The sequence below is a fragment of the Pholcus phalangioides genome, unplaced genomic scaffold (assembly GCF_987345545.1).
Source record: "Pholcus phalangioides strain wild (caught in Gottingen) unplaced genomic scaffold, Ppha-v1.0 ptg000014l_1, whole genome shotgun sequence".
NCBI classification, from domain to species: domain Eukaryota; kingdom Metazoa; phylum Arthropoda; class Arachnida; order Araneae; family Pholcidae; genus Pholcus; species Pholcus phalangioides.
Window position 1 is genome coordinate 7,369,642 of NW_028301607.1, and position 72,089 is coordinate 7,441,730.

Consider the following 72,089-nt stretch of genomic DNA (forward strand, 5'->3'; position numbering starts at 1 on the left):
GACATACGCACTGAAAAAAAAAAAGAGAAAATTCTCGAAGCGAATAAAAAATTTCCACTGATTTCGGTGCTTTCGCTGATTGGCTCTGCACCCGGGCTCAGTTGGTTCAAGCATTAATCACCGTTGCCAAGTATAATGCATTCTGCTTTCTTTCAAACCGAGCACAACTCCGGTCTATCTCCACGGATGATTGGAGATGGGTTAGTTGCACTGGTAGGTAGGCGTGGTTATCGCATTTCACTGCTTCACTCTTGTTATCTATGCCCGAAATATTCACTGGACTTCCCCCTCCCCCACTTTCCAGCTGATACCGATTATTGAAAGATAACTCCTTCCCTCCCCCCCGCACATTATTCTTCCTTCACACTTCGTCTATGCTTAGGGGAGGCAGTGTATATAGTCACAGCCATATATTCACTGGCGTGAAAATTTAGATTTTTCTAATTAGTTAATTATTCAATTCTTAATCGCTACAAAAATTTCTGAAAACTGTCTATAAATAGAGGCGTATTCAACGACGGATGTGCGCACTAGACTCCGACTTCTGAAGGAGTTCGCAAAACCTAAACTTTACACTTTTTCTAAGTGTAAACTTTCTATCAATATGGATTATTTAGGATGGCTTCCTCTGGGGAAAGGGGCACCACTTGGTTAATAAGAAATTTAACTTGCACCTAATTTTTATTTTTTTTTTTGGGGGGGGGGGGCCCAATACGGTATTTTCTTCTGCACTCGGAGCCTAAACCGACCTCAATTCGCCCTGCATATGATTTCGTAAATCCTTTCGAGAATTAGCGGGGGGGGGGGGTGGACTTAGGGGTCTTCCTTTCAAATTGAGCACAACTCAGGTCTATCACCATTTATGGGCGATTGTGCCGGAAGTGTAACTGTATGCGTAACTGTAACTGAGTGCATATGTAGTGTTGTTGTGTTTGATTTTTCAGTTCTGCCATCTGTCCGGTCCCCTCCCCCCGATATGTGAGGAAAAAAGGGAAAAAGATGGCCAAATCTATTGTTCTATCACTTGGTTCCCCCCCCCCCCCCCAAACGAAATTTCTGGCTACGGGCCTGCATACTGTATATAAATATTGGGGCATTCAAATTTCGCGCAACACATTTCCAAAAGTGAAAGGTATGATTCGTACATTGAATTTGAAATAAAAAAATCCAATATTTTGTATAATTTTAATTTTCAGGAATATAATCAGCCCCACGATGCTACATTTTTATACTACATCTCGCACCCCTTCTCCTTAAAAAGGCTTTCCCAGGGGGCACTCCTGGTTAAGAGAAACTGGTTCAGAGAGTAATACATACTTCTTCCAACACCATCTACTATAGATAAGGTTCAGTGAATCTAATCTGCCCCCCCCCCCTTCCGTGCAACTAACCCATCTGATAAGAGGGGAGTTTAGTGCAATTGACCCTCGGATTTGATTGACAGGTTTTACGAGCAGTGCAAATGACCCTCGTCCGAGCGATTTCCAACTGTAGTTCCATGAGAGTGTTTTTTTTGGGTCCCCCAAGATCAAATGTCACGGAACCATGGGTGGAGATACGAGGGAGCATAGGGGTGCATCCCCCCCTCCCCAGTGTCAAAGGTGAAGTCGACTGATCTAATGTATATATATATATATATATATATATATATATGAATTGGCATCATCATCATCATGCCCCCAGATTTCGGGTTCCATCTCCGCCTATGCACGAAACCCGGAAAGCTTTCAAGGAAGAAAACTTTCTTGTTTCTTGAAATGCTTTTTGAAAAAGTTCGTAACCGGGAATACAATGGAAGAAATTCATTGTACCTACTCACGCCCTTGGTGAGGATTCTTCTTGGCGCAGAATTTACATGTATTTTACGGGACACTCATGGTCATCTGAACAAGATTCCCTCCAGCGCATGGCACAGGAAGCTCCACGATAAGATCTGGCTCAATGATTTGTGTAACAATAAATAAGTAAATTAAGATTTGGTGTCTAAGCCCTCTTTCATTTGGCCCTGGAGCTATGATACTGTCAGTTTGTCCGGAGCAAATAAATGTTGGTGACGATTGTCAGTTTTCAATGAAGGAGAAGGCAAGAGACGTTTTTGTAGATAAATATTCAAAATTTGTTTCAGTCCCATAGAATAGCGCAGAGACATATTTACAGTATGGGTGAGGGCAAGCGGGCTATAAACCAAGACGAAAATTTGGAGGAATGAGTAGTCAAAAAAAAAAGAAAACTAGATTAAAATGGGTGAAGGCCGGCAAAATTCGAAAAGCCCACAGCCAACAAAACCATAAATCTGCCACCGAAGGGACACGTCTTGCAAAGCTTCAATTTTAGGGCCCTGAAATTGTTGTCGAATTTCCCACTTGAAAAAATAAGGCATTTGACAAAGTGTCACCTGCTATTTATGCACATGATCCCATTATCGTAGAGTACCCCTATGCACCCGAGAAGACCCCCCCATTCCCAAGGCCACAACTAGGGGGGAGCAGGCACGTCTCATACCCGAGGGGGGCGCAAATTGCATTCTGAAACCTCTCCTTCAACATTACAAGGGGGGCATTAAAATCTGCGCTTGCCCCGGGTGACCAAGCATCTAGTTGCGGCCCTGCCCATTCCTGCAGTACATGGTGGGCCCCCATGCGTCAAGAGATGCCCTGCGGTAATTTATATATATGTATATATACATATTACAGAATAAGAAAAATTTATTTCTTCAATTCAAAAATAAACAAAAATGGGTGAAACAACACTCGGATGCTAATAAGCATCCTCCGTTGAATAGCACCGTTACAAAAATGTATACATGTTACAAGCCGTTCAGTTTTGGTTGGAAAACAATTGTTCATTTTTGTCGTAGTGGCGTCATCTGTTGTAAACATACATAAGGAACATTGTCGAAGATGCGTGTACATGCATCCTCATGACAAAGTGATGGGTAAAACAGTTTACCCACACATTATTGCTGTTTTTTTCCCCAAACTTTCCTCCATTTTTCAAATTTGAATATCTCAGTAAATATTGCACTTAGCAACATGGAACTTTTTTGTTTGCATCAGGAGAGACATGGTAACAACTTATTAATTGGGTTTTTGAGCACAGGGTAGAAATATCTTTATTTCAATAACTATACAACCCCCCCCCCCTCCCCTTCAACATAAATGAGTACTACACATTAATCTGAGTACTACACATTATTTGATACTTATCCCAACTGGAAGTATGCATCTAGGACCAGCTTTTCGCCAGTAGAATGTCATTATAATTAATGTCAATACTATTGTTACATTGGGAAAAAAACTGCTGCCATCTATTAAATATAAAAAATCATCAAACGTCTGCCTGCTTAAAATGTTTTGCATAGAAAAAATCAATACAGTATGATATTAACAGATATTTCATGAGCAATATGAGCTTATCAAGTTTGCAGAAGGCCGAAGATGGCAGAGCAGAAGCCAAAGATGACTTATTGTTAATTCTGGTTTGGATCCCTTTCCTATGTGGATTTTATTTATTGTATTTTACAGCAAATTTACAACAACTGTTAAAATTTCAAGGTAAACTTAATAACTTAACCACTATTATTGTGTTCTTAATTTTTTTCATTAATATTAAACCATGTTTTTTTCTTTATGCAATAATTATTGAAAACTGGTCACAAATTTCAATCAAAAAATTATAAGTTGTGTTTTTTTATTTGATAGGTGACGGCAGAGGTTCTGGTTAATTAATTTTTTTACATGTGTATAATATAATACTGTACTGCACAGGGCCGCCACTAGATAGTTTGTCACCCGGGGCAAGCTGAAATTTTGGCACCCCTTGCCTGGAGAATAAGTTAAAGGATGAATTTGGTGGCCCTTCTGGTCCAGCGCCCAGGCAGCAGACCCTCCTGCTCCCCGATCCCCCTAGTTACGGCCCCGGTACTGTATAGTTATTTTCGATACTTTCTAGAAATCATATTTTTGCTGATAAAACATTTTATTTTTACTCATTTATTGGTTTTGGACATACGTAACTAGAAAAGGCACCATTTTTTCATGGCGAAAAAGTTTACAGAACACAGACGTTTAGAGACCGGGAATGACTGCGAATGCTCATTTGATCATTTTTGTCGCACCACTGTCATTTTCTGCGCACGAGGGCTAATTAGACCAGGACCTACAATTAATTGCCGATTCCGAACGGCAGGCTTGTTTTTTCATACTCATCGAGAGGTTGGTGCACTAACCCCTTGATGGGGGACTCCCTGCGGTAGCAATTTTTGCTGTGGTCAAGTCGCCATTTTTTGTTGTACCCCTGCGTCAGGAAAGTTTTCTGACAAGGACGAACTGGGTATCGAACTCGGGGATCATGGTACTTAATTAAACCATTGAGGATGGATGCTTTATTTTGTACAACTCAAACAACTCAGATGAACACCCTATGATTCAATGATTAGGATCATGATAATCTCAGTAAAAGCATGTATCAGAGTTATCCAAAGATGATGTCACTTTCCTCTATTACTACCCAGCTGGCTGATGAGAAGATAAATCCAGGGGAAAAATTCAACTGTCCTTGCGGGGGAATCGAACCCTCGTTCTCTAACTTGGCGAGTGAGTGCCATACACCACTAGACTTCAAAGGCAACAAATATTTCAATCTTGAAAGACTGAGATATTAGTTGCCTTGTAGTATAGTGCACTCACCCAGCAAGTGAGATTACATGAGTTCAATTCCCTGCAAGAGCATTTTGAATGTTTTTCTCTTTCCTAAATATATCTTCGCATCAGCCAGCTGTTAAAAAGATTACATTATGGATAGCAAAGAGTGTCATCATCCTCGGACACTTATTTTTCTATAAATATTCAAAATTTGTTCAGAGTTCTGTAGAACAGCCTTATAACTATCAAAGGTTTCGCAAGAAATTTTGTTGGGAATCCCTGCTCTGTGGGATGGAAAGTATCAGTGGTTAATGCATTCGATCAAACTGGGGGGGGGGGGGGGTGTGGCTTGATTGTCTATTGCTTGATAAACTGGGATCAAAATGAAGATAAAGTTGTACTCAATGGGGGTGATGAATTCATTGAAAAAATAAAACAAAAATAAGAGCGCAGAAACTTAAGATATGATTTTTTTAAATTGACATTAAAATTGTACAGAATATAAATACAAAAACTATCACAGTTACTGAATGCACACAGTCCGGGCATCTGCATCATCAGTTTCAGCGATTTCCTCTTTTTCATTGCTTGCACCATCATCTCCTTGCTCTGTCCACTTGAATGCTGAAATTTAAAAACGAAACGAGAACTAAAGGCTTAGTATACTAACCACAGATATCAAAATGGACATATATGATGAGGGCTGAAAAGGCAGTAATTGTCTGGTGTACTGATTTGGCTATTTCATCTATAAGATTGCAGATAGCTCCCGCAAACCTGAACAATAAAGTGATCAAATGAAAATAAGATGAAGTTATAAAACCCCAACCCCGGCCAAGAAAGCCAAAAGAATTGACAAATAGGAACTGCTGATGCCTCGAAGGAGTAAACTTTATTACAAACTATGACAACACACTTTCTATTGTCACATTGGAATAACGCTGCCATGTGTTCAGAGTTTTTGCACTTAGATTTCATGACAGAAATGCAGTCCATAAGATGATGTTCACAAAACTAAAGGGGAGTGCATTTCTTCTACTGCCAAATTTGGCAGAAATGGATTTATGGTGTAGAGCAGTGGTTCTCAACCAATGCACCATGGAACTATGTGCCTCTACATGGCCACTCAAGAACAATAAATTAAATCAGTAAGTTGATATATATATACAAAAAATATGTCTGCTGGTTTCTGCCATAGAAATAAAATACTTAAAAAGGCTCTGTGAGTCACAAATGTTGGGAACTGCTGGTGTAGACAATCTTTTTTCCCTGTCAGAGCATATAAGGAAATATTGACCAAATCTGGGCTAGGAACTCTGTGGCAGCAACATGGTCTGGGAACTGGCCCTTTCCATTTAATGTGGCAATTCTCGTCTCTTTCGAACAGAGAGAGAGAGAGATAGAGTGTGTGTGTGGTTTGACGAAATACGAGTGAATGAACTCAACTGGGCAGCTCTAAGCCTAAGGGGTCATTCAAGTATTACGTTAGCAGATTTTCAGCCATTTTTGACCCCCCCCCTTCCCCCTTGTTAGCAAAACACTGACCCCCCCCTTCCCCCTGTCAGCAAAATTTCGTCAGCAGCTTAGAATATTTCATATCTTCAAAAAGGGGTGGTTGATGACGTAAGCAACCTTCACACCCCTTCCTGTCATCAAAAGTCAGCAAATCCGAACCCCTCCCCCCCCCCCCGCTCAATGCTGACGTAATACTTGAATGACCCCTAATACAAACTTATTGTAACATTTCTTGGGCAAGTTGAAGAGCTTTCTCTTTCTTTTTTGCAGAGTATATCAGTCTATCACCACAGGCAATTTAATACTGAATAAGTTGTGCTGGAAGTGTGCATGTGCAGTGAACAGTCTGGTCTATGAATTTTTAGTGCTGCCACCTATTTCTCAAACTAGGAGTGAAGCATGATGATTGAATATTTGGACTGTTGCACTCTATGGCGAGACTGAATTGAAGGACTGATTGAATGCCTAGTGAATGAGCGCCAGGACTTCGCCACTAGACTAATCCTGTTGCCAAGATATCTTCCAGCCCAGCTTTGTGACACAGTCTGGAACACTTTATTTTATGTCAAAAAGAAAAAAAACACAAAAGTTTTACAACATATTTTCCCCGGACAATTGGGTACTGTTGCAATTCACAAATTTTGAGGTGATTACAGATGAGATGGGGTTGGGAGTTGAAAAAAAATTTCTGGGTTTCGTTAAGATGGATGAATGTACGTATATTAGGATAGAGGTATATTTTAAAAGCAATGGGAGGGGGGGGGGCATGCCATCTCACCTGTTGTTTTACACTTGCCGTACTATATACACAAGGTACAAAAAAAAAACTGATTGTGATCGAATGCGAGAATGATAGACAGAGCCATAGCATACCTTCTTGGGAGGTGGGGAGGGGGGGCAAACTTTTTCTTATCTCCCCTTGAAGGGGTTATCATCATGCAAACTAAGTGTTAATTTGATTGTGGGACCCTAAACGACTGTACAGGTTCCTCGAGCATAGTTATGAGCCTGTTCAGACACCTCTTTAGAAGTGAAACTGTATCCTCTGTGGCAATAGACCAGAAAGAAAAGCATGTCTATCAACATGGATTATTTTGGATGGCTTCCTCCGGGGGAAGGGGCACCACTTGGTTAATAAGAAATTTAACTTGTGCCTATTTGTTATTTTTTGTCAAGTTCCGGTGCATGTGTAGTCTTTTCTCTGATTTGGCTGACCAGCCAAATTTTTACAAAGAAAATCAGTGAGAAACTTGCACCGGGCAATTTTTATTGAAAAAAATTCATGACTTAAAGGATCATGTTTAGCCTCCATTCGTCTGTTAAATCTAGAGCTGTTCAAAAATTAAATTTAAATTACCTATAAAAAAACACGCCTAAATATTTTAATGGTAAATCAAACACACCTTCTTTCTCAAAATGGATTTCTGAGAGGTATAATCCTTCCGCTGGTGGTAGGAGAGATTTCTTCCATTTATGGGGACTTGGGTCATCTAACATATGCTTGATATCCTCAGGGCACAAGAAGCCATAGCCAACAGCTAAAAGGGTTCCCACCATCTTTCGGACCTAGGATTCAAAAAATATACCAATAGAATTGAGAAGCAGGAAGACGCTCAATGAGTAATAGAACACAAATACAGTGAAACCTTGCTATAACAATACAACAACTAATCCCTCTACAATAATATTTTTCAAATCATATTTGTAATTGCCTATAGCCTAATGTTAAACTCTTCTCGATACAAGATATCCTTTACTATGATAAATACCTCTATAACGATATTTTTAGGCGATTTCAAAACTGCTGTAATAATATCTTTTGTATTTCGCTCAAAATCATTTTCAACATATTTTTTAATTCCTCACCAGTTTTTCTTCTTTAGAAAGTGTTCAACAACATCAGTATCTTACACTATCCACCTTTTGAAGTGCTAATGAAATCGTCATGAATATACTTTTCGTGTAGTACACAAAAGTGTTGTGCGGTAAACTATCGTACAGGGTGAAACAACTAACTGAATTTTGTCCATCAACTAATCAATTACCATTTTTTGCTGTTTGAATGGTGTTATTATTCCAGATGTAATTAACATCACCGATCTGGGTATTCTTATTGATGAGCGGCTCAGGTTTTCTGAACATTATTCAGCAGTGATCAAAAAATCAGATGGAATGCTTGATTTCATTCTTAGGCTAGGATTACACTATAATTCATAAAAGTTCATTCATAAAATTCCAAAAATACAACCAGTAAGGTAATCGATTGCATTTGCTAGAATGTTACTAATGCTCTTATTGGTTACATTTTTAAACTTTTATAAAAGTACTTTTATCGACCTTTTATAGTGTGATGCCTGCCTTAAAAAGGTCTCTTCGCATTCTCCTAACGCCATTATTACACTTTTACGAGGCTTAGCTCGTTTTGGACTGGAGTATGCTATAATGTTTTGAAGACCATGCCTACAGAGAGACACAGCAGGATCGTAACTAGGCCGGGGCAACCAGGGCACTACCCCTGGGCCCCGAGCCAAATGGAGGGGTCCAACAGAAAGTTTAAATTCGTTTTGCATAATAGTAACCCTTTCAAGAGGGAGGCTCCAAGGAAAAGCCTAGCCAGCGGTCCCAAGAAGGCACACTATGGTCTTCAGATACAGACTTGGTTGAAGGGGCTGCAGACAGAGCCGCAACTAGATATTTCGTCACCCGGACAAGCCGGCATTTTGGTGCCCCTTGCAATGTAGAAGAAGCAGTTAAAGGGTAAATTCTGTGTCCCCTTCTGGTATCCCAGAGGGCATCAGACCACCTGCTCCCCCCCCCCCTAGTTGCGGCCCTGGGTGCAGAGAAGAGCTATGCGCATACTCTGGTTGGTACACAAGGCTTGAGCTATGAAGAGAGAGACTTGATTTCTTGAATATGTTTACATTGGAAGAATGCAGGTGTTGGGTTATCAAAATGTTTAAAATTTTCAACGGGATGGGGATAGAATGGACCATTGCCCCGACAAGGGGGACATCAGTATAGATTGGTAAGGGGACAACTCAATGTTTTAGTGCACAGGGAATTTTTTCTCTAATAGGGTTGTGAATAAATAGAATAGCTTACCCCCAGGGGTAGTAAATTCTAACACAATTGACACATTTAAAATGAAATATGATAAACATATTGGAATGAATGGAGAAGTTATCCATAGTTAAATGAAACAACCATAAGTTTTTATGGGCAATTTATTTTATCATCATTATCATTTTTCCATTGCTCTTATTGGATTGCTGTATTATTGATATAGTCTAGATATCTCATTGGCCGCTGTAGTGGTCGAGTGGTCATAGTGACGGACTCGCATCGCGAGGACCCGGGTTCGAGCCCCACCGTCACCACAGTGGTGGTCGGCTGAAGTTGGTTTTCTGTGGTTCCCAACTTCGAGGCGCGAATGCGAGCCGATCTCCCCGTTAAAAAGTCTCGCCACAGAGAGCAACAGTCCTACAAACAGTACAAATATTCAGTCACTACACATCACTCACTTCACTTCTTAGATATAGATGGCAGCACTGAAAAATCATACACAACACTAGATACGCACTCAGACTGTTAGGTACACGCACTTACACTTCCGGCACAACTCACTAGGTAGTAAATTGCCTATGGCGATAGACCTGAGTTGTGTTCGGTTAAAGAAAAAGAAAAAGATATCTCATTGATCATTTCTGTCATACCACAGTCATTTTCTGCACCCGAGGGCTAATTACACTGGGACCTACAATTTATTGCAGATTCCGAATGGCAGGCTTGTTTTCTATACTCATTAAGAGGTTGGTGCGCTAACCTCCTTGATGGGGGACTCACTGCGGTAGCAATTTTTTCTGTGGTCATGACGCTGTTTTTTGTTGTACCCCTGTATCAGGAAAGTTTTCTGACAAGAACAAACCAGGTATCGAACTTGTGACACTTCTAAACATCCTTTGGTATTTTAGACAAGTATCTTATCAAACTGGGATACCCCCTAGTTTAGATATATATTCAACATCCATATTTTTTATGGGCACCTTTTTTTTAGTTGTTGGGCATTTTGTCTGTTGTGGCCTTTTCGTTTGTATAAAACACTCATAAATGCATTTTTTGGTGATATTAACAATGCCAATTCAGAAGAGATGCCAACAACAGAATAAATTTGGTTGGTAAACTTCTCTACTACATTTTTCCTTGGTTCGCAGAGTATCATTATATTGAAGTTTCATTGTATTTGAAAATCAATCAGGATCAAAAATTTCCATGTGATAAGCAGTGGTGAAAATGAAACAAAAGTTGAACATTCACTATCCATTTACCTGATGATACAGGTATGAATTCCCTCTGACATGAAATTCCCACATGTTGATATTGCCATAAAGTGGATCAAACCTTGTATTAGCATGATCTTGAGATGGCAAAAACTTGAACTCATGTATGGTCCTCGTCGGATCTTTATTCTCTCTTTTGATGTACTTCCCAAATGTGGTGAAGTCATGAGTGCCTACAAAATGCCTAGCAGCTTCATTGATTCTGTCTGGATTCAACGAGCCACTACATTAAAAAAAAGATTTATTAATAAATAAGGAGACATTACGAATACAAAATGAAGCTATGCAAGACATTTTGAATAAAATCTACACCACAGTAATGACAGACTCATAACTAAAGCCCAGACAGTGGTGGTATTGAAAAAAATGTCCTTTATATTGTATCTCTTCTGAAATTCTTTGACAGTCACGACATCATCAGATGAAAGCAAGCCTTCGATAAAAGCTTTTCTGTAAAATCACTTCATATTTTCAATTATGCCCTTGTCCATAGACCAGATAAGTGGAGTTGTGTTCATTCACTGGGAGAAAGAGGCATGTTATTTTGCCATCATCAATTTTCACAAGAGCCCCCCCCCCCCCCCTGAGATATGCAGTAGGTGCAGTCACACTGTGCCTTATGTTTTGAAGGAGCCCGGCATGTGATTAAACAATTACAAATGGGAGAACAGAGTTAAATGTTTTTACAACAATAAAACAAGGTAGCTGTATTTTATTTGAAAAATGATACAGAATATTCCAAATAATGCAATAAATAAACTAAAATTATTTATAACACTAAGGAATCTCCCTCAATCATTGTCTTCATGGGCTTCAGATCTGGCAACAGTGTATAAAATTGAGAAGGTTCTGAGGGTCTACAAACACTTAATTTTTGACATGAAATCTATTCGTAACTGCATTTTTCCTAAGTTAAACTGGAATTGAAACAGAGGTACATTACGGCCCTGTGATTGAGTGATGAAAAGAGTAACCCAGAGCATGTGCACTCATGTGATTGATCAAAAGAGTGAGCCAAATAGTACGTACCTGAATGATCAAAAGAGTGACTTAGAAAGTGAGGGACCAGGTCAGTGAGTGACAAAAAGAGTAACTTAGAGTGTGTGCAAGCATGCAATTGATCAAAAGAGTGACCTAGAGAGTGTGTATGAGAACAGTCTAAAGAATTTGTGAGAATGAGTGACCTAGAGAGTACGCAATTATGCAAATGACCAAAAGAGTGATTTAGAGGTAGACGTGACAAGGGTGGGGTCAAGAGAATTAAAATTTGAGGAATGAGTGGTCAAAAAATGAAGGGCTGTGAAATCTGTATAGCGCACGTGTGGCGAAATCATAAATACACCTCTGATCAATACTCACTGAACTATGTGACACCGATCTTTTTCGAAAATTGGAAGGAATGCATCATAGCCTATGGATCTATAATTAAATGGCTTGAGATGAGGCTTAAGAAGAGCAGTTCGATATATGTAGCTTCGCCAAGCAGCAAACTTTCTAACATGGAATGAATCGGGAACAACACAAGTTTTTGTCACACTGTGTGAAGTAAAAATGAAGTAATAGAAATATCACATGAGTAATACAAAAGCACATTTGGTGAAACAAAAAAATATTTGAATGCGGAAGAAATGCAATCAATGGTACAAAAAGTACCAGACTTCTTGGTGTTTTGTTAAAATCCACGCATAAAAGTCAACTCACATTATGCTATGTTCCGATGACTTAAGGAATTCATTCATGTTTTCTGTGATGAAATGAGGTTGAAATGTTTCACCTTGAATTTTATGCTCTAGGTCGACATGGATGACGTTCATGAGGGCATGGACTCCTCTATCCGTTCTACTGCAGGTGACAGTCTCTGGATCATTCTTTGGTCCCAATGCACGAAGCCCTAACTTGACAGAATGAGATAAAGACCTGAAGATGTTAACAAATACAAAATAATCAACTTGAAGCATTTGGCCGAATAAATCGTCTATGTTAAATTTTGCAAAATCTTTTTTTTGACTGAATAACGTCCCATGAAGCTTCCATTACACGTTACTAAAGCAAGTTCCTACGAACAGATTTAGACCCAACAGATGTAGTTTCTATGCACCTTTACGCAGCTACAATCTATGCAAAAAAAGGTATTTCCACAATTCAGCCATGACTTTCATTGTGCCTCCTCAAAAGTTTAAAAACCACATAGACCGTTGTTTGGCTGAACATTTCAATTTATTTAAATGAACAAGTAAGCTAGTCGAAAAACAGAATTCTCAGAAGTCTTTAAGTTACCTATTAGTGAAGTCTCACCTGTGGGTAACTTGACTGATGGCAAGGAGTTGAAAAAAAAATGTATTGTGTAACAGTGTCTAGTGTCTTCGCAAAATGGCCAGCAAATAATCAGTCACTATGCAAAGTGGCCAGTGTCTAAAGTCAAACCAATGTCCCAAAATGGGCATTTCTCAAAGATGCTAGACTTGGACCATAACATATATACTTACCTCTAAAACACCTTGAACAGTTTCACCAACACAGCAAGGCTGCTTCTGAATACCCCTGGAAACATTTATACAGAAAAAAAATAACAGTTTATAAAGCTCAGGCTTATTTCAATAATTGCAAGTTTTGGAAGTTTGAACTAGAATAATAAAACCAAGGATGATGTCACTGTCCACTATCCATATAAAGTTTTTTCACAGCTGGCTGATGCAAAAATGAGTTTAGGAAAGATTGAAAATTCAACTGCCCTTGTGGGGGAATCGAACCCACAACTCCTCTCACTTGCTGGAGACTACCATTGAACCAGACATCCACCTCATCCATATTCCTCTGCGGAACTGCTAACGAATTGGTACATGTGGGAATGTGTGTGCGCGCGTAGTGAACCTTCTGTGAAGTTTGTTTCTTTGTGCAATGTTTGTTTGTTTGTTGCGCGTAGCGCTACCATCTGCCATAAATTTTTCTAACGATGCATGAAGTGTAATGATTGAATAATATACCGTTATAGGCCTGTTGCTCTCTGTGACGAGACTTTTTAACGGGAAGATCGGCTCACATTTGTGCCTTAAAGTTGAAAACTACAGTAGACCACTAGACTACAAAGACAATGAATCAATCTTTCCTTAGACCTTGTATGCACTAAACGGGCAACATACATGGACAGTCGGACCTAATTCAGGCCAAAGCTCACAACCACTGACACTGGCACCTGATGGCGACTCGACTCATCCAAAGGTGATGTCTATCTCAAGAGTGACATCATCCATGGCTAAGTTTTTGTAGTCTAGTGCGCTCACTGAGCAAGTGAGAGGACGGGGATTCGATTATCCACTTCTCTGCAAGTGCAGTTGAGAATTTCCCCCTCTTTCCTAAATTCATCTTCGCATTAGCCAGTTGTTAAAAACCTTTGTATAGAGCAGCAGTTCTCAACCTTTTATTGATTCACGGCAGTGCCGTCTTAACGCATGGGCCCATCCGGGCGCGTCAAGGGAAGAGGGGCCTCACAGGAATTAAAACCTGTTGAAATTTTCGATAATCTATCAGGTAGGGCCTCGGAAAAATCACTTGGCCTGGGGGCCCATGATGCTTTTAAGACGACTCTGACCCACGGAGCCCCCCTTTCTGGAAAAATTTCTATGGCGGAGCCCCGTCAGCTTATTTATTTATTCATTAAAGTTACTGACTTATTTTTATTTCTCAAAAATACTTATAATTATTTTTTTCAAATTTACTGGGTTTTTTTTTTTCCTTTGAGCGGCCGCGAAGCCCTTGCGGATCACCGGTTGAGAACCACTGGTATAAAGTTCAGTAATAAAGTCGAAATTAATGAATACAATAGTACAAATCGGATTGAAAACGAAAATTATACCGGTATCGTGTCCCTAAATAGCTGAACATCAACATGTAGCGCACCATGTTTGTTTGTTTACATTTTTTGAAACAAACACGGTTCCGGTTTTTGAATATGTAATGATCCAAAAAAAAAATTCATCCCGATCACGGCTGACACCCAAAATCCCTCATCCTTAAGCTGACCATATTTCTTCGAGAGAAATACGGGAAATTGGGATTCCAAAAACGGGACATCTCTAATTATCGCCAAGAACAACGCCAAAAGTTCAACAAGTTGCTAAATATTGCTGAAATCACCGAAAAATTGCAATGGCGGGAAATGGAGCGTTACTGCAAATTGCAGTGGATTAAAATGAATTCGACAAAATAAAACATTCAACAACACAAATGTGGGGAATTAAAGTTCTTATTTGTAGCTGTAATTATCATAACATAATTTATGAGTTGAAAAATAATTTCAATCTTTGACTTCAATAAAGAATTAAAATCCAAGTAGGTGTCATGTACAGTCTGTTCCAATAATAACTGAACGAGATTATCGATTCGAAACTCTCTCTTTACGCTTTCGTTAAACATGCTTGATCCAGAACTGAGTGATCTGTAAATGGTCACCTCATTAATTTGAAAAGAACGTGCCACTCGAGTAATCTATAAATGTGCCGTGGAGCAGCTCCAGAGCTGAGCGACGAATTATCTGTAAATGTCGCGGGCCACTTCATTAATTATATTATATTAATTATTTATTAACATTTTATAATTATTAGTTCATTATCATTCATTAATGTTTTATAATTATTAATTGTTCTTTCATAATAAAAGAAAGAAATAATGAATTATAGTGTAAACCAGTGGCGTCGGAGCCGGGGGGTGCTGTGGGTGCTCACCCACAGTACTTCGTAGCACGGGGCGGAGCACCCACACAATTGACTCAGAAATAAAAATCTCCTACATAGATTTCTCATTTTTTTTCGCAAATATCGAACATGAAAAGAAAAACTGCTTGTTTCTCTCTTATGCGTCTTGAATCTTGCTACAGCCTCTGGTTTCAAAACACATTGATATAATCTTTAGGTGCTGATAAAGGAGCACCCTTCTTTCTCACAATTTTTGCTTGTGTCAAAGATTCCAGGTTTTTGCCTAAGGGATGGAGGGTATCCAAACACCATATGTTTTTGCAGGGGCATTGGAACCCGGTGGTGCTGTGATTGCTTGATCACCCACTTAAACGGAAACCTTTTATTGGTTGCTTACAAAAAAAAAAAAATTCCACCCTGTACGTCTTGTTCTGTCGGCTTGTTTTACCTATACACGTGTCCAGTAGTTATTTGCACTGTCAAGCATCTACGAAGGGTATTTTTGTAGAGATCAGGGAGCACACACTTCTCTTTTATTTCCTCGATTGTGTCTGGGCAAGCGTCCCCTCCTTTGCCTCAGGGTAAAAGCGTGTTTTACAATAAATGAAACTGCATGGATGGGGCGATCCAGACACGTTAAATGACCATTTGAATGCCCCAAGAGAATGCAGGATTTTTTTTAGAAAAATTTGTCTGACTGATACCGACAAATATATGGGGTAATGCTTATATGATCTTGACAGAGCAGCTTGGCCATTTATGCCGTTCATTTTCTTTAAACTGTTCATCTAGATAAGACTACTTCTGCGTGCTTGGACCTTCTTTTTGAAGCAACTAGGTAAGCAATAATTCCATTTATACAATATCAAGTGGTTCTCGAAGATTTGCCAACCCTCTTTGTTCTAGCCATCGTTTCTTCGCTGCCTTCTAGAACAGTTCAGAAAAAAGAAAAAAAAAATAGAGCACGGAACTGATACAGATTAATGTTGTAAACTCACAGCGACAGCCCTAGGAGCTGCGACGCACACTTTGAGAACCCCTGATATTTAAAATTCTTTATGTAAAAAACGTCATTATATTAATATATAGCGAAAGGTTCCCTGCTGGGCAGGGGCAGCTTGGGTGCTAAATCAAGAAGAAAGAGAATTATAGCAGAAAAACTTAGAAAAAATGTTTTGTCTGTCAGAGGCACCAACATGAAGAAAACATTGAGGGGATTGAAAGTAGTCAATCGTCCCGTATATATGGGACTCGAGCCTGTACTCTGTGGGTGGGGCAGGCGAACGTTGCGTTGCATTTTTTATTCATTAATTATTAGGGGCGCTCAGCCCCCTACAGAATTTATTGGGGGTGGGGCTGAAATAGACTCAGCTACACTATTTTGCCGCACCCACAACTTTGAAATTCGATAATTTTGTAACGGTGTTCTTTGTCCCCACAGAAAACTGCCGCCCCCTAAATTTTTCCCGCCTGGGGCAGACATACCCCATGCCTCCCTATAGTTTCATAGTTCCCTCTGATACATAGGCAGGGCCTATCAGTAAAATTCAAGCTATAAATGATTTGCAGGAAAAAAAATTTTTTTGTGCATTTTGTGTGTGTCTAGCAGAGAAATAATACAGCGGCGGCTTCTCAGGATCATTTTACAGAGCTTATAAGCCAGAGGAGCGCCGAAACCATGTGCCACACTGTCGACAATTTTGTCAAGAAGTCTCCCTTGATGCAGGGACCCCACATCTTGGTCTACCCCGCTCCAGGCTAGCTTCTTTCACTGAATCCTAGACCTGGAGTTTTTGCACCTCCTACCTTCTCCAAATGTAAATACTGTGTTTAGTGCAAAATTAAAAACTAAGTTTCCTATTCTTTGGAACAAGCGCCACGTCATAAACTCTAACGTATTACTCTCTCTACTGCACCTTACACATTAAAAGAAAATTTATCATACAAGCCTTTTCGATTGTATCATGCAAAAAAATATTTGTTAGAAAGTGATTGCTAGATGCTCAGAGCTGATCACAATAACATGCAATTTACTTGTTTATTTGAATTCACTCGGAGAGTTTAAAGAATGATGCCCCTCCCCAGAAAATTTGGGACTGGCAGGGAACCAACCCGGAAGCCAGTTTTTCACCTTACAAATTCACTATGCAATGGTCCAGGAAAGTCTGGTCTGCGGGCAGGCCCGTCATTTGGGAGATCGCGGGGCAACGCCCCCCCCCCCCGGCTTTTGAAATACACTAAAAATTGTATATACATACATTGAGTACATGTTCTTTGCCCCTCCTTGGAAAAAGTTGAAATGATGTCTGTTTGTGGGGTCCTGCAGCATTTGGGAGGCCATGGGGGTGCAGGGAATATCTCCCGTAAAATTTTGCGTTACTGACCTTAAAAAAATGATCATTTTAAGAGATGAAAGAATTTAATTAAAATATTATATAAATATTTTCTCTTCGATTTTTTTTAAAACCATCTGTGTCTGCGTGTTCACCTGGAAAACAGCAACGGCCCCGTTGTCCTTTCCCTGCGTACTCTTCTGGAGCAAGTGATTCCTGATGAGGTGTGCCGTGATACCTTCTAGAGCAGTTGTTCTCAACCTTTGGAAGCCCGCGGCCCGGTTTCATTTATTTCCTAAGTGGAAGTCCATTGGGCGGTACCACTTCGGCTTCAGATTCATCATCATCATCCTCATTGCTCGCCCATGAACGACTGTGCGACGGCAAGGTGTTTCTACTATCAAATCGATGGAAGGGGGATCGGCAGACGGCGTTATCACCCGCTGTAGAATAGTAACGTAATTAGTCCTGAAGAAGTATTCCTCTCCAGGATCGACTGTCACCACCGTATTCCTTTCCAGCGATTTGCGGCGAATTCGCCGTTCCCACGTAGATGTACAGTGGTAACATCTTTATTGTCTTCATGGCTCTTACAGTCGCCGCCAGTTTCTCATATTGTAGAAAGTAATGTTCGAGCCCCTCTGGGATTCCTTTATGGCGCTCTTAAACGACTTCCTAGAGAGAGCTTTCTTTCTTTCATAATTACGTAACGCGCGACCTAGGAACTCCTTCACTTTCGTTTCATGTTTACGCATTCGCCGCCGTTAACGCATCACCACCGCCGTATTCCTGTCCGCCACGTATTGTAAAGTGGTGAATTTTTGGTGGAACTCTTTCCTAGTCTGGAAAGGAATTTCAATGAAGACTTGAAAAGATGTGCTGAACAAAATATATAATAATAAAAAAAAAATACAGTCGGGACGGGTAAATAACTTTGCATAGAGGATGCAAAATTATTTCCCTGAAAAATAGATTACGTTTGAAAGACCATAAAGGCATAATAACTAGAAAAATAGATTAAATTAAACGTAAACACAAAGGAACGCATATATAAATAACTACATCTTTTGGTACCGGAGGGAAAAAATCACCATGGAAGCCGTATTAGACATTAAGTTTTTTTTTTCCTTCCGAATAGAACAGATGTGTGGATAGTGAAGGTGCTTTGTCTGGTAGATCTCCAAAGCGGTAGCGTATACCACAGTGTGTACGAGCCACCGTATGAAGAAAAATTTTATATCTAACAGAGACTATCGATACGTCAGCTATTATGTGGAAAAAGTCCATGGAATATCGTGGGAAGCGGGATTCAATCCCTATTCTCGGGGAGCGACAGACGTCATTGGTATCGAGCATTGTTATAGTCGCGTCTACGTACACTGCTACCGGGAAGAGGAAATACGTCTGTATGCGTGTGGGTGGTCACATGATTATTCCTTCAAAATAAAAACTATTCCAATGGCCGATTTTACAATCAGTTATACATGTATGCCCCCCCCCCCATCACACCATTACATCTTCGGGCATGAATATTTTGACACGACCCAGTGCCCAAGAACGTACCCAAGTACATTTCCAGATCACTTGAGCGAAAAAACACTTCAATGGGCTCAGTTGTAGAGGTACACGTTATCAATGACGTATCGTTACCCAAGTACATTTCCAGATCACTTGAGCGAAAAAACACTTCAATGGGCTCAGTTGTAGAGGTACATGCTATCAATGACGTATCGTTATCCAAGTACATTTCCAGATCACTTGAGCGAAAAAACACTCCAATGGGCTTAGTTGTAGAGGCATACACGCGCTATAAAGTGACCCGTGTCATTACAACTCCGCGGTACATTACAACTTAACTCAACCTTTTTTTAAGAATGTGAAGCACTTCACTGATGTGGAAACGTGTCCCGGACACGCCACAGATTATTTGTGTGATCTGTAAATGTACCGCAGGTCCCTCAAGCAATTTCGAAATGTGCCACTTAAGCAATTTGAAAATGTGCCACTTGAGCAATCTGAAAAGAAAAGCCTATTAACTGATTGTAAAATCGGTCATCGGAATAGTTTTTATTTTGAAGGGATAATCATGTGACCACCCACACGCATACAGACGTACTTGAATGACGCATAAAAATATATCTATAAAATTATTATACACATATATACCCTCGATCGATGGGATTACTAGCAGATGACGTGTGGGTTTGATCAAAGCGTTGCTTCAGACACCGCCAAACATGGCCCTTGCGAGATATAAGTGGTTCGGCTGAGGCCATGTTGGAAATAATCCTACCGGTATCCAGCCCCCCCCCCCCCCGCCCACACACGGCCCAAACGCGCCGCCATCCACCGCTTCGCACGCAAAAGGAAGCCACAGACAGGAAATAAATAGAGCATGACGTTGATGAGTTTTGGTTCAAACATTTTCTTACGAGTGTCCCCACCGATTTTTGACGAGCGGCTTAGGTTTTTTTTTTTTCTAATTCGGAACAGCTGTCGTATGGTCCGCCACTTGGCGATTTTTGGCGCCGAACATGTCTGACGGCCTTGGCGACTCGCCGCCAAGGCCGTCAGACACTACGGACGCCGAGAAAAAAAAAAATCATCAAAAAGCGTTACAAAAAATTATATAGAACTTCAAAACCAAAAACTGGAAGAAATACCAGTTAAAATAACAGTTGTTTGGTATACAACGTCACCAAACAGTGCTTTCAATTGTGTTGCCACTCGCATGATTATGTGAATTTAACATTAATATCTATTTATAAACATTACACAGAAATATTTCCAACTAATCCATAAGTAAAAAATATGTGATTCAAGGTTATTTCTATGCGAAATAAGTATTTATTACAGCAGAAACCTCATTGTTTACATATTTTAGGCCCTTTAAATAGTACTTCCGGTGCTGGAAATTGGCACTTCCGGTTAACTAAATGAGCTATAACTTCGGTTCTAATAAACGTAGAAACAAAAACAAACCATTTTTAGATTCCTGAATAAATATACTTTCGAATGAGCGAATTAAAAAAAAATTGCTAATTTAAAAAAAAATGGCCGTTTTAACGTAGGTATAGGCCGCCTTAAGTTTATTGAATGGCTTAATTTCAACAAAATAGGGCAAAATCTTTAAAAAACCATCATCAATTTTTGAGAAAAAAAATTTTTTTTTATTAGGAAATACATTTTAAAAACAAATACCATAAAAATAGAGAAAATGGCGGATTTTTTTACCACTCGCAAAAACAAAACCGGTATGATGCTGCCATCTCTGATAGAAAATCTAAATCTTAAGCTATTTAATAGGATTTAAATGATTACTATGCGAAAATTAGTTATTTTTTAATGGAATTTTGAAAAGGTGGTTTCGCTATGGGGACACCGCGCCGGAAAAAGATTAAGACGGCCCTGCACGCGGGTTGTACAAACGTGGCCCTCCCGGGATATAAGCAGGCATACTGGAAAAAAGCCCCACGCAAAGGGACTACAAGCACAACTCCGAAGCAGCGGCTGGTTCATGCTGGAAAAAAATTCTCTCGATGTCCGGCCCGCTCCCGGCCCGAATCTGACTTCATTTTTTTTGTGATTGGATGGTGTCGAACGCCGCCAATACGAGTGAATTTTTTTCTCTAATAGGGTTGTCGATAAATGGAATTGCTTACCCCCGGAGGTTGTAACACGTTTAAAAAAAAGAAATACGATAAGCATGTTGGGGGGGGGGGGGGTAAATCGAGAAGTTGTCCATACTTAGGATATTCTTTACGGGCATTTTATCATGCGCTTATAATTTTTTTAAATTGGGTTTTTGACATTGTTATGGGACATCTTTTCAGTTGCATTCTGATGCCACAAAGTACCTGCGAAGCGAGCGCTTTCACTAGTGATATGCCGTGGTGGCCCCTCAATGGCGTGGGTTCCAGCGCGCGCCTCCATTTTCACGTGGGGTAGCTTTTCTTCCACCCCAGCCCCCGCCACGCTCAACCGCAGGGCCGCGGCCCTGTACTGGGTCCTGACATCATTCATACCGGGTCGCGAGTGATTGGCCGTTTACGTTTTCCTCACTTGTTTTTCCGTTAGTCTTTGTTTTGACGGGGTCTTTCAGTGACAAAAATAAAAGACCGGGCCACGGGCTACCAAAAGTTGAGAACCACTGCTATAGATGACGCGCTCGAAATTTCTATGGGTGATGTAGTCGCGACGTGCGATGCAGAGCACGCTCGGAATTTATATTATTATAGTAATATATTACTATAGTAATTATTATATTACTATAATTATATAATTTGAAATAATTATAAATAATTTAATTATTTATAAAAAAAACAATCAATTTTTCTTCAAGTTATAGCAGTATTTTTTAATATTCAGAATTGCGTGTAATTTGAACGTTTCATTTTAAAAACAATTATTCAACTTAAATGACTGTATTGACCATCGAGGAGAAATAAAGTTTTTTTCTCCTCTAAGATAAAAAAAACTTTATTTCCCCTCTAAGGTATTGACATTGAGCTATAAGTAAATTTTACTTATAGCTCAGTGGATATTGACAACGTATTGACAAGTGGGGAGGACATTTCTATATGCATGACCATATTTCAGTCAGAAAAAAAAAGTGTCAGGCAATTCCGATCCCCATTGAAAACATTCATTACTCAGGGTCCAATTTCCTCTCAATTTTTTTGGGGCTTTCCCCTCCCCGCTTAATTTAAATAAAGTACATTCACTGGCCAACCAATTATTTCTAAACCTAGTCAAAGTCATCGAGATTGGCAATGTCCCGTTTTTTGAGCAAGTATGGTCAGTTCCTCTGATGACATGGGATTGGGAATATTTCGAAACAAGTTTTCGCTCATTTCAATTTATTCATTCGTATTTTCTTTCCGATAATTATTATATTTTGCATTTCGCATGTGCTCCCAATATTTTTATTCCCCCCCCCCCCCCCCTGCGAGAAGAAAAAAAAATTTCACTGATTGGCGCCACCCAAGAAAAAAAAAAGAAGTGAAGAGAAGTGAGAAAGGGAAGGTCTTATTTACTTTCTCCACACAAGCGCAGCGGTAGCGTATAATAAATTTCTTGATGACTACTATTTACTTTCCCCTCGTTGGTTGGTAATCAACGTGGCACTGAAATGTCCATCATATTGAAAAAAAATAATTGAAACAAATGCGTAATTTTGCTTTTATTTGTCACCAGGTGCAGTCCCGACCGTCTCAAGCTGCCGGAAAGAAAATCATGGAGTCAATAGCGTGAATATTTCTTTATCAGTCTACCCTGTATCTGATCAGTTTTTAATTGGAGCGACTTCATATTCTTGGTAATTTAAAAAGTTTTCATTACTCTTTATACATACTGATAAACTCTTATTGCTTTTTCAAAATGTTAAATGTGGAATTTATTAATTAGTTAGGACCCCATTGGGTGTGTTTGTGTAACCTAAAAAAAGTGACTTGTCATCTCTTCTTACCGGCGATTTCTTAATTGCTTTGTTTACATCCTCCTTTCTCTCCAGCCATTATAATGGGTCTAACAAAAAATGGGTCTTGCCTAGAATTTATTCTAGTGGTTTAATTAATGCAGTGACCTAATCCATACAATGCTCAACCCATGGCCAGTGGGAGAAATGTGGGCCCCTGATGTGAAACTTGATTTTGTAAAAATGAACTAAACAGCATATTGTTTGAGACCCATCAACTGGCTTCTTTAGTTCTCAGGAACAACTGAACAGCACGTAACCAGTTTCCGTAAGTGATGCTCGCTGCATTTATGAATTTATGAACTGCTTAACCCTTTGACTACTTGACTATCTTTCGTACTTGACCTCATTTCTATGAAAATAAACAAAGTAGGTCAAATATAACAAACTCTGTGTTTGGGATTTTTTTCACCAAGTGGTGTTGGGTGACCCACACATATGTCCCAGTCATAATCAATAACTTTGTGCATATGAGTGGAAGATATACATATATGCTTTCAGGTGAGGTAACTACAGCAACATCTGAGTGACTATAAGACGAAACATGAGCAACTGGTCTGGCTCTATGCGGCGGTGGTGGTCGAGTGTTCATAGTGACAGACTCGCATCACAAAATCCTGGGTTCCAACCCGACCTTCGCCAGAGTTAGTCAGCTGAAGTTGGTGTTTTCTATGGTTCCCAACTTCAGGGTGCAAATGTGAGCCTATCTCCACGTTAAAAAATCTCTCACAGAGAGCAACAGACTTACAACGATACAATTATTCAATCATTACACTTTACTCACAGTTAAAAAAATCACATTTGCACCTCGAAGTTGGGAATCACAGAAAACCAACTTCAGCCGACCACCACCGTGTCAATGGTGGAGTTTGAACCTGGGTCCCCGCAATTTGAATCCGTCACCATGACCACTTGACCATCACAGCGCCTTGGGTCCCATGACTGATAAGTACCGATTAGTTAACATGAGAATATTGAATTTCCTATAAATAGTCATGGTGTCACAAACTACGTTTGCAAGTGGTATTAGTTCTTGAATATTTTTTTCATGATATTATACTCTAATATATTTTAATTTTCTTTATAATTTTTCTTCTTTCAGATTATCGTTGCGATCGATCTCTGCATAAGGTAAAACCATGATGGAAAGTGAGGATTCAATCAGGCCTCGGCCTTCTGCTTTTTCATGCACAACTCATAAAATAAGCCAGGTCAGTGCATTCCCCTCTTTTGAATTCATTCACTTAGGCCTGCTCTTGTTTTTTCCGACCTCTCCCCAAGATACGTACAATGAACTCTCGAGTAAGGCACAGTGCACAATGAACCTGTGCATTGACTTAAAAGGGGGGGGGGGGAAAGTTGCAAGATGCATGTTGAGAATTCCAATGTTTTTGTAATGTGCCATTCACGTAGTTGCCAAGTCTCCTAAATTTCAACTTTATTCCTCCAGCAACAAAAAAAATTTTGATTGCCCGAATCACACACGACTGTTATAGAAAAAAATTCTATTTTTGAAGTGGGTGGGGAGGATTATTCCAGAAGAAATTACCCGGAAAATGTCTGATGTCTGTGTTTCCCCCAAACATAGATGTACGCAGAATTTTCTCGAGGGGGGGGTTTCAGATTTTTTTCCCTTCTATGGGGGGATTTAAATTTTTCCTGCAAAATAACACTATAATCTTGGCTTAAGGGAGAGACCCCAAACCCCCCCCCCCCCTTTTGCATTTGCCCATGCCCCCAAATGATGTCATGCGTTTAGTAGCCTATATTGTTGCCATTGCGACAAATCGTGAAGAAATGTTTTAACTTTTTAGAGAAAAGGACAACATTTGTCAGGCAACCAGCACCAGTTGTGCCTCCCTATAGTGTAATTCCAGAGATCATATGCATTCTGGATTTTGTTTTGACTTCATTTTTCTCTAATGTAGTTGTGACCAAGTAGGCTAATTTATTGTACTTTTTAGCAAAAATTAGCGACTTTGTACTAATTGGCAATGACTAGCACGATGCCACATTTTCCCAAACAACAAAATCGACATGATTTTACTTTCTGTTAGAGTGTACATGAAACATCAGAGAAGAAAGAAGTTATGTTAGAGAAAAATATTCATCTCGTCCGTGATGGATGTGGTTCATTGCAGACAATGTTGTTGTGCTGTTGTCGTCTACTTTTCGTCAGTGTACATTATCATCGCCTGTTTTCCCGTGAATGTGAGAGCATAACAAGATAGACGGGTCTCGAAGAGCTTAGTCCATCAATTTTTATTTAGTGTTTATTAAAGTTTTTTATGTATATTATTATTTTCAATTGAGTTTGACTGGCCATGCTTTATATCCTACACTTTCATTAATGAAAAATTGTTACTTTTTTAAAAGAATCTTTTATATGTGTGTGTATGGGGTTTTTTTATAGGTAATTCAGATCTGCCTTAAAATCTCCACTAATTATCATTCTCCAAAGTTGGCAGCTATGCATTTGAGAATTCATCAGCATCACAATGGGAATGGGATGGCGCACCATTTGGGGAGAGGTGGGTGAGGGTGATAATGTTACACAAGCGTGAAAGATACTGAAATAACTGTAAGAGAAGCGGTTTTAAAATACTTGACTCCTGTAGTTTATTTTAAAGTCAATTTTACTTCAAGGCTTGCGCCTGTTGGGGAAAGTGATTGTTATTTTTAGGTTTGATTAGATTTTATATTGCTTTGTAAACACAACGTTATTGGTATACCATCTATATTAATTTTTTTTCTTCAAATTTTATGACACAGTTGTATCAACATATGCTGGATGTGTGGACACCTTATACCATATCTAGGTGGGTTGGATCTGCAGTCCTGCTGTTAATGTTTTTAGCTCGAGTATTTTTGTTGCAGGTGAGTCTAAACATTTATTATCTTCAAATAGTTTAAATCAGTGTTTCCGAAAATGGGCAATTGCTCCCCTGAAATGATGGTAAGGTCCAGGGGGGGGGGGGGGGTAAAGGTTTATGGTTTAGTTATAGGAAACTATGTTGGCTTGAGCAGGGGGTAGGCAATGAAAAGAATATTTTTTTTAGGGGGGGGGCGATGGAACAAAAAATGTCAGAAAACTATGGTTTAAAGCAGTGTTTCTTAAAGTTTTCTAGCTTATGGCCCCCTGTCTAATTATTAACCCCTGTAAAGTTATAATAGCTGCCAAGTCTCCCGAATTTTTCGGGAATCTCCCGAATTTTAGCTTCATCGCTCGACCTCCCGAAAAGTTCTTAAATCTCCCGAATTTTTACAAAAATCACAAAAATCCCTAATTGTCCCTAAAAATTCCCTACTTCATGAAAAAAAATCCCAGCTTATGAAAACAATCCCTAAGGAATTTCTTGTGGGGCACGAAGCCTCTTTTTTTTCCCTTTCGAAGTGACGTCACACGTCGTAAATGGGGAAATTCCCTTTTTAAGGAAGTTTTACAAACCCTCTGATGGTAACAAGAAAGTTGTTTGTGTTATCGTGCAGTGAAATGGCTTAGCAACCAATAGTCCTGGATAATAATTGAAGATTCTAGTGACGCGCATATGGTCAAAATTTCTTTTGTTGAAGTTACGTACGTGAGATATAACAAAGCATGAATAATGATAAGCAGAAACATATTTAATTAATTTTAAAGATACCTATTCCGATGAATTTCCTTTCATCAAACGTTCCAGAAGAGGGCCGACTTTGAAAAATTGACTGTGTTTTCCTTCATCTTCCGATGATTTTGGGGTCATTCACGCCGAATGTTTGTTCGCAGTGTTTCTGATTGAACACAATATTTATTTTTACATCATTGAAGTTTTGGCCTCCAATTTCACTTGTTTTTTGCGTAGGAATTTTATTCCCAAGGGTTTAACTTCCATGTGTGTAAAATCCCTATTTTAATTTGACTTCAGTAGGGATTTTATTCCCTACGCTTTAACTTTTATGTTTGGAAAATCCCTATTTTATTCAGAAAAATCCCTATTGTATTTATTAGGGAGTGGTTTTAGCATAAAATAAGGGTTTGCGCGAAAATCTCCCGAATTTTCATTTTCAAAAGTTGGCAGCTATGATATATAAATAAAAATTGATCTGGACCTGTGGGTCAGGCTCGAATCCAATAAGAGAGGATGATTATCCTTTCCAAGAGCCGAATTAAGTGTGAAAAATTTGTTTGTCCCGTAAAATATGGGACGATCTAATGAGAGAATGTACACAATAAATAGCCCCGGATTTGTGCCTATCCTAAGCCAGAGTTCGGTGAGCTTCCTTCTGAAAAAGACAGGGAGTTCTAAGTAGGGCTGTCTCAACAACACTGAATTTTCGTGCACACTGGTGCTCTGGAGACCATACTTGACTGGTAATAGCAGTTGGTTTTTGTGCCCAATTTACTTGAGAAGTATGTGATCTCATCATGTAGGCCGTCTATGGGCATGAGGCCCTTGAGTGATATCTGGATGAGCCCATGTATTAAGATTATTATACCCCTTTCACCAGATTTTCACCCGTGGCCTCCAACTAGAATACCCCAGGGATAGATAACCGCTGATTTAAATTATTACCAAAATTTTTTTTAAAAGTCATTTTATTATATCTTGTTTTGAGAAAATGATCATTTCGATAGTTGAATGCCAGGTTTTTTTGCTTTTTACCTCATACAGTTAAACCCCAATTTAACGAATTGGAAAAAACTGACAACTTTGTGTGCGTTAAATCGAGAATCAGGAAAAAAATTTATCAGGAACATAAACACACTCGAAACAGCAAATTTTAAAAGCTACTTGCTTTGGGATTGCCGTTACAACTTATTTCTGACAACAATTGGAGAAATCAACAGGATGCATTGGTAAAAAGGAAGCAATTGGAAAAATATACAGGGTGCATAGGTAACAGGGCATATGGCCGTTTACTGGTGAACTGTTCGTCCTAGAGTCATACTCCAAATTAGAAAAAGTATCCAAATAACCTGTAGTACTCAGATATGTCATTCATGTTGCAAAGGGTTGTATAGTTTTATTTAAATTAAAAATGTTAACTTTTTATACTGCTGGCAACTAAAAAAATTCATGTTTCTAAGTGGGCATTATTCACTGAGATATCTGAATTCAGAAAATGGATGAAAGTTGTGGGGTGGGTGGGGGGTGAAAAAACAGCATTGAATGCAGGAAAACTGTTTTAACAGTGCTTGACAAATCTAAAAAAAAATCTAGGTGCCAGAAAATTTTTTCAGGAGCCAAACATTTTTTTATTTTAAAACAGCAACCCCTATTTCATGTTGTTGGATAGCTATATGAATTCCAAAAATTTTGTGATGTCCTGACTTAGATGAAGTTACCACGTATGAAAAGTTTTAGATGCCAATCCCAATTTTTTAGTTGCCATAGTGACCTACACCTGGGATTTTTTCAAGCTCAGCTATACATAGACATCTATTCAGGGCTGTAAAATTATAGGCCTATTGAGGAGGAGGAAAAGCAGTAGCAAAGCTAGCGTTTTTGTTTCAGTGAGGGGGTGGGATATTCAGAAATAATCATGCAACTGTTCTAATGGAGTTTTCAGTAAAAAAATTGAATTCAATAACTCTGAGGATACTAATCTTGATTATTCATATAAGCATAATTGCCAACTGCTGTGAATTGTCTAGTTTTTATGTGCGGCCGCACTCAACTGTGGAGCTCAGAAGATACTCTCACCACTACGGAAATAATGTTTTCTTCAAATATATGTGTATATGCCTTTTACTTTTTCCCAAAAACATTTGCATCTTCGAGTTCCTTGCGGTATTTTACTAATTTTTTTTTAAATTTCAGATGTTTGCCATGTTGAAATTGTTAGCCAATAGTAAGAATTTTGCCACAGAATATTTGGGAGGAATCGAAAGGAATACTGTGGCAAGTTCATGATCGTGGCCAATCCCAGAGCATGACAATGCAGAATTCGAAAAAGTGTCCGTTAACAGGAGGTTCCTGCTAAGGCAATCTGTAAAGTCAGGTCCAGACCTGGGGCTCTACTTGATGTCCGTTTGTGCAAAAACCTGTCAATTGTCCACTCTATCGGCTGAAAACGTGTTCTTGAACTGTTCAGCATCGCGGAGCTGGAACCGACCTCTTTTTCGCTATACTGCATGGTCGAGCTCGCAGAACTTGTTTCAGAAAGGATGTTTTGTCATAGGTGCCCTGATACAAACAAAATGGGGGGGGGGGGTAAGATTTTTAGGGTTTCTAGATGTCTATATACAACCCACCAGGGCGCATGCAGGGTGGAATCATGTTGAATAATCACAAATTACAAAAGAACTCTACAACTTCAGAAAGTTGCTTGGGAAAGGGAGTGGGGTTCATGTTGCCTGAGCCTCTCGGGTCCAGTCATGGCCCCCCCACATGCTATCAAACTAGACAAGGCCCGGGCTCTTTCTTTTTTCATATATTAGCCCGTTACCAGTGTGGGTTAAGAAATGGCTTCCCACATACTGGAGCAGAGCCCCTATGCTGGAATCTTTTGCCAGCCCTCCAGACCAGACTCTCATGGGTTCCTTTGTTACGAATTTATAATGTAAACCAACAAAAAATATTGAGAATCGTCCCGGGCCTGAAGCCCCGTCAGCCCCACCCATCAGTACTGAGAGGCTTCATGCAAATGTTGACATGTATGTGTAAGTGTTATGGTTATTTTTCTATGTGGCTCTAGAACATATTCGTTGACATTAACTTATATTTTTCTATTTTAATCTTATTTCAGGGATGGTATATCATAACTTACGCTTTAGGAATATATCATTTAAATCTTTTTATTGCCTTCCTCTCACCAAAGATTGATCCTGCAATATCTGATGGTAAGTGGATCTCACTAAGAATCGTTGTCTTTCCATTTCATTATGATGTGCGTGAAAATGTGTATCATAGTTCAGAAACAAAACATTGTTTTAAAATGTTATGCCTGATTTTTAAAAAACCACATTGTACCCCAGCCCTTTTAGAAACACTAAAAAAAACCCACTGCAAAACTTCTATAAAACCAATTTCAGATGTCTCGAAGTTTTAATTTATATCTCCCATGTAATATTTTTATTCAAATTTAAAATCTTCGACTCAAATTAGCACTGATTTTCAGTAGTAGTATTTTTTAGAATTGCTTAAAGCAGGGGGTGCACAATAGGGTGGGTACCTAATACTTTTTATTTTCAAATCCCCATAGTGCGGAAGAGTTGCCTCCTTTAATAAGAAAAATGACGTGAAAATTTTGAAATTGGTTGGTATCTTCTAGTCGCGCATCATACTTGAAGTTTATGGAAACTAATGATATGGAACATTTTTCTTCAATTTTTTAATATTACTTAAAACTCCTCAATCGATAAGAAAAAGTTTGTCCTGCTTATTTTATAGTTCAATAAAGTAAAAACACCATTAATATTTCGATGTTTATTGGTTGCACAACATGTTCGAAAAACAGGAATTTACCAAATTTTTGCAAGTTTCGCTGTGCAGCTCTTCGCCCATTTTGCCAAAGCAAAACGATCCAAAATTCATCACAATGAGGCAGCTGCACGTCGAGTTCCACCCACGTCCTACCCAATCAACCATCCAAAGTAGGCATGGGTGTGTAATTCACATTATATTTCAAAACTAGTCGCCAGAAATTTACAATTCAATATCTGACTTTTAGGAGAAATCAGGCATCATTGATCTTGATAATAGCATAGATATGATATACATCTCTAGCTTCATGTCTACATACTTTAGTTCAGGCCTTCATAACAAGTTTGACTGTCTGAGTGTGGCAGGAAACTTTTTGATGCTTCTGATGTGGTTAGTGTTGGAATTGATGAATGATATAATATCATCATCATGTACTTCCTGCAGCATTGGGGGAGAATATAATAGGGAAATATTCCAGTAAATAATTTCAGTGTAATTGGTAGCCTGAAAGTATATCATAGGCAGCATGAAGTGTTTTATAGTTTTTTCCTTTAGAGGCAAATTGTTTGTTTTTAAAGTTCTATATCCAAGCTGTTTCAAATGTATTCTTGGTCATCAATGACCATAACCAGCAGTAAATTTTCAGGGTGTGCAAAGAATGTGCATTGCGTTCAATTACTGCATTAACAACTTTAAGTAAGTCTTCAGATAAATACTGCAATGTTTGAACTGCCGGAAAAACATGTTTAGCGCGTCACAAAAATACTTGTGTTTTTCATGTGGGACCACATGGGCATGTACGATTTCAAGACGAAGAGAACTTCAAGTTCTCAGGAGTATTAGGCTAACTTATGTAGTCCTGCAACTGTAACTCTGGCCGCATTTAGCCATCTAGAAAGTGACAGATCAGAATTTCTTATTAGCCCGAGTGGCATGGTGGTAAGATGCTTGCCTACCACCGCAAAGGTTGCTGTCACGGTCCCGAGTTTGAATCCAAGGGAGTATATAGATATTTTCCATAACGAACTTGAGGCTACCGATAGACAACACGTTCATTTCCAACCTATCTCATTAATGGCAGTAAATTGCAATATAGCGATAGGGCCAGAGTTGGTGTTTGGTGAAGTAAGATCTGTAATTCAAAAATCTTCTGGACAATTTCCCAACTTTATTGTTGTGGATACATCTAATAAATACAATGCTGGTCTTTGCTGAACATCTTTCTGTCAACTTCTAGAATTAAACAATCTACAGGTACATACTCCACCACAGGGAGCTTTCACACCCTGTAAGCTGTTATCCAATGGGCACAGAAAAAGATTTTGGTCCTGTGATTGCATTATCTATCTGTGGATCTCAACTTCGAGGTAATTTCCCCTGTTAAAAAGTCTCTCGTCTTTCACCATGAAGATTATCGTCCAGGTTCGCAGGTTCAAATCCAGGAAAGAACATTAGGAACATATTCTTTACCTACTGAGCCTAGGATGACCACTAATAAAGGGCCCTTCGTTTCCCACCTAACTCCACTGGTTGGAAATTGATGTATGACCGGAGTTGGTGTTCTGTAAAAGTAGTTAAAAAGCCTCACCTCAGATAGCAACAAGCCTACAATGGTACAAATATCCTATCATTTCACTTCATTCCCACACAACACTACACATGCACTGAGACTGCTAGGTACACACACTTTGTTCCAGAATCTGTTATGAAGCTGGGCTGGAAGAGATCTCGGCAATGGGATAAATCTGGTGGCACAGTCATGACATTCATTGATTCATTGCACTGTCTATATGCTGAAAAATATGACGGAGAGAGAGAGAGGGATGGATCAGGATGCCATGGCGACTAAAAAATTGGAATTAGTGCCTAATATTTTTTATGTTATGATAACTTAATTGATGAAATCTGCCAAATTTTGGCAATTTTTTTGGCAATAAACTGTGATGACACATTTTTTCCTGGTCAGTGCCTCTGTTTCCCATATTTTTCTTGAGGAAATATTTTCAGCCTAGGTACGAGTACATATTGTGTTCTGCGTATTGAAAATTTTCTTCCGGAACACCCTTTTCAGACCGGATAGAACCCTTTGGTAGGCTTCGTGGGCTGGAGGAATGTTCACCTCTGCTTCAGAGCTATTGATTTTTTACTCTATTACCAGAAATACCTGTTACGTCCTCAATTGTGTTGAGCATATTGTATTATTGTGAAAATTTTGTCAAAATATTTGGTAAACAATTTCCTTAGTTTTATTGCAATGTAAAATGTTTTCACATCATTTTTACTCGTTAAAATTGAGTGCTGACTGTAATACTTTAGTTGAAATGATAATGTGTGTGAAAAACTTTTTCCCCTCTTTCCGAGCAGAAGATGGTCCAACATTACCAACAAAGGTGAATGAAGAATTTCGGCCTTTCATTCGACGACTACCAGAGTTTAAATTCTGGTAAGTAAAAAAGTGTAAAGTAAATGCCCACGAAGTAGAAATTCTGTCCTATCTAAACTGTTTTTGAGTTATGGGGGATGGAAGTGAAGCATGTCAATCCTTACAACCTAAATTTGTGAAGTTCTTGAAAGATCTACATGCTAATTAAGCCCATATTTGGAAATAGCAGAGGTATTCTTATAATGTGATAACATTTCCATCAGAATATATGTATTTAATGGTGAGATACACACTTACTGAGAGATTAAAAAAGTGTGAAAGTGAATTTTGCCAAAATCCCCCTATAACAGCAAATTCTGCCAACACCCTTCTAGCTATAATTCGTCGAATTTACCAAAATCTTGTCCTAGCATAGCTTGCACTAGCTTTTGAAAGAGCCTAGTGTCAATCGTATCGGGAAATTCAGCCATTTGCTTTGCAAATACATCATTGAAATCAGTGTTTATAGAAGTATATATTCGACAAACATTCAGGATTGGCAGATGATTCGATTTTTCAGAAAAAATTCTATAAGGGGTCACACCACTCTATCAGGCTATAGATTTAATTTGGTGAGATTAGCTCTGAGATTGGCAAAGTCAAAATCAAATTGTTGCCAGAATCTGCAACAATGCTTGTCAAACACTGATTTCAGTGATGTATTGCAAAAAGGGCTCCTGAATTAGAACAATGATATGGTTTATGGTAAGTCTTTTGAAAGCTGGTGTAATAGGAAAAGTTTTTGGTAAATTTGTAGCTGGAAGGGTGTTAGCGGAATTGGCGGTTATCAATTTTGATGAAATTTGATTTTGCTCTTTGCCAATCTTTCAGCACTTATTACTTGCCATTAAATCCAGATATTCTAATGGAAATGGTGTAGCCTTATAGGACTTTTTCCGCTCGTTCAAAAGATGTGCTTAATTTGCATTTAGATCTTTCAGCAACTTCACAAATTTGGTATTTTTTCAGATTTTACACATTTCCCTTCTATCCACCATAACTCAAAAATGGTTAGAGATGGGACAGAGTTGCTGTAGAATTTTATGCTTCTCTCGTTCTCATCTATCACCCACTTTTGTTTGACAGATTAGCTGAAATCCACCTTTTATATATGTCCCTTTGAAAATGTTCCCTTTGTGACGTGCCAGTTCTGATGCATTTCATTGTGATTTGTGAAAATAGACTTATAAATTAGTATCTAAAAATTAATGTGAATTGTGATGTGGTTTTCATTCTATTTTTGCATAACAGGTACTCGGCAACAAAAGCGACAGTCATTGCGATATTGTGTACATTTTTCCAAATGTTCAACGTCCCAGTTTTCTGGCCGATTCTCCTGCTTTATTTTATCACGCTGTTTGGTATCACGATGAAAAGGCAAATCAAAGTATGTGTGTGTTGTATTTATTTTTGTGCTACTTGCTTGTATGTTCCCTGATTTGGTTATCCTTATTTTTATGTCGATTCCATGTCCTTTATGCCGATTATTTGCCATGATTTTAATTTTCTTGTAGTGATGATAAGTAATCTAACCTCTTTCTTTCTTTCAAACCAAGTCTGGACACCTAAAAAATATACTTTTTTTTCCGTATTCTATGCATCAGCTATTTTCAACCATTTTACTTATCTATATTCTTTATATATATTGCAGCACATGATCAAGTACAGATACTTGCCATGGACAACGGGTAAAACCAAGTACAGAGGGAAAGAAGACTCTGGGAAAGTGATTCCTCCAAAGTGATGACATTTTTTTTTCCAAAAGCACAAATGGGAATTTGTGTCGTTTTCCTCGAGAAGAGCTGAAGAAACAAAGTTGAACTTTGTGATGATGATAATTTTTGTTTTCCCTTCCTGTACTCGGAGCAAATAATTCTCATCTCGGAAACATTTCGGATATCATTATACGTGTGGCAAAATTTAAAGAAAAATAGTGTTTAAAAAACTTCTCAGACACAAGAAAGTAACATTGGCTCTAATTTTGCTGACTTTATTTTATTTTACGAATTCCGCTTTATAAAATACAAATAAGATTTATTTTCTCGATTTACTCAAATTCAAAGTTTCTCAAAGATCAGGTTTTTTCTTTCCATCTCGCCTGATGATGTTTCTGAAAAACAAAAAGTCCGGTAAAAATTAACATGAAATATTTTTGTGTGAATTTTAATTTTGTTGCTTAATTTATCTGTGTTTGCAAGTAAGTGATTTTGAATGAAGTACTAGTTCATTTAATGTGCGATTCAGCGTTTTTATTTCTTGTAATTCACTGAATCTGTGTATAATGAAAGTAATTGTTGGAAATCTTTTGGCAGTTGAAAATCCTTTATAACGATACCCACCACTGTAACAGTGTTTCCTTTAAGTGTGCGTCGTGGCTGCCAGGGGCGTCACGATGAGTTGGAGATATTGATTTGTGTGCCTATTTATGCTTAGAAGTGGTTCTTTTATTAGTGAAAATATCTACCATACACTATTCTGAGGAACTGCAGATAAACCATGAATTGGGCAAGGGAGCCGCAGGTGATGAAAGTTTGTGAACCGCTATAGCATAGTTTGCCAAAACATTTGTTTCATCGTTTCCCCCCCCCCCCCCGCGTTTCAAATTTTTCCTTTTCCTTTACATTGAAACAGTGCGAAGCCGTGGCGAGGGACCACCTCATTTAAATAAGTGCTTTAAAGTAAAGTTTTGTTATTAATTGAATAATTTTCACCTAAATGTTACAAATTGGATCATTTTTTGGTGTCAGGCCAAGGTCATTGGACATTGTTGTGCATGTGATTCGGTGCAGTTGGTAAACATTGCTCCTGAGAAGCTCATCTCACTGTTTGTGGTGAAATGACATCATCCCAGCTGCTACTGCATCATGATTCCAGTGATGAAAGAAATCTGGAACATATACGAATCTGCGATGCAATCGATGGTGATTGGTCGCCTCTTCAGTATAAAAGACAGCAATAATGGCATCTCTTCACACTTCTAATTCTGCTTCATTCGTATTCTGCCATACTTCACCCCATTCTGGTTAACTCCACCTTAGGATGTCTAGTTTGGAATGTCTCTGCAGTCCTCCACATTCCTGAACTCGTATAAGGCTGTTTCTTCCTCATGTAAGACCTACCAAGGTGTTTGCTACAATGAACTGACTCTTGGTGAATGGAGATATGAAGAGACGACTTGATGATATCGAATGACTTGTGATATTTAGGAGATTATTATTCAATCAATAACAAAAATTTACTTTCAAGTACTGTGGTGTGGTCCCTCTCTACCTACCGTGGTTTTGTACCCTTACAGCATCGCTCCCTAATTCAAGCTAACCCATAGGATCCTATATTAAACCCAAACCTTCTATTGCCTCCCTGGACCCTACCATCGCCTTCTCCCATGGGAAACACTGGTCTATTATAGAGTGGTTTCCAACTTCAAGGCGTAAATGCGAGCCGATCTCCCCGTTAAAAAGTCTCGCCACACAGAGCAACAGGCCTACAACGTAACAAATATTCAATCATTACACTTCACTCACAATTTGAAGTATAGACGGCAGCACTGAAATATCGAGTACAACACTAGCTACACACTCAGACTGTTAGGTGCACTCACTTTGTTCCAGACTCTGCCACGAAGCTGGGCTGGAAGAGATCTCGTCATATAAGTCCGGTGGCAGAGCCCCTGGTGTTCATTCATTCATGCTCTATTATAGACTTACTTATAGCTATATTACTCCCTTGTCAAGGGGAGTGCTAACCTTCTCTACTTTCATACAACACTATATTACTCCCTGGTTCCAATGTATTTTTCATAGCATTACTATAGGGGGTGTCCTTTAAATGTTGATGCAGCCTTTATTTCACCAACCATCTGCCATAGAGGTGTAGTTTCAATTTAAGAAATGTTTGAAAGGCATTCAAAGTATGTGTCAAAAAATAACAAATCACAATTTTTATACAGTTCCCTGTCCTCTAACTTCCAATTAAAAAGTTGTTGCCCTATATCTCCTTAGGTCACCAAAAAAAAAGTTTCTAAATGCACTATTCGTTGAGATATTCAAAATCAGGGAAAGGTTAAGGAAGAACAGCATAAAAATGAGAGAAAAGGAGTGTTGCCCGTTTGTTTTTGCTGATCCTTCATCACTTTTCTCCGATTTTTGAATTTGAATATTTCAATGAATATTGCACTTAGAAACATGGAACTTTTTCTGTTGCCCTCAGGAGATAAAGGTTTACAATACCTTTCTAATTGGAAGTTGGAGGACAGGGGAGATTGTATAAAAATTTAGATTTCTTATTTTGTGACACTGTATTTTCACACTCAAAACTGGTACTGGTTACCCTGTATATTCCTGTAATGATATGTTTCTCCTGTCCTTTGAAAAGGACCATTATAAAAGGGCTGCTCCAAATTGTTTGCACAGCAGAAATCTCTGCAACCATTAATTTTAGAGACATACTTTTAATTACAAAAAGTTCTCAAATGACATGCGGTTGCTCAAAATATCCTTGAATTAAAAGGAAAAATCAACTTTTTATGTAGATCTGTATGCTAAAACTTTCAATTAGTGAAATCTGAATGTGGCTTTGAGAAGTCTTTTACATAGGTATCAACGCTTCCGATTTTTCAGCCTTATTAAAATCTTCCGGTCGGAAATCCGATTTTTCCGAGTTTTTGTATCTTCATAGAAAAATCCATAAAAGTCTTCAAATTGAGCTTTGTTTGAATGGAAAATCTTCGGTTAAGTCATCACTATGAAAAAGTATGAGAAAGAGGAACAGACTATTTTTATGGCTCCCATTAAAAAAAGAGCTTGTTAACAGCATTGTCATATGATTAAAAGTCACCATAAAATCCTATATACCCAAACGGAACAGTTTAAGTGACAAAAGTTACGCTGGCGAAGTTCATTTGCCGAATAAGGTTTTTGGAACGTTGGGGACTGTTCAAGCTAGATCTCATTTCTGCCTGGGCTCCATTGGAGAAACCGCGAGACACTCAAGCTCTGTCGCAAGAGGCAATGTAAAGTAAGTAAGTAACTTCGCCCCCCCCCCCCCCGGGGCAGGGCATCTCCGAAAAACCAAAATTTATTGATATGTCAAAAATTACATATAGTGCAAGGAAATCAAAAATTATGTAAATCGAAGAATCAAGTTAATGAAGTTAAAGTCAAAGTTCAACGGGCACGGATAATAATCATAGAAAGCATGGGCTCTACTAATTTAGGGCTTGAAATTTAAACAAAATATCTTTGTTGAAAAAAATTAGACATTCTTTCCCAAGTTGAGGTGGAGGGGCCCTGCTCCACCGAGTCAAAAGTGTTCGAGATTATTTTGTAATTGCATCATGAATGAAGAATCATGAAGTGTTTGAAACACTAAAATTAAGTTTGATGTATATGTAAAATTAATGTGCAATAGAGAGTTCTGTTATGAAGAAAACTACTAGTAAAATTACTAGTATAAATCAAAGTGTACAGTACATTTCACCACAATAATTTAAGTAATAAGAGATAAAAAGATAAAAAAATTGCTATTATTTTTTCTTAATATTGAGATTAAGAAATTTATTTAATATTAATTTATAATATAAACTTTATTAATTTTGTTATTTTGATTCATACTTTAATAAATGTCATATTACTTTAAATTTATACGATTTTCGTAACATTGCACATTAAAACTGATGGAACTCCGCTTAAGCCGTCATAATTTTTTGATTACTTAAGGTGACGACTTATCGAGGTTTTACTGTATATACAATCGCTCATATTTCTACTAAGTATAGACACACATGTGGTAAGTAGTATTAGTTTTAAAGATGTTATCAAAGACTTTGAGCTGGAGAAAGCTTTTAGATAAATAAAGTGAGTGCTCAGAAATATCCAGATCATATATTCAACCTTAGACACAGTCCCGGATCCACAGCGATGAGTCATGAGCGGTGGCTAATTGTGTAAGATTGTAGGATTGTCCTGTATTTTACGGGGCAGGCCAAGTTTTACCGTATTATCCGGATTTTGGGAGGGGTGATTACTCCCCCCCTCTGGACCCACTGCTGGTCTTCGATTAGTTACTTCTGAAATACAAAGTTTCCTTCAATGTTTTTTTTTCTATTGATAGATTCAACATTGTGTAAAATATACGTATGGGGGGGGGGGGCACCAAAATTATTTCAGTGCTTAGTGCCTTCAAAAATCTTAATCCGGCCTTGCGCGGAGGCCTTCTGCTATAGATGGTGTTGGTAGAACACGCTCACACGAAGGAACTCCCGAGTAGAACATCTATATCAAGGAGAACACATCGAAAATATCATGGAGATTATTTTCGGTGGCGTGAACCGTGAAAATCGAAGTGCTTATGAGAACAAGGAAAATGTCCCACAGTGTTTTCATATTTTAAGTTACTTATATTTTAACAGTAATTTCATTTTCTGTGAAACGTCGAGGCACGACACAAAAATTCTGAAAATTATTTGCAGTTTTTAAAATGATTATCAGCGCGAGAGTTGAATTTAAAATTCCAGAGTCACCCAATCAGCCAATGATAAATGACCAATTCACAAACACCGATCTCCTTACTACGAAAGCAAAGTTTCGGAGTGGGGAGAATAATCATCATCATTTTCACGATTTATTCAAGAAAACACAGAAACAACAACTTTTACGCAAGACGCGAAGAAAACGACGTTTGTTTTTGTTGCATTTCCTTCAAAAACAAGTCAAGAGATGCACGCATTGTTGCGAGATTCATTATTCGGAGCCATTGTTGAATCAGCTTAAAACATGGAATTCGACAAAGCCTTTGTTCAGTGTTCCATCCCCCTGTCTTCGTCCGGACTGACACCCATTGATGATCGAGGAGGACCCATCCGAAGGAAAAGGTCTGTTTCCAATTTCGATTTACCATTACATAATTATTTTAAATAACATTTAACTTAATTCCGACAGTTCCTCCAACTTGTCTTCTTTATTCGTTAAAATAATTCTGATTATTAGGTTATATATTATTTAAATTCGTAAGGGGGAGGATCTCTTATTAAATTATTCAACCATAGGAAGAGAGAGAGAGAGCGCGTAGTCTCTCACAATTTCAACATGAAGTCCACCAAATAGCATTAAGAGCTATCAGTAAATAATCATTAGAGCGAAATCTAAATAATACAGTCGAGCAATTTTGATTGTATAAAAAATAATAATCCATAGTGGGGGGGGGGTGTCAATTATTGGGTTCAATTTGAAATGTTCACGTGATGATTGAAGAAATTAACTATATTTATTTGAAGCGGGCTAGTTCATGGTTTATACTCGTTACCATGTCTTGAGTCTCCACATTCTAAAGCCCGGGCCCTCTGTAGAAAAAGATTTTTCACGGGATTATGAAGAGTGGAAGTTTTTCGGGGCCTTCTTAGGAAAGGATGTTTCACAGGCCCCATAAAGACCGGGAATGTCACGGGCCTCCTCAGGAAAGAATGAAAAGCGGCGCCCATAAAGGCCGGGAGTTTTGCGGGGCATTCTCAGGAAAGAATTCTTCACGAGTCCACGATGGCCGGGAATTTTTCAATCATCGGGCTTCTAGGTTAGAGCCCTACCACATGAAGGAATCATTGGGGGAGAGCTCAAGGTTGTCAGTCTTCCCGTATATACGGGACTCGATATCACATGCAGGAGGAGGGAGTGGGGTGCATAGTCATAGTTATTTGGGGGCTGTGCTCCCTCATAGAATTCGTCGGGAGCTCAGACAGCCTGAGCTCCGAGGTTTTGGCACTCATGCTATCAACCTCGAATTGGGGGGTTATCATGGTCTTTTCTTGCAACCATTAGTAGGTACTGGCATCAAGTTCTCTTTAAGACGTGGTGGCCATGAGGAAAAAGTATGATCCAAACAGGAGCTACGGACTATGCTATATCCTAGGGATTAACAAATTCTCAGCCAATTTTCAGGCCAAATTTATGGTGGAAAGAGTCGTACAGGAATAATAGCCAAAAAAAATGGGTTAGAAACATCAGTAGCAGACAAAGCCATAACACAATTACAATAAGACCTCAGTACAACGTCAATCGCTTTTAACGTCATCCCAGTTATAACGTCATTTTGTTAAAGGTCCTTGCAGAATGATCAACAAATCTGGTTTACTCGTTATTTAAAATCTCTTTTTTTTTTTTAATCGGTTCCCAAGAATGGCGTTATACCGAGGTCTGACTGTATAACGGAATAGAACCTCGCGATAACGGATCACCTCGGGAAGAGGGAGTTGTAATCGACATCATAAAAGAACATTAAATAAACATTGGGTATCTAGTAAAGAGAATAAATACAGTGGATACTTCCAATAAAGGACATTCATGTTAGCGGACACCTCTGTCACACGTACGTTGACATTTTTTTCCGAGTACCGCGTGACAGGACTTTAACGTATTTCAGTTCTCACCAGCGGACACTACCCGTTAACGAACAATTTCGGTCGTATGGATGTCCGTTATCGTGAGGTTATGGTGCCTTTTTCCTTTTCGGCACTCTCTAAACTAAATAGTGATCATCAAACAATCACTTGCAACCCACTGATAACCACTATCAGGACTTCCAGGATAGTCCTGCACAGGGGAGTAGCGAACGAAAAAAGGGACAGTGGCAGACTCACTTACTTGGCGTAGTGTGAAATTTTACTATTTATACCCATTAGATCGTTATTACACTCGGACACACCGGAATGTCATATTAAGCCTTATAAGCCGGGGTCGAGTGAACGTCGCTCATTGCGTAAATCTTCTCGGAGTAGTCCGCAAAACTCGAAGTAGCCACCATTATGGGTTCGACTATCGCTGCAGCGGTACCGCCCGGTGGTTATCTCTGTCCTGTGCGGGATGTTAAGGGGAGTAGCGGACGAAAGGGTCAAGTTGCAGACTCACTTACTTGGCGTAGTTCCATGGGAATTGGCAGGGCATTAATTCGTCACTCTATGGTCACACCCGGACAAGTCTTAAGTACTTTATAAGCCGAGGTCGAGTGAACGTCGACAGTACGTAAAACTTCCCAGAGTAGTTCGCGAAACCCAGAGTCATCATCACCAACACAACACGCATGTCATAACATGATACGGTAAAACCTGTCAAAGTTGGACACCTACAGTTCCATTCAAAGTCTATCCAAGTTAGAGAGGTATCAGCAAAAGATATAGAGCAGAGTTTCCCAAAGTGGACAATATATAACCTCTTGGGATGGTGGATTGGTTCAGGGGGGCGATGGAATGGTCCAACGGGAGTAGAGCCAATGGTTATAATATAGGGTCCTATAGGCTGTCTCTCGAGTTCAGGAATAAAAAGCAGGGCCGGAAATGGGCACGAAGATATATTTTAGGCTACCGGAAAAAAACGGGATAAAAATTTCATTACATTGAGTTACATTTGGACTTCGTAACTTAAAATTCTACACAAGACAGGGAAGCACAGGCCCAGGTTCGACAGAACCCCCTAAGTCGATATTTAACGCGGGTTTGGTGCCCCGGGCGCTGAACTAGATAGAGCGCTGAATATCCTACCATTAATGAAGTATTTAAAACTACATGGGGGGGGGGGAAGGTTGACAAAATGCGTGCTTGGATCGGCTGAAAAAGTGCTCAGTTGCATCTCTGGGTAGATGATCAGTCGTTTAGCACTGATAGTTCTGCCATTGTGGCATGATGTTGTAGACATGGCCCCGCGAATCTTACAGAAGGGTTCTTTGGTGAGCCCCCAAGACAGACTTTTCACGGGCCGCTGGCTGTGATCTTTGGTAGACCCCAACAAGGTGGGTAGCAGGCGGCTCCTTTGCCCCGGGCGCTGGACCGGAAGGAGTGCCAAATTCACCCTTTAACCGCTTCTTCTACGTGGCAAGGGGCGCAAAAATGCTGGTGTGCCCCGGGTGACGAAGTATCTAGTTGCTACTCTGGACACCAGGACAATAACACAATAATTGTTTTTTGGGAGTGGGGGAGGCATGATTATATTCAGAGCAGTGTTTCTCGGCGGCCTTTGGAGGCACATTCACATTTTTTTCTCGCTGAGCCGTGGGTAATATTGACAAAATTTTTGCCGAATGGCTTTTATATTACCATAGTAACATAGTTGGATAGTCGTTCTCGGGTGTAAATGTAAACCTGGCGGGTCCCAGGGTACCCGATGACACTGGAGGATCATTATTATAATAACTACTAAACCACACATGTACATCGTCCATATTCCTCTGCGGAACTTCTAACGAATTGATACATGTTGGAATATGCGTGTCCGTGTTGTGAACCTAACGTGAAGCTTGTTTCTGTGTATAATGCTTGTCATTCGTTATAATGACGGTTACACTCAAAACAGTTCAATATAGGGAGGTGTCCAAGTTGACAGCTTTTACTATAACACACGTCAGAAGACATCAGGTGGGTCGAGCTTTTCAATGTGGACTCTCTGATATATAAGTGAGGGGAGTATATTAATTATTATTTTCCTTAACAATTTTCTGAATTACGTGTTATTTCAATGGGGAGAGGCAAAAAGCTCTTTAAATTTGAGCCTACGAAATTTATTAGCTAAAACTTAAACTATATACATGCAAATAATAATTACTTCAAGATAATTTTTCTAATTATGCATTATTAACGCAAATATAGCAATTAAATAGTGGGAATGGTCTTATATAGGAAGTAACTGAATTAATCGATGCATTTCGAGAGTTTGGATTTTTTTCTCAATATTTTCTTATTCCCTTTCTTCCTATGCACCTGGCTTGCGAGAAACTCCGAGGAGACAATCTGGAGGACCTACCCACGTCGAAGAGGAGTGCTTCATCCTGAACTTGAGGCCCCCCTATCCCAGAAACTAGGTGATCATCCGTGATTGATTGCGGCTCTCTGGTACAGCAGCAGTGATTCTTATTAGACCTCATCTCCTTGTCGATGGTAAGCAGTGGAATGTAGCCTACCGTGGAAGGAACAATTTGTTCGTGACGTGTGTATAGCGACAGGAGTATTACAATAAATTGTGATGTATTTTTTGACGTATTTGAGTGCTTTTATTATTAACACTTTCATTTAGTACTTAGAAGAGCCAAAAAAAACTGGTACACCTGCCTAATATCGTGTAGGTCCCCCGCGAGCACGCAGAAGTGCCGCAACACGACGTGGCATGGACTCGACTAATGTCTGAAGTAGTACTGGAGGTAATTGACACCATGAATCCTGCAGGGCTGTTCATAAATCCGTAGGAGTGAGAAGGGGTGGAAATCTATTCTGAACAGCACGTTGCAAGGCATCCCAGATATGCGGAAGTGTCTAAAGTCAAAAGAGTGTTCCTGGAGCCACTTTGTAGCAATTCTGGACGTGTGGGGTGTCGCATTGTCCTGCTGAAATTGTCCAAGTCCGTCGGAATGCACAATGGACATGAATGGGTGCAGGTGATCAGACAGGATGCTTACGTACCTGTCAGAGTCGTATCTAGACGTATCAGGGGTCCCATATCACGCCAACTGCACACGCCCCATACCATCACAGAGCCTCCACCAGCTTGAACAGTCCCCTGTTGACATGTAGGGTCCATGGATTCATGAGGTTGTCTCCATACCCGTACACGTCCATCAGCTCGAAGCAATTGGAAGCGAGACTCGTCAGACCAGGCAACGTGTTTCCAGTCCTCAACAGTCCAATGTCGGTGTTGTCGGGCCCAGGCGAAGCGTAAAGCTTTGTGTCGTGCAGTCATCAAGGGTACACGAGTGGGCCTTCGGCTCCGAAAGCCCATATCGATGATGTTTCGTTGAATGCTGACACTTGTTGATGGCCCAGCATTGAAATCTGCAGCAATTTGCGGAAGGGTTGCTCGTCTGTCACGTTTAATGATTCTCGTCGTTAGTCCCGTTCTTGCATGATCTTTTTCTGGCCGCAGCGATGTCGTAGATTTAATTTTTTACCGGATTCCCGATATTCACGGTACACTCGTGAAATGGTCGTACGTGAAAATCCAAATTTCATCGCTACCTCGGAGATGCTATGTCCCATCTCTCGTGCGCCGACTATAACACCACGTTCAAACTCACTTAAATCTCGATAACCTGCCATTGTAGCAGCAGTAACCGATCTAACAACTATGCCAGACACTTTTTGTGTTATATAGGCGTTGCCGACCGCAGCGCCGTACTCTGATTGGTTCCATATCTCTTTATTTGCATACGCATGCCTTTACCAGTTTTTTTGGCTCTTCAGTTTATATATACAGTTTTAGAACATGGATTATTAGCTTCAATCGTAACAGTTTTATCAATTTGGTAGGAACAGTCTGTATTTGCGGAATAATACCTTGATCGTTCATGTTCAGATTTTTGAACATTATATAAGTAAGAATATTAAAACGCACTACTTAGGTAATAATCATCCCCCCCCCCACCCCATAAGTTAGTGGGACTCTAGCCTGGGAACCTAGGACAATTTTTTTTATCTATATCCAAGATATAGAAGTGCCCAAACTGACAGGTTTTACCGTATTTACAATTGAAAGAAGAAACCACACACACACAGAGCTTTCTTTTTTTTTACAATGAATTAATCGTGCAATTAACAATGACATCGTAGAAGGGGCTAGTATCGAAGGGGGCCAATAGAGCTCCGAGTTGTGGCCTGCGAGCCACGCGTTAAAGGCCTCCTGATTTAGAGGAACCCTGTCTGATCGATGCTGGTAATAATCATAATCCTTCCCCTGTTCGATTTGTCTGGCAATATACAAATACAACGCCACAACAGGCAAATTGCCCAACGAGGTGGCTGACTTAAGAACATCATTTGTTCATACATACAAATATATATATACTAGAGGGCTCTGCCCCTGCCACCTTTGGCGGCCAACCCCGCCCCCCCCCCTTTTCTCATCACAACATATCTCGTTTATTTCGTCCCACTTCATTAGCGTACTATGGAAAGGGACATGTGAAAGCACCAGCTTACTGAGGAAGCGAATTTTACAATAATAAAACAACAAAAAACAAATGTGATTCATCAAGTATCCCCACAAAACTTGCCCATGGGGTCCCCAGACTCCAATTCGCTGAATTTTAGTGAGGCCCAGACTGGATTTATCTCGGGCTACCGATGTGTTGCAAATTTTACAATGCTAATCAGGGAGTGGTTTCAAGGCAGTGCGACCGGTGCAATTGCACCGGGCGCCGAAACGCGTTAAATATACATTACTAGAAAAATTATCTTTAAGATACGTATTTATGAAAAAAACCAACCAGGGGCAGCTCGGTGGCACTGGGTATGCTCTAGAAGGGCGTCAAATTCCGAAGTGAAAGGGCAAAAAAAATTTGGAAAAATTATTTGTGCCCGCTGTAGAAGGGGCGCCAAGTCTGAGGTAGACAGAGTGGGAAAAAGTTAGGGGAAATGATTTCTGCCCCCCTGTAGTAGGAGCGCCAAATCCGGCGTAAAAGGGTAAAAGAAATTACAGAAAATTATTTCTGCTCGCTTTAGGAGGGTCGTTATATCCGAAGTGGAAACGCAAAAAAATTAGGAAAACTTTTTTGCGCCCTCTCTAGGAGGGGCGTTAAGTTCGGGGTAAAAGGGCGAAAAAACTGGGAAAATGATTTCTTCCCGCTCTAGGAGGAGCGCCAAATCCAAGGTAAAAGACAAAAAGAAATTCGACATATGTTTTGACATAAAATATCGCTGTTCTTTTGAACGCTTTGAAGCGATTGAAACAAAAGTTTTTTTTTTAATTAGGGAGGTCAGGGGCCCAAATATAGGTCCCACTCAGGTAGAGATTTTGTCTCGAGCCGACCCTGAGTGCAACGTCTGTGCGTGTGTGTGGAAAATTTTAACAAACCGTACATATACACAGCTGAACATCTTTGCGGAGTTTCATGGATCTTGTTCCAGATACCCGGTGAGTAACGGTTAAGGTTCCTATGAGACTTCTAGACAGCGTCTCTGTCTAGGAGACCTTGGCAAGGTGTAGCCACAACGAGATTCTAAAAAAGACATCTACATCTTTTTTCAAGAAACTGATGAGGAACGTATGTCGGAAATTCAATTTGATTTTTTTTCTAACCGACTTTCAAGAACGGCCGAATGACATCCGAGAACCAAATTTGGCCCTCGGGCCGAGTTCAGCATGTATTTTTGGTTTCAACAGTATAACGTACACAAAATCGAAACAATGTCTGATTGTTGTAGAGAAACTTGGCTTATTCATGATTTGTTGATTCAATTGTTGGCTTCAAACAATGGTGTATGTTTTTATATAAAAGAGGAAGTGAACTTGGTTCTCACCATAGTTTTTATCCATCGCAATTTTCAAACGATAGGGTGGGTAGCTCATGGATGTCAAGATGTATTTGAGAAATATTTCTCGGCGTTACCTCGTTTACGGGTTTGATTAACTTTAAATTGATAAACCAAATAAGTAAATCATAAAACTAAATTTAAATTTCTTTTTTTAAATATCCGGTAACTGTTAACTAAAAGAAAAAAAATTAAAACCAAATCGAAACGACCGAATAAACCCCGAAATCAAACCTGGTCCATAGAGCGAATGCGAGTCAGTTGATAGGGGTCACGGCGGACTGAGTAAGTAAATCTTGTAAATCTCTCGGTGGCAGCAGTATGGCACTTTGGTGTACAGGTTGGTGGGATTTATTTCGTAGATTCGGCGAATTAGGTGTTGATGTGGTACTTGGACGGCGATTCTCGAGAGGGTGATTTTCCCCTCACCCCTCTTGCCACCGACGACGCCAGTTTGTTTCAAAATGGGAAACAAACAGTCTATTATCGTGATGAGTTTGAGGGTGAGGTGAAAGGACGAGGATTGAGGAAGAGTTTATAACTCCCCATAACTAGGAAAATGCGATTGGATCGACACCAAGGGAGGACGGGCGGGAAAATGAGTAGTGTCAAAGATGTGATGGTGGAGGTTCAAGGCAGGGATTTTTGATTGGGATATAACGCCGTCCCAATGCCCATCACGTCTGTACTTTACAGATGAACAAACTTCACGAAGTTTGAAAGCCTTATTATCCGGAAACTAGTTTAAAAATTTCATGAAGTACTTTAATATCAATCGCAAATGAATCTACTTTTAACCAATCGTGCTATAGATTTGTATTTTACACACACTATTGTACTATCAGTTAATTACAGTCGAACTTGGTCAACTCGAATTTTGCATAATTCGAACTTTTACGAACTCCCCTTGTAGTTTTCTATTTAATTTGTTGTTTAAAATTTCTAGTTTAGTTCGAATATTTTTCGAATTTCTTGGATAATTTTTTTTTTGAAAATCATGGTTTTTTGAACGTGTGAACAAATTCAGTTTAAAAATTCTACAAGAGACTTTGCTTTTTTTTCTATCAAGTTGTTAAACAACAAATCTTTAAAGACAAATTAAAGTTTGAAAATTCTGTTTTTCCTCTGCTCTTATTTTTTGAATAATTCAAAATGCCCATTTTAAAATTGTTCAGCTGGAGTGTATCGAGAATGTTTACCACTTGATATCGATCATGTTGTTCAACCTGTGGATCAAGGTGTATTATTCAGAATCTGAATCTTTTTTTGTCATTCGGCACGGGAAATACAAATTGTAATGAGCAAATGAAAGTATATTTTTTCTTGATAGCATAAGAATGATAAGTGAAATTAGGAAACAGTTTCGTAACAGATAATCATGAAATGCCCTAAAGCAGAATATTTCGCATTTTTCTAATTCCACTTGTGGCTCCAAGAAATAAAATTGCGGGAAAGACAAATGACATCATCGGAAAGTCCAATTCTGTTTTAATGCAGTTTCAAAGTTTCTTAAGGGGAAAAAAGATGGCGCAGAATTGAATTTCAGCATTTTTGTGGCAGAACGTAACACTTTTTTCCTAAATTATAGCAGTTTGGCGAAACTGGCACAGATTTTCAATCTATGTGGCTAGTGTATAATGCAATACACTAATATAAACAATATTAATTAACAGCTGTTACAGTGAAATGCCTATATCGGCTGTCTGAAAATTGTTTATACAGCAGATATCTCGGCAACCATTGACTTTAGAAATACACTTATCATATAGATAAATAGATAAAGGAATAAACTTGTGTCCACAATCCCCGTGTGCTAAAACTCCCGATAATCGAAATGAGATCCTACTCTGGATCATGTTTTCATCTACATGTTTTCGCATGTCCCTTTCCAAATAGCACGCTGATTTGTCCGTAAAAGAAGGGTGACCGTTAATCAGGGGTTTGTAAAGCATCGTGTTATTACGCACTGTGAAATTATTATTTGGCCGTAAAAGAGGTGTGACCGCATCTGAGGAGTGCCGTTATGAGGGGGGGGGGGTTTCACTCATTAAAACTATGAAAAATGCGTTGAAGCTAGATAACTATAAACGCAATATCTGCTCTATCATACAAAATCACAAACTCGGGAAGGATCCGTTTCTATGCAATGGAAATTAGTGACGATTTTATGTAACGGAAGTCGGTTACGATTTTGGGTCAAGTTTTCATTTAACTTTAGCATATATCGGGACCCGTTTGAACCATCGGGACCAAGTTATGTGCATGCACCGAGAGGCTCCCACATCCTACAGCAGGGCCCCTAGGCTGGAATAGATGGCGAGCGCCCAAACCAACTTTTTCACGGAACCCTCTATGGTTAATTTATAGTGTGAAAAATCAAAAAGTGATAAGAATCGTTCCGGCCCCTGTCAGCCCTGCCCTTGCGGGGAGGTCATGCCGAGAGGTATGTATATTTATAATATACGTATATATCACCAGTGCTCCCAGCACACAGGGTCCGGGTACCCGGTGGATTGCACATATACCTTCATGGGGAAAGTCAAAAGATTTCATTTCCAGGGGCCCTTGGTGGATCTCATTGTTTTCTTGCTGCTTTTACATTGAAAAACTTGCTATAGCGGAAGCCCCAGATATACCCAGTCTGGGGGGCCCCATGAAATTTGCGAATTCGGTCACGGGCAATTGTGGGAGGGGGCTGGATTTTTATTCGTTGGTAAAATGATTACAAATGAACATTTTCCGTGGCCCTCACGGGGGGGGGGGGAAATGCCCGATAAGCTTCCGAGTCAGGGGCCTCATTTCATTTTGGGGGCCTGGATGAATCTCATTCTTTTTTGTTGTTTAACATTGTAGAATTTGCAACAGCGGAAGCCCGAGATAAATCCAGTCTGGGTCCCCCACTAAAAATCTGCGTATTGGGTCCCCGCTACTGGATATGGGGCCCTCGATTTTATTCGATGTAAAATTGATAAAAAAGAAAAATTTCATGGCCTCTCACGAAGGGGGGGGGGGTGTCCGACAATCCTCCAGGTCCATGGAAAAGTTAACAGGTTCCATTTCGGGGGGACCCGAATGAATGAATCTCATTCTTTTCTGTTATTTAACATATTAGAATTTGCAACAGCGCAAGCCCGTGATAAAGCCAATCTGAGGGGCCTCACTAAAAGTATTCGAATTGGTGTCCCGGGTAATTGGTTGAGGGCCCTGGATTTTATTCGTTAGTAAAATGAATACAAATTAAAATTTTTCATGACACTCGAAGGGGGGAATGTCCGACAAGCTTCCAAATCGGGGACCCCATGTTTACAGGTTTATTTTGGGTGTCCTGGATGAATCGCATTAATTTTTTGTTGTTTAACATTGTAAAATTTACAACACATCGGTAGCTCGAGATAAATCCAATCTGGGGCCCCACTAAAATTCGGCGAAGTGGAGTCTGGGAACCCCAATGGGGGAAGTTTTTTGGGGGTTACTTGATGAATCACATTTGTTTTTTATTGCTTTATTATTGTAAAATTCGCTTCTTCAGTAAGCTGGTGCTTTCACATGTCCCTTTCCATATCACGCTAGTAGTCTTGGCGTCGCTTGAGGTACTTTTACGCCCAATTCCGCCACTAGATGGCGCCACCGGAAATGTTTTCGATTTTTCGCGCGTTTTTGACCGACTTCCTTTTTTAGCCGGATTTCGCACCTCTCGAACCAGACTTCCTGTCGCCAGTGTTTATCTTCAAAATTTCGATATTTTTTCCATTATTCACATTTTCTGTGAGCGCTAGGTACCTTTGCAATACCTGCAAATACTGTTTCGCCTTTTTTCGTCGTCTCTCAGACCTTTTCTCTTGAGGACAATGTTGACATTACCATCTAACTTGCTTAGCTGTTGTTCAACAGCGTTCAAATGTCTATCTGCCGGAACGATGACGTATTTTTTAGCGTGCTCCATTTATGAGGGAGGAGATAACGGATATTGCGGCTGGTAAAAGTAGGCTGAGAAAACCGTCACCTCTCTGGACTAAAATACGCCGTTTGTTATATAGTGGGAGATTGTTCTTGGACAAATTTCTCAGACTCCTCTTATGACGACTGAGCTTAGCATTCTGAGATTTCGTGACGGGAACGTTGCCTTTTAACACGTTGAGACACACTTCACATAGAGCCCGTATGACACTGTTGCTACTTTTCTTTATCAGATCAGTACGCTTCTTGCCTCAACAACAGGTGAACTCTTTAAGAGTCTCTAAATTTCGTTGCGCATACCTAGACATCTTGATCGTCACTGACAGTCGAAACCTCTTTCTCGTATATACATACCGTATTTGACGGCCTTGATCAGTGCGCAATGGGGAAGTGTTTGAAACAGCGGACTTTAGGATTTGGTAAAGATGGGGGAATGGAGGATAGCCAATGAGATCGTGGCAGATCTTCCCCGTCATCTGCCCAATGAATTTGCATTTTTCAAGTCCTTTGTTGGCCAATTCCTGCTCAAGTAAGTTTTTTTCGAAAATGTTCGCATGCTTGTTTTATTTTTATTATGCATGTATAAATACTTGTGTTATTTTTTCTTTATAGATATCTCCTAGAGCAAGGAATAAAGCCTTCTGTTGTGCCGTGTGGATCCAAAATAATGGCCTTGCGGCTAAACACCATCAACATCCGGGTTATCGACAGCCTTAACTTTCTCCCGATGGCTCTGTCCAAACTGCCGAAAACATTCGGTTTAGAAGTGGTTTTTTTCCTCATCTCTTCAACCGACCGGAAAACCAAGACTACAATGGATCCCTCCCTTCCATGAACTTCTTTAATCCGGAAGCTTTCACCGTCGAAACGAAGGCGAAATTCGACAAGTGGTATGATATACGACTGATGCGAAGATATATTTCTGGAAAGAGAGAAAATTCAACTGCTGCTGCGGGGAATCGAATCCACGTCCTTTCACTTTCCGGAAGAACGCCACTAGAGTACAGAGGCCATCTTGTGGCATTGTCAGCAATTGTGAGCTTTGGCCTGAGTCAGGTCCGACCGTCCATGTACGGTCCCTTTCAGCAATGCCGTCTTAACGCATGCGCCCACCCGGGCACGGCCAGGGGGCCCCTCAAAAATGAGAACCAGTTCAAATTTTTGAGAATTCGCCAAGTAGGGCCTCAGAAAAATCACTTAGCCCGGGGGGCCCCATGATGCTCTTAAAACGGCCCCGCAGCTCAGTGCACACGAGCTCCTATGAAAGATTGAGATATTCATTGCTTCTGTAGTCTAGTGCGTTCACCCGGAAAGTGAAAGGACGTGGGTTCGATTCCCCGCAGGGGAAGCTGAAAATTTTCTCTTTCAAAAATATATCTTCGCATCTGCCAGCTGTTAAAAACCTTTATATGCGAATATTCTTCAGCTATTTATTATAGTAGTCCTTCTCCAAGAGCATTAGTAATAACATGTATTATAATAAATTATCTCTATAAATAACGAGAATAATTCTTATTATTTTCTATTAGAATAATCTCTGGTAATTTATTATTATAGGGTTCAGGTCAGGTGATGGTGGCTGCCAAACTATTGGGAAATGGCGACTTATAATTCTGTCATTGCCAAAATGTAGATTCAACAGTTGCTTCATTGGTGTTGCAATATGCGGAGGAGCGCCATCGTTCATGAAAATTGTGCTATCCACACATCCACGCTGTTGCAGTGCTAGAATGAGCTTAGTTGCACAAAAGAGATTCATACCGTGTCCCATGGACGGCACAGGTTACAGGACCAGAACAGGACCTATCTCCGTGAAAAAGAAAGGGCCAGCGATAAACACTGCCGTAAACCCGCACCACACAATGTGATCTTTGGAGAATGAAGAGGCAGTGCCGTCTTAACGCATGGGTCCACCCGGGCGCCTCAGGGGAAGAGGGGCCTCGTAAAAATGAGATCCGGTTGAAATTTTCTAGAATTTACAAGGTAGGGCCTCGGAAAAACCACTTGGCCCATGATGCTCTTAAGACAGCCCTGTGAAGAGGCAATGGTTGCATTTGAAACGGATTATCTCTTGCCCATATCCTGAAATTTTGTGTATTGACAGAACGTCTGTCCACAAAATATTCCATGGCCATGCATGGTCCACTTTTATCCGAGCAAGAAATTGCATGGCGAAATGTTCTCGTATTGGCAGGTCCGCAGGAAACAACTCTTGAACATGCGTAATTTTGTAGGGATAGCATTGCAGGATGTTTCGTAAAATTTTACGAACCGTGCTGACAGGCATGTTCGGTCGATTCCCCGAGCACTGCACGTTCCCAAATCACTGCTTGACGCTTCCTGCAATGCTGTAGCCACTTGCTCCACTGACGTTGAAGCAATTGCTTTCCTCCCTCTACCACATTGCACGTCGAACGAACCCGTCTCTCCGAATTTAGCCTTCTTTAGACCGTTTGCAGACATTGGAGACCAGAGCCGCTTCTAATACCCTTTAATGTCCGGAATTTCTTTAATGCAGATTCCACACACACATTCACAGTTCTTGTAAAAAAGTTTCAAAAGCAGAGCCCGATCCTTCAATAACAACGTCATGACGACCTTCTCGAACGCACAGAATAACAGGAACGGGTTACTAACCATCCTCCTTCGGGAGGACATGTCTAGGGTTAACATATTTGAAAACTGAGAAAGGAGGACGCCATAGGTGGAGATAGACTTGGATGTCTGGGGGGGGGGGCACGATGATGATGATGCCAATTCTTATATACATATATACATAAGATCAGTCGAATCCACCTTTGAAACTGGGGGAGGGGCAATGCTCCCCACGGCCCTCCCCGTATCTCCGCCCATGGAGGACACCTGCGCGCGCGCTCTTGATGACGTCATTTCAATTTACACAACAAATGGCTTCACTAGCAAAAAAAAAAAAAAAAAAACCCCTCCACTACAACAATTCTGTGCTCAGATAGCAAAAGGTTATGCGAGTGTCACTTTTCCTAAAAAATTGAGTTGATCGCATTCCTGAGCCTTGTTCGTGAAAATTGTGGAAAGTCTTTCCTCTTTCAGTTTATGAGGAAACGACGAAGGCAAATTGTAATGAGTTAAACACCCTCGCTTAAGGCTTCCCTGCCAGTTTGACACAAGACAAGACAGTTTTACGCAAAGCTGCATTAAGAGTTCAAGCGGCTTTGGTTTTACGCAAGCTAAAGCCGGGTTTTCCTAGGAGCAGGTTTTCTATGGTACGTGCAGCGTGAAAACGCTGTGATTGGTCAAAAAACCTGAATTTCAGGGTTTTAATTAATCAGCGTTTTCGCGCTGCACCCGGCGCTGAAATTCTACGGCTAGGAAAACGGGGCTTTAGTCAATGCAATGTGAACAACTACGACTAAGCTTGTTGTAAAGCGCTATCTAGAGGCGTGTTGCGCTTTGTGGGAAAACAGTCGTACCGCTTTTCCTATTGTTGAGTGGACGTCGTGTCGCACTGGGAGATTCACACATGTTGCACAGAAAAGCCCGGCTTAAAACTGCCTTGTCGCGTCTAACCGGTGAGCGCCCACCCTAAGAATTCGGTTTTCGTGTGAAGAGCATGTGTAACCGATACAAAAATGCGACTTGTCATTTCTGTTGAATTTACTGGAGTTCAAGTTCCGAACGTAAACCTTTGGAACTTGAACTCCAGTAAAGTATGTATTAAATTTTTCCCCCCTTTTTTTCATACAAAATGACTTCTACGATTTTTATCACATATATTTATGGTATAGAAAATCTCTCAAAGATGACGCTGCATTGCATAATCCATGTTGCGACGGAAGAACTTTAGAACTAAACCCTTAACTGTCGTTTTGAAAATTCTGTGTGTAACTGGCGTCGTGGTGCCATTTTGACCCCAACAAGTATTGATGCATTTAAAAAAAAATCAACAAAAGAAATTTTCATGAAAGCTATGGATATTTTTTTACATGACTTCATTCATCTATTAATGGATTCACTGAATAATTTTTATTTAATTATTTTCTCAAAAATGATCTTCCATTCAGAGACACACATTCAAAAGAAATGGAGGGAACGTGTGACTTTTGAAAGAAAATGTTAAATTATATATTTTTGGACGCAATTTTCGTGATTAAAAGTATTAAATATTTATTGAGATTCATGCAGGAAATTTCGATTTTTGAATCAATTCTGTGGGTGCTCGAACCCGTTCTACAACCTTCCGTGGGTGCTCGAGCACCCCCGGCTCCGACGCCACTGTCCGAAGGCTAAGGAAATTTTCCTTCCGAATATTTTTTTTCACTGGTTCATAAATTTTCTCTCCTAACCAGAACATGGCAAATTATTTCTCCCATTCATGCCGTATCCAGAAAATGTTCGCTTTATTTCAGCGGTCTGCGATGAAAAAAAAGGTGGAAAAACTGTGAACTAAACCGCACAAGGTCCTGGCTTCAGCACCACTGATAATTTTATCCATAGCTTAACAATTCCACACTTATAATGCGAGAAAAACCATTCCCTCAGAAAGTTGTTTTTTTTTTAAAGATGTTCCGGTTTCGATCATGTTTTCTCAGTCGAATGATCTGGTCACCCTTTCCTGGGCCTGCGTATGTCTAAGCGCGATCCCGTACCGTAAATTATGAATCTACAGCGAAATCTGCACGAAACGGAATGTCAACAGGCTGAAATAATATTCCGTTTTAGATAGATTTCCGTTTTATGTAAAAGTGCGAATAAAAGCATTAATCATCAAACAGACTATATTTTGCTTCCGTTTTAGGGTGCGATTATAGTGCACGCGTGGTTCCCGATTCTGGAAACCCGCGTCGTCTCCGATTGGTTAAAAACCCGAATTTAAACTTCTTTTAGCTTGAAATTCGGGTTTTTAACCAATCGAAGACGACGCGGGTTTCCATACCCTAAAACAGGTTTCCGTCTCATACAGTGTCTGTCTTAGACAGGTTTCACTGTATAAGCAAGGTAAATCGTGGCTTGGTGACTTCCGACGCGGAAAATCATAACTAATATTATAATTATGAAATAATAATAATAATTACATGCCCGACCGAGCATGTAAATTTTTGAAGATTTGTCCAGCCCCGTATTTATCAAGCAAATGAAGAGAACGAAACAACTTCAAACAATAATTTATTGCGATCAAACAAGTAACATCTGCGATAGAAACATTCTTTTGCAATAAAATCGCTCCTCATTTACATATTGACTCAGATAATATTTATCTAGCAAAATGCCTCTCCGACTGTCACATTTTGGCAATTTCAAAAGAACCATACACATAAATGCAAATGAAAAAAAAGATTGTCAGCACAGAAAAGTATTCAGAGTTTCCCACAAATAATTTGGCACATCATATCATGTTTGAGAACATTATAAGGCAACATCAAGCAGTCCACGCGCTTACATAACTCTGTTGCAAAGTTATCACGTATCTGAGAAGTGTCAAAAATTTCTTCCGTGGACCATACATATTAGAAGCTTTTTTTTTTTATTGCTGCTAGTTAAACATTGATGACTCACCAACGTTTTACAGGTCATTGCTGTGTATGTCTGGAACGGAAGAAAATTAGTCATTAAATTAGAATTTGATAAATAAAAATGGAAAAATCGATTCGAGGTGTTAATGAATTTGATCCTCACCTAGACTTCCCACGATGTAAACCCTCGCAGAAGCCGAGGCTTCCCCTTCTTCGTTTCTGGCGATGCAGTAGTAGATGGCTTCGTCCTCTCTGGACAGTGACAGCAACTGCAGCCAACCTGTCACCTCGTATTTACCTGGGCCACCACGGGCTTGTACAGCAATCTTGTCGTCATCACCTGATAAGAGAAACAAAAGACCTATTGTCTGAAAAGGGACTTAACACTCGAGAACACACAATGACAACTTAAACCAGTGTTTCCCAAAGTGCCCAATATCGCCCACCTGGTGGCCTATAGAATGGTCCAGGGAGGGAGGGGGGCGATAGTAGCTACGGGCTTAACACAGGATCCTATGAGTTCACTTGAGTTGGGGGCAATGAGAGGAAAAAAATTGCTGATGAAGGGAGGCGATGGAACAAAAAAGTTTGGGAAGCCATGACTTAAACAGCCATTATTCTGATGTGGTCTTTGTTTCCGTAATCAATTTTCTATGCTTAAAAGTTCAAAAACTTACTTGGGAGAGGGATGCTGTCCCCACTTCCTCTGTCCATCCTCCACTCGATGGTAGGTATCGGCCATCCCACGGCCTCGCACGACATCGCCACGTGACCACCAGTCTTGTTGGATACGTCTTCTGGTGGGCTGACGATTTTCGGAGCTGGCAAAATTATAAAATAGAAAATAATTTACAGCATGTGTTTTCAGTTAGTTACCGATCGTTGTTAGTGTTGCGAGAGTTAGAGATCTAATAATTTCTTGCAACTAGGGTAGTCTTCGCAAGCGGAGGCATATTTACGGGGGGGGGGGGGCTATTGGCGGGCTACAGTCTAGGGTGACAAATTTGAGGACTGTGTTTCAATGAAAAATTTGAGGATTTGTGATCAAGAAAACAGTTTCATTGGAAGGGCGGAATTTTTACAACAGGCTTTAAAACCATAGATTCAATTCTGCCTAGAGAGGGAAAGACTAGACGAGTGACTGACACAGGGAGTTTTCAATCATTTCGAGTGAAAAAAAAAGTGATTCAGTGAGCGCGAGAGCAGCTCGGTATAAGCGACCAAAAGAGTGACTGATCCAGGGCGTACGCAAGAACGACCGTTCGAGTGGGCACAAAAGGTTTGGAGGGAAAGGGGGGGACTATAGAGGGGGGGGAGTTTTGAGTTACTAACCTTCAAAAAGCATCTAAATTAACGCAAATTGGTTAAAATAGCATTTAAAAAGGTATTTAACTTTTTTTTTTACAAAATTATTTTTAATTAATGTTCCCATTTTTTGATTTTCTGGGGGCTGCACGAGTAACGTGTGGTAGCATGTGAATGACCAAATCAGGAATCTAGAGAGTGTGTAACCACGAAAAGAGGGACCAAGAGAACAAGGGACCAGGTCAATGTGCAACAAAAATAGAGACAGACATGTGCAAGCATGTCAAGGCCTTCGCGTCTTGGCTCCCAACGTTAGGACGTCGCTGCTTTTAACAAGCATCGAAAGCAGATACGTTCTGAACCGGGCGGGTGTAAACACGCATGGGTCAGGGCCGTTTGGAAGTATCGGCAAAACTTGAGTTACTTCGTTCGAAGGAACGCAAGAATATGATTTCAATGCAATCAACATAAATTGCAAGCTTATGTAGGGCCTGGGGGGGGGGGGTTCCTCATGGTTTCTAGCCATTCCACACCCCTAGCGCTACGCCTCTCCGAGTCGCCTGTTTTTGAAGTGTGACTGAGGTGATTTCCATGAAAAAAAACACATTTTTTTGAGCGGCTCGGCATCGCGTAGTACGGCGAGTGCTGACGGAGCTTGATATCAGAGTGTTTCCCATCACCCCCCCCCCTTTCTTTTCCCATACAGTTTTTCCTGGGGTGTTCAGATTAACGGGGGCCCCTCAGGTGGAACCTGGTTGAATTTGACCATATCACTCAACGGCAGTAAGGGGCCATTCAAGTATTACGTAAGCAGATTTTCAGCCATTTTTGACCCCCCCCCCCCGTCATCAAAAGTCAGCAAAACACTGATCCCCCCCCCCTGTCAGCAGCTTAGAATATTTCATATCTTCAAAAGGGGGTAGTTGATGACATAAACAACCTTCAAACCCCCCTCCCCCCCCCTTGTCATCGAAAGTCAGCAAATCCGAAACCCCCCCCCCCCCCCGATGCTGAAGTAATACTTAAACGACTCCTAACCTGGTATCCTGCAGTAGAATGGAACTGGGCTCAATGTGCAAGTGAGCCTCTATGTACCGTGTTTGTTGCAGCTGAGGTACCACAAACTTCTGGAGAACATCATGGTACCAAATTGCAACAATTTCTTGGAAAATAATATGGATCTCTTAATAAATGATGAGCATCTACCAAAATAAGTATAGTGTGTGCCCCCCCCCCCCCGTCCCCAACAACGATAAGTTTATCACAGAATAGTTGAGTCTTCTCTGTATAACACGTCACGTGCACGAATTCTGGCACCATCCCCCCAGAGAATGCTCTAAACCAGTGTTTCCCAACGTGGGCAATATCGCCCCCTGGGGGGGCGATAGATTGGTCCAGGGGGACGGTAGAAGCCACGGGTGTAACGGGATTCTATAGGTTCGCTTGACTTGGGAGGCGATGAGAGAGAGAATTTTCTGAAGAAGGGGGGCGATGGAACAGAAAGTTTGGGAAACTATGCTCTAAACCAGTGGTTCTCAACCGGGGGCCATGCCCCCCAGTATTACTGGGATACTTCAAGGGGGCCACGGAAGAATATTTAGAAAGGGGCCATGACAGGTGGTTTTGAGAGCTGCAGAGAGCTGAGAAGAAAAATTAAGGTGTGAAGAAATAATGCTTTTATATTAGTGACTATACACTTAAAGAATCCAACAAAACCAGGGCCGTCTTAGGGCATGGACCCACCCGGGCCTCACCGCCTAAATTTTGCAGTAGGTTCCCTAGGATGGGGTTTTTCGCAGGCCACCCGGCTAGATTTTTCACAGACCCCTCCTCTATATTAAATTTAGTGTTAAAAACAAAAAATCATGAAAACCATATCAGACCCTGGGCTGCAGCTCTGTCAGTCTCACTCTCGTGAGGGGGTCATGCCCGGGGGGGTCTCATGTCCATAAGTGACCCCTCCTTATGATATTTTGTATAGTACAATAAATTTTGAAAATAAGTAGGAAATATGTAGGCTGTTTATTTCCGGCTAAGTATGGGACTACCATAGCATCACTTTGCCTAGGGGGCCCCATGATGTTTAGACGGTCCTTAATAGAACTCGGATTAGCGGGGAGCTCAATAAATTCTAGGCCAGTGGGTCTGTGGGGACCAATCCTCTTTGCAAAATTTTCATTCAGTATAAATTCACTGAAAAAAATCAATTCAATACGTATAAAGGATCTTGTTTCTAGATGAGGGTCGAAGACTCTGGGTAAGACAGGGGAGCCACGGGGAAAAAAATATGCTTCAAAGGGGGCCACGGGCAAAAAGCTTAAGAAAAGCTGCTCTAAACAAGCAAACTTATATCTACGTAATAGAGAGGCTTCAAAATCGAATAGTATTTTTTGATCAAAATACGAGTATATATGTACACTCATTGCCATAAAAATTTCATCACCCAGAAGAAGTCGTCAAAATGAAACGAAATTTTACACATGTAAGTACTACGTTGATATAAGTAAGTGATTAGAAAATACAAGAAAAAGGATCATTTATTGCAGAAAAAGAAGTTTTAGTACTCTGTTGGACCCCCTCTAGCGCGAATGCTCGATGCGATACGAGCGGGCATTGAGGCATACAAGTTCCGTATGATGTCCTGAGACATCTCGTTCCACAGTTGCTGTAAATGCGCCTCTAGTTCGACCAACCTCGTAGGGTGTCCAACTTGCCGTCCCAAATGATCCCAGATATACTCGATTGGTGACAAATCTGGGAATAGAGCAGGCCAGGGAAGGGTGGTAATGTGGCGGAGGCAGTCTTGTGACATCCTTGCTGTGCGTGGCCTAGCATTGTCTTGTTGAAAATTGGCTCCTGGGAGCCCTGCCATGAGTGGCAACACATGTGGCTGAAGGATGTTATGGACGTACCGCTGGGCTGTCATTGTGCCGTGGATCAATATTAGGGGTGACCGTGTATCGTAAGCAATGGCACCCCATACCATGACACCAGCAGTGGGAGCGGTGTGTCGCTGTAAAGCGAAGGCAAGATTGAAGCGTTCACCACGGGGCCTCCACACACGAACACGATTGTCGTCACTGCTCAAGTTGAATCTCGATTCGTCGCTGAAGACGACCTGGTTCCATTCCGTTGCAGTCCAATCCCGTCGTGCTCGACACCACTCCAAACGGAGGCGTTGGTGGGTGGGTGTCATTGGCAGCACAAGTAATGGGCGCCGCGATACCAGATGTCCTTCAGCCAGGCGCCTTGCGATGGTTCGGGAAGACACAGGGGCCCGTAGTGAAGCTGCTGCCTGTGTCTGGATAGCGGCCAATGAGGCAGTTGGCTCTACGCGTGCGTTTCGGATGATGTGACGGTCTTCTCGACGACTGGTCTGTCGAGGGAGTCCTGAACCTGGTCGCCGTGTAAATGACGTCTCTTCTGTCCACTGGTTCCAACACCTCCTCACAGTAAAATCAGAACGGCCTAGTTGACGAGCTACTCGCCGAGCTGACCACCCAGCTTCCATCATCCCGATGATTCTTCCCCTATCGAACTCTGACAACTGCTCATATGGTCTTCGACGGCGGCGTAACGGCATGTCTACCTCAGCATTTCCTTTGCAAACGATTAAATACACTCCAGCAAGCTCTGCTTACCTGTTTTATACTCCAAGGAGAACGAAGTTCATCGCCCTCTAGTGGCATTACGCAATGCGCAATCACTCTGCATTTCTAATCATTTGCATATCTGCCCGACATGTACCTTCAGGCCAACTTTCGTTTCGATCCCACAATTATTTCTTGGTGCGCAAATTTTAATGGCAATGAGTGTATATACATAAACATGGCTTTTCTTTCCGCCATGTTGAATCAGCAACGCGATCTTTTTCTTGCTTATTTATTCATTCATGAAAGGAAAATAATAAGAAAATAAGAGCAAGGAGAGTTCCTTTCTCAGAGCCCTTGAGGTCAAAGCTCAGGAAGATCTTGTATTTCAGTTCCGTCCTTCAAGATCTTGTCTCAGAGTCCATCTTCTCAAGTAGAACGGGAAGATCAAAAAACATGGTCTCTCTTCTTCCCTTCTCTATCTGGGGCTTAGGGAAAAAGAGAAGAAATGTTTGTATATACTTTTCCCGAGAAGCGTCATTTCTTTTAATGGCCGCTCTCGCCAACGACGTGAAGAAGCCGCGGCTAAAAATAAAGAAATGGCGGGGGAAACTCTTCAGCTTTGGTTTAGACGAGAATCTATTCTTCAACCCTTTAGGAGCGGCACAACAGAAACTACTGAATCACCTTCGAAATGCCATATCTATTTTAACGAAGTGGGCTTTCTTCCGATTTCCAGCTAATGCAAACTAAAGGTGAATAGCACGCGGCTGCACAATCTTCGGCCTGGGCCCGCCTAGTGGTTCCATCCGGCCCGCGAAAGGTGTTCCCGTACAAAAGTGTCAATGCGTACAAAGCGATAAACACCCGGGCTGACCATAATTCCTTCATATAAATGGGGTAAATCCGGATCCATACTGGATACCGCAAAAAATCGGAAAAAAAATTTATCTCTATGCGAGAGTGAAAATTTTTCTTTTTTTTAAGTTTTCTCTTTTCTTTGAAATTGCCAATTACTGCCAAAAAAAAATTGTCAAAAACCGATAATCTCTATTCTTGATTTCAAAAATTTAACTGAGCCTCGTTGAAAATGAGAGAAAAAACGAGACATTTTATGAAAAAGTTGGGACGACCAAAATTATATAGGGGAATGTCCCGTAAAATACGGGTCATAAGGTCACCCCATACATATGCAAGTTTCTGGTCCACGAGAGGCAGAATCACTGCATATCTGGCCCGCGGACTTAAAAGGTTGTGCACCCCTGGAGTATGGGGAAAAAGTGATCCATTGAGAAAGAAATCAACTGGACAAAATATCTTAGCTTGTCAATGCTAAAATAAGAGGTTTTTATAGAGACTAGATACCTCGTCTATGCCGCTTAAATCAAGTGTGCTCAACCTTTTGGAAAGTGCGGGACACTTCATTGGTTTGTAAACGTGCCATGGGCCACTTGAATAAACTGGAAATGCTCCTCGAGCCACTCAGGTGATATGAAGGAGTGCCTGGGGTCACTCAAGTCATCCAGAAATGTGCCGCAAGTCATTTATGCGATCTGAAAGTGTACCGTGGCCCACCTGGAAATGTGCCGCGAGTCGCTCAGGTGATCTGAAAGTGTGCCATGGACCGCTTGAGTGATCTGGAAATAATGTCGTGGCCAATTTAAGTGATCTGGGAACGTGCCAAGAGCCACTTAAGTGATCTATAAAAATGCAGAAGGGCCGCTTAAGTGAAGTGTAATTGTGTCGCAGACCGCTTGAGTGATCCCTAACTGTGTCGCGAGCCACTCGAATGATCTGGAAACGGGCCGGCAGCCAATAAGTAATTTCAAATGTACCAAGTGCCACTTGCGTGGACTGGAGGTGTGCCGCGAGCCAACGAAGGAATTTGGTAAACATTCGTGGTCCAGTTGAGGGGTTTTGTTATTAATCGCTACATCCGAGGACACCGGGGGCCACATTTGGCCCCCAGGCCATAGGTTCAGCATGGAAAAAAATAGGTTGAGCATGAATGAATGCTTATTCGATGGACTCGAGCATACTACGGAACAGCAACCTATTAAGCGCTGTAACTGCTTATGCTTGTGGGCTCTAGCATACTACAGAACAAGTAGTGGCCTGGTTAGGCTACGTTATTGCTTATTCGATAGGCTCTATTATACTACAGAACTTCGACCTATTTAGGCGCTGTAAATGCTTATTCTCGATCGGCTCTAGCATACTACGGAATAACGACCTATCAAGTGCTGTAACTACTTATTCGATAGGCTATAGCATATCACAGAACTGTGGCCTAGTTAGGCGACGTTACTGCTTATTCGATCGGCCATAACATACTACAAAACTGGGAGCGGGGTGTAGAAAGGAAGGGTCAACGAAAGTTGATTACATGAAGTTTACGTAAGAAAAATCAATAGAAAGATTATTTCAGTTCAGTGAGATAATTTTAGTCTACCTGATTTGCAGGGCCCCCTGTGCATCGCTGCGAGCCCATCTCGTCTCTTGTATCTCGCCTCCGTCAACTGGCACTCGTTGTCGTAGGTGACGCCGTCGCTTCCACACAGGGCATCTTTTCTGAGGCAAACGCATTGGGTCGAACTCGATGTCGGGTCCCCGGGAGCCAAATCTGTCCTCGGTTCGCATCTGAGATTCTCACCACAGCGACCATTTTTGTTCCTGCGTTGAATTAAAAAAAAAAAATTGCATTCGTAAATGATACAAACAGTGTCGTCTTAACGCGCGGGTATTGTTACGAACTATAGATGATAGATGGCGCAATTCTTTATCGCAATCTCCTGTTGGTAACGAGAGTTGATACCGGTTTCGGTTTATCGGAAAAGGATGTGATTGGTGGGAACATTCTAGAAGGTTCCCCCCCCCCGCCTCCAGACAGTGGTTCCGCACCACCGTACGATCGCGCCGCTTTGCCGAGGGCCCATGATGCTGTTGGGACGGCCCTGGGTTAAGAAGGTGATTCAAGAATACGTAAACTTAATAAAGAAGAAATAATTATAAAAAGCGTAATTACAGAACTTGGGAAAAACTAATTACCAAAATTTCATTATAAATATTTAGTTAGAATTTTAAAGGACCGCGACAACAAAGGTGCCTTCAAAAAAGACATTAGAAGCATGTCGTCCCCCCTTCCCCACAAGGGATGACAGGGCTCCAGCCTAGGACGGTAATCTCTTATCACATTTTTTGTTTTTCATACTATAAATTCCCTATAGTGGGGGCCACCAAAGTACCTAGCCTAGAAGCCATGATGTGGGGGCGATGATTAGAAGTCTCATCATAAATTGCACATTTTCACATTGCCATGCACACAAAGGCCCTGTAAAAAACCGTCTTATCCATTGTGTGTGGGGGAAATGTCGTTACAGCATGGCCTCCACATATTGGAGCCGGGATGAAATCTCTGACGGGCGTCGGAATTCAAAATCACAGGAGGCAGCAGTATAAGCATCGATTTTTCGGCCCGGATGAAGAAATGGATTTTTGTTTCTAGTTGTGGCCCTGGTCAACGGCATATCAATGGTTGGGCAAAAAAAGCCCAGAGCCCCAAATGAAAAAAAGAGAAGCCTTAAAATTGTTGAAAGCTTTCACCGATTCTGAAATTATTTCTTCGATGACTTCGATGACTGGAATACATAATTTACTTCACCGATTCGGGAATTATTTCTTTTGATAATTACTTCTTACACCAATTTTAAAAAATCATTTCTTTCGTAAATTTTTTCTGAATTTCGAACACAGTCGAACCCCGTTATAACGAATTCCAGGAGACCGGAGAAATCACTTCTTCATAACGAAATTCATTATTAAGTAATTCTAGGGTATTGCATTGTTCCTATGCAAACGTATCTATAGGGATTCGAAAAGTGTTCGTTAAAACGAGATTTTTGTTGTAACGGCATTCGTTAAAACGGGATTTTTGTATGTGTATGTGTGTGTGTGTGTGTGACCGTATTTCTCATACAATTCCTTCCATTCGGTCGTAATGCGGTCGAAATTTTCCATTATCATTTTTGTTACAACATGATCCTCACGTATTCCCAAGGGATCAGCATGAGCCTTCCAGGATATTTGTTGGTGTTTCTGTTAATTTACATGTAATTGTGTCTCAATTTTTTTTTTGGTATGGCTATTTTTCAGCATTCCTGTACATTCTGTAATAATACATGAATTTCTGGATGTCCGATTCCCATCTCCCACAGAATATATAAAATCGGTGTTAAGGGGGGGCCCCCGAAATAACGTATTTACCCGTTTTTGACCACTTAACTAATTCTTGAAAAAATTGAGCAGTTTTTTAAATCCCGGCTGGTCAATTGAATAACATATTTGAGAGGTTTCGGGAAAATACGAGCAGGGTTTTTCTTTGCAATTTTAATGTAACTTCCCAATTACATTAACTTAATTTAATAAATATAATTAGTAAAATTATGATTTTGGGAAATGTGTCATGCAACTTGCGAGAAAAAGATTTGGGAAAAACAAAACACTTTTGGGATAAAATTTCAGAAAATTTCATTTTCAAAAGTCATTAAACCTTTTAATTCCCGAAAATATTCATTTCATACAAAAATTTGCATGAAAATTACTCGAATTTACAGTGTCGCGCAAACGAAATTATGGAAACACTTTCTTATATGGAAATATCATTAAAATTATCATTCATCCATTGATTTATTTCACATTTTTACCACGTATATTCAATTGCATACACTATCCTATGCCAGCACAAAATTTCACGTACCACCAACACTTAATTTTTTGTAAATTTCCAAAAATTAAAAAACATTAAAAGCAGCTTGCACTCATGGTAAAATTGCATGAAATGAATGTATTTAATGAATAAAAAAAATGATTCAAGATATAAAGAGAAATGCTCAGTTTATAAAATTATGAAAAAAAGAGATTTTTATCGGCTTAATCTTATTCAAATTTAAGTTTTACAAATTTAATATGAAAATTTAATATCATTTAAAACTTATAACCCCCGGTATTTACGAATGGATCTCGAATCTTTTACGTCATTTTATGAACTAAGCGATTTTTCCCTTATTTTGAATCAATTCCTTATCAACATTTTTTAGAAATTAAAAGAGGTCAATGAGTACAGTTAAACCTCGTTAATGCGTCACCCGGTTAACACGTCACTCCGCTTACCGGATCACTCTTTGGAAGTCCCAATTATCCTCAGGCAGGAACTGGCACAGCTATGGCCTACTCCGTTTAACGAGTCACTCCGCTTATCAAGTCATATTTTTGCTCTCCCAAGAGTGGCTCATTATCGAGGTTTGACTGTATTTGGTTCCGCAGTATTTTTTTAAAATTTGTTTACAAAGAAGTTCAATTTTTTATTTCTGTTTTAAAAAATGAAATTTTTGGGAAATTTTAACCTGATTTGTGATCTGGAAATTCCCCCCCCCCCCCCGTGACTAGACTATGAACAGAAATAAAATATTTTTCTTAATTTCTTTTTTTTGTCACATAATACACAAGATTTCCCAATATCATAATCACCAATTATTTTAATTGAATTAAGTTGATTAATTTATATTAATTAGAAGGTTTACTAATTGTAAATTTACATTAATTACAAAGAAACACATGCTAAACTGATATTCAATTTTTTTTTTTTTTGAAATTTCTCAAATATGTTATTCAAGTGTAACCAGTTATCATATATATAGAAAAAAATTGTGCAATTTGGTCATGAATTTGAGGAGAGGTCAAAAATGAGTTAAATTAAAGTAATTATGATTTTTTTTTGGAAAACCTTAATCATCACGTGACAAAAGAAATTTAAGTACAAAAAAATTTTTTCCCCCATATTTTTTAGAAAATTTACTTTTTCGTTGAGATGGTCACGCAAAAAAAACGAAAAATTCCAGATCGAAAATCGATAAAATTTCCAGAAATTTCCATTTTTGAACAGTCATAAAAAATTTAACAATGTTTTAAAAATACTACGCCACTGTCTTTAGATCTGTTAATTCAAAAAAAAAAAATGTTGATTTCACGTACAAAATTTATTTATGAAAATTGATTGAAAAAAAGAAATTTGAAGCAAAGGGTTGCGCAAATGCAACGTCAGTCGTAAATGAATTAGAAGGTAGGAGAGCCACAGCGGTATTTATGGTTTTGCCGCCCGCGGGCTATACGAATTTTGCCCGCTTTAATTTCTCCCACTTTAATCAAACTTTCTTGACTACTCTTTAATCGAATTCGCCACCCTGCGATATAACCTCGTTTGGCCTCGGCCTCTCCCCACTCCTGCGTCTCTGTCACTCTTTTTTTGGTCACTCCCCTGCTCAGACACTCTTTATGTCACTCTTTTTTGGTTCCTCCCATGCTCAGACACTCCTTATGTCACTCTTTTTTGGTCACTCCCATACTCAGACACTCTTTATGTCACTCTCTTTTGGTCACTCCCATACTCAGACACTCTTTATGTCACTCTTTTTTGGTTCCTCCCATGCTTAAACACTCTTTATTATCACTCCCCTGCTCAGATACTCTTTCTATCACTCTTTTTTGATCACTCCCATGCTCAGACACTCTTTATGTCACTCTCTTTTGGTCCCTGCCATACTCAGACACTCTTTATGTCACTCTTTTTTGGTCACTCCCATGCTCAGACACTCGTTCTGTCACTCATTTTTGGTCACTCCCCTGCTCAGACACTCTTTATGTCACTCTTTTTTGGTTCCTCCCATGCTCAGACACTCCTTATGTCACTCTTTTTTGGTCCCTCCCATACTCAGACACTCTTTATGTCACTCTTTTTTGGTTCCTCCCATGCTTAAACACTCTTTATTATCACTCCCCTGCTCAGATACTCTTTCTATCACTCTTTTTTGATCACTCCCATGCTCAGACACTCTTTATGTCACTCTCTTTTGGTCCCTCCCATACTCAGACACTCTTTATGTCACTCTTTTTTGGTCACTCCCATGCTCAGACACTCGTTCTGTCACTCATTTTTGGTCACTCCCCTGCTCAGACACTCTTTATGTCACTCTTTTTTGGTTCCTCCCATGCTCAGACACTCCTTATGTCACTCTTTTTTGGTCCCTCCCATACTCAGACACTCTTTATGTCACTCTTTTTTGGTCACTCCCATACTCAGACACTCTTTATGTCACTCTCTTTTGGTCACTCCCATACTCAGACACTCTTTATGTCACTCTTTTTTGGTTCCTCCCATGCTTAAACACTCTTTATGTCACTCCCCTGCTCAGATACTCTTTCTATCACTCTTTTTTGATCACTCCCATGCTCAGACACTCTTTATGTCACTCTCTTTAGGTCCCTCCCATACTCAGACACTCTTTATGTCACTCTTTTTTGGTCACTCCCATGCTCAGACACTCGTTCTGTCACTCATTTTTGGTCACTCTCATGCTCAGACAATTTTTAAGTCACTCTTTCAGTCATTCACATACTTGCCCACTGTATTGGTCACTCACATGCATGCACACGCTCTAGATCACTGACATGGTTGCTCACTGACATGTTTCGTTGCTTTATCGGTCACTCTTTTGATGATGATACTGTATGTATATATCAGGGGCGGCCGACTTCTTTCTGTTCGCGGGCCAACATAATGGTCAGCCATAGCGTCGCGGGCCGCATCAGTGGTGCAACTTCGGTGTATAAGCCGCTCCATTATTAATTGAATTAATTAGTTAGTTATTAAATTAATTTCTTAACTAGACATAAGAAGTTTGTTAATCAAGTGATCTGCTGTAGGAACCGATAGTTCAAATAATGATCACAAATTTAATTTTTTCACGGTACTTCTACTTTGTTGCGGGCCGCGTAAAATCACTTAACGGGGCAGCTTTTGGCCACCCCTAATATATATGATAACTGGTTACTTAAATAACATATTTGAGAAGTTTAAAAAAAAACCGGGTATCAAAAAAAAGACCCATAGAGTGACTCATCATTCACACTCTACACATGCTCTTGGCCATTCTTTTGGTAATTTACAAGCTTGCATAAACTTGATCACTCCTTTGGGTATTCGCATGCGTGCACAATGTTTTGGTGATTCACGTGCTTGCTCACTGTTTCGGTCGCTCACGTGCTTGCTCAGTTTTTGGTCACTCACATGCTTGCATATGCTGTAGGTAACTGTTTTGGTTGCTCACTGACATGGTTCCTTGCTTTTGGTCACTCATTTGATCATGTACACATTTACACGTGCTCCTAGATCACTCTTTTTGGGTATTCACATGCTTGCATACACACGCTCTACGTCACTCACTGACCTGGTTCATCGCTTTGTACGTCATTTTTTTTGCTCGCTCAAGTGCTTGCAAATTCTCTAGGTCACTTTTTTGATCACTCACTGACCTAGTCCCTAGCTGTCTGGGCAGAGGTGGATTTATTGAGGGTTATACAAATTTTTGCCACACTTTTCCCATTCTACTCATTTTCTTGGCCAGTCACTCCCCAGATTTGCCGCCCTGGGCTGTAGCCCACCAAGCCCTCCCTTCCCCCCTCCTGTAAATACGCCACTTCTTAAGACGTCTGGTTAGTGCGGTCCCATGGCCTCCACATCTTGGAGCACGTCCCATAGGCTTGAGATCTTTGACGGGGTCCCGCAAAGCCAAAACTTTCCAAGAGTCCTTTTATACTGAATTTATAGCATGATAAAACAAAAAAATTATGTTAACTGCTCCGGGTCCCAGGGCTGGAGCCCTGTGAAGCCCCCAGAATTCCGGCCATGGGTGGCCCTGGTTCGATCATGACCAAAGAAAAAATAACAATAATAAGTACCTGTAAGGCAGTGGAAGCTCTTCGTCATCGCAGGGTTCGTTCTCCCGGCGGCCGCAGATGTAACAGCAGCCGCATCTGTCTTTGACCATTCCCGCCAAGCAGTTGTCAGGAGGTCGGCAACTCTTCTCGTCGCATTCGCCGCAATCGTCGTCGGATTTCGCCAGGCACGTACATACCAAGATGATACTGACCGAAACGGTCAGCAGCAGCGATTTGTCCATCTTCCAATCGGTATTTATTTACCAGTAAATTATTAAAAGACACCGCGAAAGAAAATTGCCTCGCGAGAAAAAAAAAAAACTCGTCGTCTCTCGCCAACACCCAGAAAATTCCTCCTCCTCCGTCTTTTTTTTTTTAATCTTGACGTTTTAGTGGAGCATCATTACATGGTTGCCGTGCGTTTGGAACTTTCTTGGCGATAACAATCAGCGCCAAAATTCTTTCTTGGCTACATTTTTATTTTACACTTTTTATTTATGGAGTACTGAGATATATTAGGGGGGGGGGCTGCTTAAGTAATCTGTACATAAGCCGTGTTTCTCTCAAGTGCAGGCCCGTCATTTAGGGGGGAGGCGGGGGGGGGGGCATACACTAAAAATGGTGTGTATATATATATAAACAAATATATACATACATTGAGTACATGTGCTTTGCCCCCCCGGAAAAAGTTGAAATGACGTCCCTGCTTAAGTGATCTGGGAAGTGTGCTCCAGGTGTCTTGAGTGATCTTTAATTCTGCTGTTAGTCACTCGAGTGATCTGGGAAAGTGGCCGCTTGGTTTATTTCTGCAAATTTTAGGTTTGAGGTCGCGGGCCACATCAGATAACTCTGAGGGCCACATTTGGCCCGCAGGTCATAGGTTGAGCGTATATGTATTACATTCTTATTTCTTTAAATATTCTGAACTTTCATTAACTCTAGAATTATTTCTTTTATAAATTCCTCATTTCAATAATTCAGGAATTATTTTCTTGATTCAGAAGTTGTTTCTTTCATGAATTCACGATTTTCAGTGATTTTAGAATTATTTCTTTCATTAATTGAGAAGTTATTTTTTTTTTCATTAATCCCACATTCTCAATAAATTTGAAATTATTTATTTCATCTTTTTTTGAATTTTCATCAGTTCTGGAATTATTTCTTTCATTAATTTTCTGGAAATTACTTCTTTCATTAATTTTCTGGAAATTACTTCTTTCATTAATTTTCTGGAAATTACTTCTTTCATTAATTTTCTGGAAATTACTTCTTTCATTAATTTTCTGGAAATTACTTCTTTCATTAATTTTCTGGAAATTACTTCTTTCATTAATTTTCTGGAAATTACTTCTTTCATTAATTTTCTGGAAATTACTTCTACCATTAATTTTCTGGAAATTACTTCTTTCATTAATTTTCCGGAAATTGCTTCTTCCATTAATTTTCTAGAAATTACTTCTTCCATTAATTTTCTGGAAATTACTTCTTTCATTAATTTTCTGGAAATTACTTCTTCCATTAATTCTCCGGAAATTACTTCTTTCATTAATTTTCTGGAAATTACTTCTTTCATTAATTTTCTGGAAATTACTTCTTTCATTAATTTTCTAGAAATTACTTCTTTCATTTAATTTTCTGGAAATTACTTCTTTCATTAATTTTCTAGAAATTACTTCTTTCATTTAATTTTCTAGAAATTATTTATTTTATTAATTCAGGATTTTTGTTCTCAAAAAAATTCCGTATTTCCAATAATTCAGGAATTATTTATTAAATCTATTTCGAATTTTCATGAATTTTCACAATTTTTAATAATTATGAAATTATTTCTTTCATGAATTACGAATTTTCAATAATTCTGGAATTTTCTTAATT

The 72,089-nt window shown here is 40.0% G+C and overlaps 3 protein-coding genes and 1 pseudogene across 5 annotated transcripts; 1 reads left to right on the forward strand and 3 right to left on the reverse strand.

The window, feature by feature from the left end:
- Positions 1-5,100: 5,100 nt before the first annotated feature.
- LOC149078061 (tRNA pseudouridine synthase-like 1) lies at positions 5,101-14,419 on the reverse strand. Of its 2 annotated transcripts, XM_089241650.1 has the most exons (7): positions 14,349-14,419; positions 12,982-13,036; positions 12,197-12,390; positions 11,855-12,031; positions 10,484-10,718; positions 7,562-7,724; positions 5,101-5,267 (listed from the first exon to the last, which is right to left on the reverse strand). In XM_089241650.1, exons 1-7 carry the CDS (start codon positions 14,393-14,395, stop codon positions 5,167-5,169), a joined length of 972 nt encoding a protein of 323 aa, XP_089097776.1. In that variant the 5' UTR covers positions 14,396-14,419; the 3' UTR covers positions 5,101-5,166. The 2 variants fall into 2 exon arrangements, with proteins under 2 accessions (XP_089097776.1, XP_089097777.1); XM_089241651.1 differs by lacking the exon at positions 14,349-14,419 and having other exon boundaries at positions 12,197-12,386; positions 12,982-13,037.
- Positions 14,420-22,498: 8,079 nt separating this feature from the next.
- On the forward strand, positions 22,499-35,055 carry LOC149078062 (protein RER1). Of its 2 annotated transcripts, XM_089241652.1 has the most exons (8): positions 22,499-22,576; positions 22,716-22,836; positions 24,098-24,206; positions 25,768-25,872; positions 29,725-29,818; positions 32,766-32,844; positions 34,075-34,210; positions 34,475-35,055. In XM_089241652.1, the coding sequence occupies exons 3-8, from the start codon at positions 24,135-24,137 to the stop codon at positions 34,565-34,567; spliced, it is 579 nt and encodes a 192-aa protein (XP_089097778.1). In that variant the 5' UTR covers positions 22,499-22,576; positions 22,716-22,836; positions 24,098-24,134; the 3' UTR covers positions 34,568-35,055. The 2 variants fall into 2 exon arrangements, with proteins under 2 accessions (XP_089097778.1, XP_089097779.1); XM_089241653.1 differs by lacking the exon at positions 22,499-22,576 and having other exon boundaries at positions 22,697-22,836.
- Positions 35,056-36,520: 1,465 nt separating this feature from the next.
- On the reverse strand, positions 36,521-36,591 carry LOC149078063 (U6atac minor spliceosomal RNA; annotated as a pseudogene).
- A 19,596-nt stretch (positions 36,592-56,187) lies between these two features.
- Positions 56,188-70,570, reverse strand: LOC149078064 (insulin-like growth factor-binding protein-related protein 1). Its single transcript, XM_089241654.1, has 5 exons — positions 70,236-70,570; positions 63,895-64,115; positions 57,225-57,368; positions 56,711-56,887; positions 56,188-56,620 (listed from the first exon to the last, which is right to left on the reverse strand). Exons 1-5 carry the CDS (start codon positions 70,454-70,456, stop codon positions 56,598-56,600), a joined length of 786 nt encoding a protein of 261 aa, XP_089097780.1. The 5' UTR covers positions 70,457-70,570; the 3' UTR covers positions 56,188-56,597.
- Between the last annotated feature and the right edge of the window lie 1,519 nt (positions 70,571-72,089).

Excerpts from the sequence above, each read along its gene's own strand:
- LOC149078061 (XM_089241650.1), bottom strand. The coding sequence starts at position 14,395 with ATGGTGCGCTACATGTTGATGTTCAGCTATTTAGGGACACGATACCG. Across the intron at positions 12,032-12,196 it reads TCATCGGAACATAGCATAAT|TGTGACAAAAACTTGTGTTG; the intron begins GTGAGTTGACTT and ends TACTTCACACAG. Across the intron at positions 10,719-11,854 it reads GATCGGTGTCACATAGTTCA|TGGCTCGTTGAATCCAGACA; the intron begins GTGAGTATTGAT and ends TTTTTAATGTAG.
- LOC149078062 (XM_089241652.1), top strand. The coding sequence starts at position 24,135 with ATGATGGAAAGTGAGGATTCAATCAGGCCTCGGCCTTCTGCTTTTTCA. Across the intron at positions 25,873-29,724 it reads CTCGAGTATTTTTGTTGCAG|GGATGGTATATCATAACTTA; the intron begins GTGAGTCTAAAC and ends ATCTTATTTCAG. Across the intron at positions 29,819-32,765 it reads TGATCCTGCAATATCTGATG|AAGATGGTCCAACATTACCA; the intron begins GTAAGTGGATCT and ends CTTTCCGAGCAG.
- LOC149078064 (XM_089241654.1), bottom strand. The coding sequence starts at position 70,456 with ATGGACAAATCGCTGCTGCTGACCGTTTCGGTCAGTATCATCTTGGTA. Across the intron at positions 57,369-63,894 it reads CAGGGGGCCCTGCAAATCAG|CTCCGAAAATCGTCAGCCCA; the intron begins GTAGACTAAAAT and ends TAATTTTGCCAG. Across the intron at positions 56,621-56,710 it reads TTACATCGTGGGAAGTCTAG|ACATACACAGCAATGACCTG; the intron begins GTGAGGATCAAA and ends CTTCCGTTCCAG.